The 60,433-nt window shown below is 40.5% G+C and overlaps 1 protein-coding gene across 1 annotated transcript; it reads left to right on the top strand.

Moving 5' to 3' along the window:
* The first annotated feature begins 16,428 nt into the window (after positions 1–16,428).
* Positions 16,429–53,654, top strand: LOC124777946. The gene is made up of 3 exons (XM_047253497.1): positions 16,429–16,502; positions 36,931–37,113; positions 53,409–53,654. Exons 1-3 carry the CDS (start codon positions 16,475–16,477, stop codon positions 53,528–53,530), a joined length of 333 nt encoding a protein of 110 aa, XP_047109453.1. The 5' UTR covers positions 16,429–16,474; the 3' UTR covers positions 53,531–53,654.
* The last annotated feature ends 6,779 nt before the right edge of the window (positions 53,655–60,433 follow it).

Here is a 60,433-nt window from a genome sequence, read left to right as displayed (position 1 = left end):
GGATATGAAAGCATTTGACGCTCTCACAACCTCTTTCCGCCGGGTATCTGCTACGTGCAGAAGTGACTACTGCCTCTTTCGGAGTGTCTGTAGCTACACCCATTCTTCTAGTAGCTAGTGCATCTTTTCCTTCCAGTAGCCAGGTGATGCCTGTGGAACATGGATAGCGCCAATGTCGGTTGTACAAGGTTGGGTGAATGTCATCAGAAAGTGAACGAAACAGGAGTTAGAAACAAAATATCTTCTAAGTAATCACCATTCATATATTGGCTATAATACCGTTGGAAACTATAAGCAAAAGCTTCTTGTGATATCTCGCGAAACCATTGTCACATGCTACGTCTACAAAGCGTAAGCGTATTAGGGCTGAATTAAGACGGTGGTATAAAAATACGTCTGCTAATGCCTAAAGACGAGAATAATGAATGTGTTGATGGAGAGTCACCTAGCTGACCACGCAGACATTGTGAATATCGAACAATGCGAGACCACGGTGCTTCGAGCGACTGAACATGGAGGGTTCCGTGGAAGTTTCCGATAACTTTACAACATTTTTAATAAGAAGAGAGTGCATGTGGTAATTGGGGACACAAATCAGAGACGTTTTGCCGATCAGTGATGTCTTTAACGTTGGTACCGTTCAACCCTCCGCTGACACCTCACCATTTTGGGTACTTTAAGTGAGATAGGACTAACTAATATGGTCTCTACGACCAGCAACTCACTTTCAAAACTAATGGTTATTTTTTATAACTTTCACATATTCAGGAAAATACAATGAAATAAATTTGATATTTTCAGTTAGCGCAGTCCCTGTAATTACTAAATGTATACCACAATCACGTTTCAAATATTCTGTACTAGATGCTCAGATAGCAGGTGTACTACTACACTCACCACCCCAATGTTTGGTACTAAGCTCCCTGGTGACTATATTTCGAAATATGAGAACCAATGGAAACAATTATGAGGTATTACATGTCTTGAGGCATTGCCAAGCGTTCATAAAGCGCTTTTTGGGAAGACAATAGCCAAAACAGTGGTTGTCTAGTCATTTGTGAATTCTGGTCCCCCAGAATGTCTGTGCAGTATATTACGTTGCCTTATCGGTTTCGGTGTTGCATGAAAGAATTCCGACAGAAGTAGAATTTTTTTTGCAGACATACGTGTCCCGCTTGGAAGTCATGTTGGTAATGGATTTTTTTCTACCGTGACTGGAAGAGTAATTAGAAAACCAGTGTATATTCGTGTCAGCTCCCATAGTTCATAAAGTGCGAATGTGTAAGGTTCATTTTATTTGCAACCACTGACAAGGAAACCTAAAAGTACTATACTGAAGCCGTCCTCATCGCATCATCACAGAAGACAAAATTGTTTGTCGAAAGGCGAACACGAACTTTTCATGATGCCACACTTGACAACAGTACGTAATAGACGGAAACCCAGGATATAAAATTCAATTATGAGTCAAATTTATTTACGTGACGACAGCTGTAATCGGAAATTTCTGTGAAAAGAAAGGCGAATGGAAACAGACTACTCCAGATGTCATTTTCAGGCTTCAGAAGAGTCTGGGTGGTTGGTTAATTAGTTAGTTAGTCACATGCTTCGCGGGAGATTTGCACGATTTTTCTCTAAATGATTCGGGGCGAGGTAATTTACGGGATACCAGTGCATATAGCTTGTTTAGGAGTAGGGCTTTATGTTAGCAATTTATTGTTTAGTAAACAGTAGATCGGTTAAAGTTTAATAAGAATGTGCATGTAAATGTTTCGTACTACTCATGTAGCAAGTGACACACTTAAATTGAATTTGTTTACGTAATACTAACATATTTTCATTAAAAAACTGTGTGTGTAATAGAAAGAATTAGAATTAGCCAGAAGCCATTATTTCTGCTCGGCTTTCAATTTTGATTCTCTACTTGTTGGACAGCTTGTATCGTTGAGAACACGATGAAAAATTTTTTGATTCTATTCTGAACTCCTTTTCGGGGACACTGCCACCCTTATTAATCAGTTCCATAGGAAATCACAAAACAGGTACATAAGCACCCAGTACCTCTAGGGGCGGGGGAAAGCCAGCTTCCTTAAGAAAGACAACCTCGACAGAGTATCAGCCATTTGGCGGTAGCTAGAGGTGGCAGCCCCATCACGTGACTTAACCTGCGCAGCGCTCGTAACGCAGTCAGGGGAATATAAAATTACCAGCAAACTCACAAACAGCGTCATATTATAATATATATGTGTATGTACCATTTTAATTAGTCATCACACAGTGATAACAAGAGGGCAACTAGATTCATTTACAATTCCCTGCCTCTCACTCTTCACATTTCCCCCCCCCCCTCCACCCACAGCCCCACCACCTATATACCAGCCACTGCCACCTCTTTCGTCTTTGTGTTTATCATTCTTTACTTAATGTCGTGTTCTGGAAGCTTAGATATTTAGAGTCTTAACATTAGAAGATACAAATATATGCCAGATTATGTCTGAATATCTATGAATAAACCCAATGAGTTTTCATAACTTTTCGCATATAATTTTAGGATTAACCGGCAATGTTTGCTATTATTATTGTTGTTGTGCATTTGCCGGGATCGTCCACCGCAATTCTTATCTGTGACTGTCCTTCCTGAATCAGTTTTCACCGAAGCTACTTGTCCTAACATAGACAAAGCCCGATACAAGTTGACTCCAAATGAAATAACCTGAATTGCAGGGTCCTGTTCGCCGTTTCTAGGATACAATATGAACTTCATAATTCGAGACACATCTAACGATGCAAGAACTAGCAAGATTACGTACGTCCTACTGCTGCTTGGCGTGTCGCAGTACACAGTTTCCTACATGACCACAGGAACCGAAGCCAGGAATCCCATCACGAAACATAGTTGGTAAACTATCATCTTTCTCATAAACAACTGGCGTTCCTCGAAGTCAGTGTTAATCGTTTCTTCGTTCGAAGCCCCTTCCTGACAAAAATTTTGATGAATACAGAAAACTGAAGTAGTAAAGAGATACGGCGCACGCCGCAGACGATATCGTGATACGAGAAAGGAATACGAAAGATCGATGGTGTTGTAAAAATAAGCCTTAGAATTTATGGAAATGTAGATAAATAAAAAAACTACTAAAATGTAATGAAAATATCGATAAACTATCGGAAACATGTGTTTTGCTCCCATAAATAGGAGTCGCTAACTATAGGTAAACATTTAAGGTATGCTGCATGCAGTCTGTTACATAAAATTAATTCAATTACAGACAGAAAAAATTGGATATGAGAAGTGTCTTGGTCTGGGGAAATTACATTGTACTTAACGTATGTTACAAAAGCTGTATCTGGAAGAGAAGTGAAGCTTCCGTGGAAACGTTTATTTAAACTGGTTTCCGTTTACATATACAGTGTTTCCAAAACTACTTCTTAATTGGATGCAGGCACGTGGTGTAACACGTAAATTATTGATACGTTCGTGACAACATGTAGCCAGATTTGGTAGTTTCCTTAGATTTTGAATAAAATTGTGTTTATTTTCCGCATCCATCAACACATTATTTGTTCCGTGATAATAATGTTCAAACTGTATCTAACAAACGCTGTACACTAGAAAGCTTTGAAGTAAATCATTCCTACATCACACACACACACACACACACACACACACACACACACACACACAAAACACATATCCACACACAAGAGGGTGCAAGCTCACGAATGCCTACCTAGAAGTACATGGTTCTATCATCAGTTATTGTAAGCTGTTACCAGGGCGAAGAGTCACTCGCTTACGGTCCTGTGGTCACCGATTTGCCGCTGCTTAAGTCAACGGGGTTTCAGCGGGGAGGTCAGCTGACGCGACTCTTGTGAGAGGAGCAGTGACCGCACGACACGTGGCACGTTGACGTAATTGCTGACACGGCCTCACGGTCATACGGTTAGATATAATTTTCATTTCATTGGCTAATCGACTTAAGTTTGCCTCTCTCAGCAAGCGTCCACAGCACTGTTTCAGTTATCGGACTTCGTGCTCTTATGTGTCATGACATTCTGATAAGAATATGTAAGAGTAGGTTTTAACATGTAGACATTTTTCTTCGGTATAAACTATTTTCGTTATTTTCTGCGACTTTAGACTTTCCCGTTGAATGTCGATGATAAAGTCTTCTCGGCTTATCAACCGAGTCAAGGCGCCGCTCTGCGATAACGATTTAACAAGTTTCCTGCTAGTCATCTTCAGGCGAAGTGTCGGGTTCGTGTCCTGTCCGGTTATCTAAAGCCGCCTGCACCGCAGGTACCTCTGCCTCGTCAGTATCAATGTGTGTCTCCGGAAGGGGTGTGATTTCCTAATAGTTTTGTGCTTTACATTTTAAGTAAAGGATGTGAAATGCTTACCACAGTAGTCAATAGGCGACTGATATCTTATTCAAATAAATAGTAGGTACAAGAGCCAAATACTTTTAGATCTGAAAGGTGATCTCTTCGATCTCCAACAATTGTAGCGAACGTAAGACGAAAACATATTTACCCTCGAAGAGCTTTGTGTAATTATTTGAGAACGGTTATAGGTGGGAAATGCGATAGAAATTCAAAGAAAACGAGATTCAAAGCATTTAAAACATTCAGTAACTGGACTATGATTATTATCAAAATAAACTCTTCTCGTGTTAATGTGACCACTACTTATTTGTCCACCACTGATTCAATCTTACTTGAACTGTAAAAAGAGGAATAGGCTTGGGAGGTTACTATTTACTTTTATTTGCAGCCTATGAATCAAGTTAACAAGAAATCAGAAACGACCCCATTGTTCTGTCTTTGTGGTGTATAATATTTGTAGATCTATTTCAAGTGAAATTTCCATTGAGATCAAAACCTCTTCTTAGTGGCTTCCATGAATAAGTATTTAAAAGTTGTTATTTATGGTGCTAAACATTATGTATTATGTAACTAACAGACATATATGGGACCTAAGAGACAACAACGAAGAAAAGAAAGTAAGAACAGAAAATATAAGCTCCACGAAACCAATGCTTTGCCGACAAGGGTATTAGGAATGGTACTGATTTGTAAGGGCGACAATAGTGTGAACTGTGTAAGTCTGTACCTAATGCTCAGTACTACACTTAGTCTCGTTTAATCTTACAACCGATAACTATACAGTGCGTCATACCCACACTTCACCTTGTCGAGCTATACAGACTTGTTAAGCCGTGTTTATGCGTTAGTAGGGGTTCAATGCCACGTAGACTGTGTTGGCTTTAAAATTTAGAACATTCATTACTTCTCTTCCCAATTGCTTCAGTAAAACTTTTTTCAACTGTTGCATCACTACATTACTATTTTTAGTTTTCTTCACTTTCACAACAGCCAACAGACGCCGTTTAGTATACAGTCTTTCACTCTGTGAACTCTAACAAGTTACAAAATGAGTTTAGATTTCTTTAACAGTTTGGGGATGTAATACGAATATCCACGTTGCGAATAATACCCTGCATCAGGAGAATATATGTAGACGTATTTAGAAGGAAGTTAAATCAATTAGAATGTCACAAATACTCAATGCCTCGTTCTAGTTTTGAAAAGAAGCTACGTCGTCGTCGTGGTCTTCAGTCCACATCCAGATACTCGTTTGACGAAACTCTCCATGCTACTCTATCCTGTGCTAGCTTCTTCATCTCCCAGTACGTACTGCAACCTATATCCTTCTGAATCTACTTAGTATATTCATCTCTTGGTCTCCTTCTACGATTTTTACCCTCCACGCTACCCTCCAATACTAGATGGCTGATCCCTAGATGACTCAGAACATGTCCTACCAACCGATCCCTTCTTATAGTCAAGTTGTGCCACAAATTTCTCTTCTTCCCAATTCTATTCAGTACCTCCTCATTAGTTATGTGATCTTTCCATCTATTCTTAAGCATTCTTCTGAGCACCACATTTCCAAAGCTTCTATTCCATTCTTGCCCAAACTATTTATCGTCCATGTTTCACTTCCATACACGGCTACACTCCATACAAATACTTTCAGAAACAGCTTTCTTACACTTATATCTATACTCGATGTTAACAAATTTCTCTTCTTCAGAAATGCTTTCCGTGCCATTGCCGGTCTACATTTTAAATCCTCTCCACTTCGACCATCATCAGTTATTTTACTCCCCAAATAGCAAAACTCATTTACTACTTTAAGTTTCTCATTTCGTAATCTAATTTCCTCAGCATCACTCGGCTTAATTCGACTACATTCCATTATCTTCGTTTTGCTTTTGTTGATGTTCATCTTATATCCTCCTTTCAAGACACTGTCCATTCCGTTCAACTGCTCTTCCAAGTCCTTTGGTGTCTCTGACAGAATTACAATGTCATCGGCGAACCTCAAAGCTTTTATTTCTTCTCCATGGATTTTAATAGCTACTCCGAATCTTTCTTTTGTTGCCTTTACTGCTTGCTAAATATACAGATTGAATAACATCGGGAATAGGCTACAACCCTGTCTCACTCCCTTCCCCACCACTGCTTCCCTTTCATGCCCCTCGACTCTTATAACTGCCATCTGGTTTCTGTACAAATTGTAAATAGCCTTTACTCCCTGTATTTTAGCCCTGCTACCTTGATATTTTGAAAGAGAGTATTCCAGTCAACATTGTCAAAAGCTTTCTTTAAGTCTACAAATGCTAGAAATGTAGGTTTGCTTTTCCTTAATCTATCTTCTAAGATACGTCGTAGGGTCAGTATTGACTCACGTGTTCCAATATTTGTACGGAATTCAAACTGATCTTCCCCGGGGTCGGCTTTTTCCATTCGTCTGTAAGGAATTCGCGTTAGTATTTTGCAGCCGTGACTTATTAAACTGATAGTCCGGTAATTTTCACGTCTGTCAACACCTTCTTTCCTTGGGATTGGAATTATTATATTTTTCTTGAAGTCTGAGGGTATTTCGCCTGTTCGACCATGCTGTCCCTTCTTTTTGTTTGTGATTTGCATACGTTCCTTTCTTCGCCGATTCTGCGGACAAACTTCTTATTTCTTACCTTATCAGTCGACTTAATTATCAACATTCTTTCGTAGCACCACATCTCTAACGTCTCCGTTGTTTTCTTTCCCGGTATTACTGATTTACTACCACACAATGTTGTGCTTCCTCAGGCTAAGAAACATATATGATACCAGTTGTCTTCCTTTGACCAAGAACACCCTCTTTGTCTGCGCTAGTCTACTTTCTATGTTCTCTCCTTCCAATGTAGTGGAATTCCTTAACTTTGTCTGCTTCATGATCAACAGTTAAATTTTTTTTCTTAGTTTCTTTCACTCTACATCTCAATGCTTTGGTCTTGTTCCGGTTTACTCTCAATTACTTTTCTGTACTCAATAGACTGTTGATTCTGATCGACAGATCCTGTAATTCTTCTTTACTTTTAGTAAGGATAGCAAAATATCAGTGAATGTTTTGACATCCTTGTACCCTGAATTCTAATGCCATCCTTGAATTGTTCTTTTGCTTTCCTCATTGCTTCTTCGACATATGGAGTGAAAGGCTTCATCCCTGTCTTAGAACCTTTATAATCCGAGCTATTCGCTCTTTATCATCGAACCCTATTTTCCTCCTTGGGTGTGAAAGGCTTCTCCCTTGTCTTACATCCATTATAATCCGAGCTCTTCGCTCTTAGTCATCCAACCTTATTTTCTTTCTTGGTGCCTACAACCTTCTTTTGTAATGTTGCAAAAGCGTGGCGCCCTGCGACGTCATCCTCGTGGTTGGTGACGCTTAGGACAACAAGGTGTCGACATGTGCGAGAGAAAGATCGCAGCTCTGAAATTCATATGAGGTGTAAGATATGCTAATGCCGTCACAATGGAACCGCATTTCACCAAAACCCTGCAGAACGCCATCTGGACGTGTCACATGATAGGAAGGTCATCACACTCCCTCTTATCGACTTTCATCCCTTCTTTTTTCCTGAGATGGTGATCCTAACCACGTTATCCAGATTTGGAATCACGCATTTTTATTACGGCTGACCTACAAACATTTGCGGAGGGCCAACATTCCATGTTACATTATGTATACGTTAAAGTGTACTGGGCCTTCAAAAACAATAAAATATGCAAGGAAAATTATGCAGAGATGTTCTCATGAAGGTTCTTTAAGGTTTTGTTTGGCAAGGTTAACGCTCGGAGTTAACGGTGCGGCACAGTTTGCATAATACACCACACTTCGCGGTGCGCAGGGAATATCCTCACAGCGCGGATACCTGTTGTTCAGGATTCCCCAGTATGACAGAGCAGCAATATGAGGAAAGTTTTGGAAACAGAACTAGAGCAGCTTGGAATTTCATTAATCCGTCAATTTTAGTATTACGAATATAGTGTCTAATTTGACTGAAGAGTACCAGCATCGATGGTTATGATGCAGTGCTACGAGTAATTTAACTGTATTCTGCCGTCCTCATGTAAGAACCCATGTTGCTCACATCAGTAGCACACACAAAATCTCCCTGCTTTATGCTTCTAGAGCAAAGGTTGGAATACATTATAGCAGCAAGAATTCTGTCTCATTCCCTGTACTCTCTTCCCGAGTAAGCTTTTAAGAAACCACAGCACTTTCACACAACAGACAAAGAATATGCCTATCCACTGTGGCAACCTTACAGTGTTTTACGTAATATCAACAAAATGTTTTGTGGCTGAGTTCAGATTTTAGTATGTGAGTAGGGAAAATGAGTACGAAACCGCCGGCAGCTGTGCCTGAGCGGCTCTAGGCGCTTCAGTGTGGAACCGCGCGACCGCTACGGTCGCAGGTTCGAATCTTGCCTCGGGAATGGATGCGCGTGATATCCTTAGGTCAGTTAGGTTTAAATTGTTCTACGTTCTAGGGGACTGATGACCTCAGAAGTTAAGTCCCATAGCGCTCAGAGCCATTTGAACCATTTGAGTTCGAAACGAAACAAAAATAGATACTCGTAGTAAGACTTTCTGAGTTGTAACATTACGTCAGATTCCTCTTTAAACTTCTACAATGCTTGACATTTCGACTCCTCTGGCGAGATCTTCATCGACATTCGTCTGGCGCCTCCAGGTGGCGGAATACTGAAATGCCTATTCACAATTTTCTTTTTAACCATCCGAAGCATTTGAAGATTTAATCCCACCCGTTCAGGTGCGATTGGTCTACATGACGTCTTTGCCCTTTGCTTTCTATGTGGCTAATGCTGCAGTGAACAGATTGAAAGACTAGAAAATCGGTTAATTATGAAACGCCTTATATGTTAGCTGTAATTTCAGTTGCGGATGATTATGGATTTCAGTTTGTTTTGATTGCTATTTTAGACATTCTCCTTAACCTCAGAAAGACTGCTTTCGAAAGTAAATTGTCATGTTTTGGCAGTTATTATCCATCTCACACGCAATCTCATTACGCAGATTTATTGAAATTCAAATATATTTATTTTTTTTCATTTCCTATGGTTCATTTCCTATGGTTCATTTCCTATGGTCATGTTTGTGTATTTTTCTCTGTGTATGTTAGTTCCTTTAGGTTTAATTTTGTATGTCAATTGTCATTTTCCTTCCCGACAGATCCCACTACAACGCTGTCCGCCCATTCTCCATCCTAGATACCCACACATGGATCTCTTGAGTAATGCACGATTGTATGTATGTCATTGTTACCATATGCTGCAATTCCTACCTTTCATTGATGACATTTTATTCTAATGACCAGTGTTGTTTTTGAACCGACGTTGTGAAAGTGTAAAAAATTATAAATGTATTTGCTGTGCCTGATGCTACGTGTAAGCGGTAAATGTATGTATATCTAACTTGATCTTTAGTGTTCTGTAGTAAAAAGCTTATTCATCGAAGCGATCCACATGTTGCTCCTTCCCTGGCGATCTCCTATTGGCACCCCTCCCCTGCAACATAAGATTTCATCTTATGTTTGAGACAGTCGTTATTTCATCATTTTGACTTGATGTAGATTTGTTTTGTAACCGTACCTTAGACATTCTTCATTGGACTATAGTAATCATATTCAAGTCTTATGTACTGATGCTCACCAGTACTGCAACCTGAACGGTGCAACCACCATAATGTTTCAGTTTTGCACTGCATTATGGATAACATATTTGATTCCATACCTATGTAAAACTTGTTCCCCTTAACCTTTGTATGTTTTCACATTGTACTTTGATTTATATCCTGTTGGTTCTTAGTGGTCATATAAGTACTATTATGTACTTCGTATTATTCGTAGCTTTTTATGCAATTTTGCAGATTAATCTACTGATGTATAAATCGGAACACGGTGCTAAAAAAAGTTGTCACCACACAACTAGTGACTTCCATGTATTTTTTACAGCGCCTGTCGTAGCAGTGATGCAATTCACATTAGTGAACTTCGCACGTCGACAAATAAAAATAGGCGTTGTACTGAGCAAAGCACTCTGCAAAGTAGATTATTTACAATACATGTAGATGTAACAGATTCTGAAGTTAATAAATTTCCTTCTCCTCCCTTTTTATCCAAAAATACGCACAGACTTTCTGTTTTCTGATAATTGTTTCCTTCCCTATCTCCTTGTCTTCCCGTTTATCCGCCTTTTTCTCCCTGGTCACGATACACAGTTTTGTGTTTTATATAATTTCACGTCAAGGTTCTCGCTTTCTTTTTGTTTTCTTCACATTTCCACTATGCTGTCGGTCCATCAACTAAAAAATTTCACCATCGTAGTTTTGCAAACCATGAAAACCCTAATTAAAATCTCAGACTCCAATCTACATAGTCCATCGCTTCCTCACACCTTCCACCTTCTTTCCTCGTTTATGCAATTAAATTACAATTCCCTACTGTCGGGTCTTCATTTCAATTTAATGCGTCTTCCGCAATCATCAGCCTCAATTTTAAATATTTTTGAAACAAATTACGATAATCGAACTTCTTGGCAGATTAAATTTGTGTCTGACCGAGACTCGAACCTGGGAGCTTTTCATTTCGCGGAAAAGTGCTGTACAGAGTAAACTGTCCAGTACGATGTTTCACAGAAGTTCTTCTCCAAACCTTGCGAGACTAGTACTCCTTGGCCAAGCCATGTCATCATTAAATACTTTCTACAAGGAGTGCTACTTCCATGAAGTGTACAGAAGAAAGTACTGATGCAAGAAAAGCTGTGAGGCCGGCTCCTGAGTCGTGCTTGAATAGCTCAGTCGACAGTCGGTTCTGCAGTCGAATCTATTCAGCGTTTAAAATTTAGCAGGCATGATAGCTCACACTGTTCGGTCCGGGAACTAGGCTCTATCTGTAATAATACTGAGTGGCGTTCTCATCGAAAAAATGTGAAAGACGTCATGCGGGGTTGATGGTACCAACGTCATACGTCATCTGCAAGGAACCACTGGCAACATACCGAGGGAGAAATAGACCGAAAGACAAAATAAATAAACAATAAGGCAGTAGAGCGCTTACCTGTCAAAGGCAAATGTCTCGGACTGGCAGACAGTTTTCATCTGCCAGGAAGTTCCATATTAGCACACATTCCGCTGCAGAATGAAAATTCTTTCTGGAAAGTAGGCCGCAGGCTTTGGCTGAGGAATGTCGCCGCTAAACAAAAAGGCCGTAGAGCGCTTACCTGTCAAAGGCAAATGTCTCGGACTGGCAGACAGTTTTCATCTGCCAGGAAGTTCCATATTAGCGCACATTCCGCTGCAGAATGAAAATTCTTTCTGGAAAGTTGGCCGCAGGCTATGGCTGAGGAATGTCTCCGCTATATGCTTTCTTCCAGAAATGCTAGTCTTGCAAATTTCGCACTAGAAATTTTGTGAAGTTTGTAAAGTAAGGGATTACCTACTCGCGAAAGTACGGCAGTGAGGGAGTGTCATGAGTCGTGATGGATAGCTCAGTCGGTAGAGCACTTGCCCTTGAAAGGTAAGTTTCCACGTTTTAATCTGTCACGAAGATTCAGATTAGTATACATTCCGCTACAGAGAGAAAATTCATTCTGTAAATTACAGTCACGTCCTGTATATGAAGATCAGGAGATTGTTCGCAACATCGTCTCAGAGTAGAATATGAAAGAATAATAAAGGAGAAATCAAAATTGAGACATTACGTCTAGATAAACTTCGTTAGTTAAAGTAACAGCTATAAAATTTTTACTGCCATAGATGCCGCTGAAGGACATTCTTGCCGGATGACATTTCCTAAAAATATTGCTTCTCTCGAATACTGAGTTGTCCCATAGTGTATTTTTAGTACCCGAAACATGCGGAGCATGAAGCAATCATGTCAATCTACAGTGGTTTGTCATCAGGTTACGTTGAAGGGCGACATAATGAAAACCCTTGCAGTGGAATAGTCCACCAACAGACCGATATAATTTCTGTTTCTAACATTACAAAAATTTGTAAAGGAAGCAGAAAATAAGTACATACTGGGTGGTAAGATACCTTCAGATAGGCTTGTACGGTTCATGCAGGGGAGGTTTTGCTCAGAAATAATTGTTAAGAAACAAGTCGATACGTTGCGCCGTTTCCTAATTGCATGGTAATGAAATTAGCCAACAAAGCCGTTACTAGTGCAAATTCAAGTGGCCCGCCCAATGCAATTAGTGTCAGTTGTTGTCATAAAGCAGATGATAGAGACTGATCAGCCTTTGGCTCGGGTACGATCCTTACTGTCGTCACATGTACAATTTTGTATCGCTCCGTTATTCGGCTTTCGGAAACCGAAGGAAGAACACGTTTGGCGACAACACCTTTGTCGGGTAGCTTGAATTTGCGCTCACCAAGGCCTGATTGGCTAACTCGAATGTTAATTAATTCGGAAACGCCGAAAGGTATCAAATTTTTTTCTTAACAATTATTTTTCATCACTACATAACCATCAACGACCTTACAAGCTTTCCAAACTCTTTCTGATCATGAAGTTTAGTTCCTCTGTCAACACTGTCGTTGGAGATGCAGCCTATATCCGAATGTACAGCAACGGGGAGAAAAATCAGCCGTGTCCTACAAAACTGGCATTTAAGGACAGTAATTCACTGTGCATCTTTTAAAAAAATAGTGTGTATTGTTAGCAGAACTGTAAACGCAAATGCTGTACGAAAACTAAAAATACATGTGAAGAAATTACAAGAAGATTCAACACTAAAAATTAAATAACATACTAAAATATTAGTAAAAGGTAGCATTCATATGACGGATGTTTGATTACTCACAAATATTCGCCATCTAAATCACTTAGCACGTTGACAATGTAAGTAGTTGTTCAGACGACGACTGTAATCTAATAAACTTACCATCGAAACGGTTAACATTTGTAATCAGAGGAGTGGCCTACTATGCCAACCTATGCCTGATGACCGTATTATAGTTCCCTTTATAAATAAACAGTGGAGTGCATTTCAGTGTAAGATTTCTACACAACACCTTTAAACTTAAAATTAAACTTTTCGACTATCTTTACTGTTCTCCTTATTATCGTATGTTTTCATAAAGATGAAATCTTAACATTAAACACAAGAGCATTACGTAACTAAAGCTGTACAGTAGGTGGTAGAGTCTCTGTAGTCACGTAAATTTCTTTTATCTGTCTTATTCGTTTCGAAGACGTTTCTCCTATAAAAAGAATTCTGGACATCTACCCAAACCACATATATCTGCTTTCACACAACTATATGTTTCTTTGTGACGAACGTCTCTGTGGTCACCCGCTGTACTTCATTGTCAGAAGCATCCACTCTCGTTACCTCCATCATCCGTAATCATGTTTCAGGCCCCTTAGACTACCGGCTTCTGTTTCCCTCATAGTCTACATGCCATGTCTTGTTAATCAATTCACCTCGAATAACATCACGAACAAGAAGCCTTTCTTATTGTCAAAGCATCAAAGCGATTTCCAGGTAAGCGCTGCCACATGTAGCAGGGCAATCGATATTAGTTAATGGGATTGTCAGGAGAATACGAAACTGGTTGATTCAGCAGACGCCGCTGCTCAACGTTTGCGAAATTTAAGGTCTTCTACAGAACAGTAACAAGAACTGGGATCGTCAGTTAACTAAAGAATTTTACATATATTATACAGTTATAGATAGGAATTAGTTCTCATGATATTTAACATCTACATATGTTCTCCACAAGCCACCTAATAGTGTGTGGTGGATGGTCCATTGAGTACCAGTGCTCTAGCAACCGTGCCCACTAACAGATATAGACTCAGTCTACAACAGAGAAATCATGAAGAGTAGACTGGAGTTTAAAGGAATTGTCAGGAAGAACCAACGCTGAAAGAAGTGAAATACTACTTGATGATGATGTGTGTTTGGTTCTCTGAGACTCTCGACATGGCCATAATGAATACTGTAGTACCCAGATCAGCTGGAAAGTACTAATCCAGAAGTTGGACCGATGAGACGAAAATCGATGACACACGCGTCTGGACCAACCTGAGAATTTAGCAGTGGCCGAAGATTCTCTCAGTATGGATCACAATGTGAGTTCCAAAAGTGCCGTAATTCTCTCGTTGATGTCATAGTACATAACGTAATTAGAGACGGTGTAGATTTGTAGCTCATAAAACTTGTGAACAGAGGCATAGGGATCCAAGTTATCACTATCTGGGATCTAGTGCTGACAATACTAAAGTCAAGCGGCCACTAAGGGAAATTATTGGTCATATAATGAATAAATCTTGGGTGGAGTCTTCAATTTTGGGACTACAACGGCGAGGATGGTCACATACCAGCGCAGATGGGTATTTTGGCAGGCCGTTTCCGAAAGGGGGCGCTGGAGCGACGCAAGGAAGCAACGACATCCAATGTGCATGCGTCCAAGTCTTAGTATATCTAACGACAAGTGGCGTAGCAGTCGGCCACCGAATCTGCTGCTTTCGCACCTGTGTGTGTCCTGCTTATACTGGCATAAAAAAGAGGCTTTCGTCATAGCTCAACAGTTTTTCGGTGCATCTGAAGATGTAGGTCATTTGCGACGAGTTGGAGATTTGACGGCGATATCTGACGTTTGCCCGAGAACCTTTTCTACAGTATAGTTTTTAACACTAAAGTTTGCCACTTAACTAAACACAAGGCTTAGAGACGCTTCTTATAATGGTCAGTCATAGGAAAAGTAGCTCTTAGGCATAAGTAACAACGTAGAAATGCATTAAGGCACAAGAGCTATGTTTTTGCAGGCATGTCGAGGGAGAAAGAGGAACAATAAGAGCTTCATAATTCAGTGAGACGAATCTTAGGAGGTCCCTTACTCATGCAAATAAACTAAACGAAATATTAGGATGCATCAAGACCAAATACTGAGGCTGTTGAAATATTATCTGTGTAACGCGGTTTAGGTAAAGAATAAACTGAGCATTAGATCTTGTTACGAAGATACGGCGCGATGGTGTGAAGAGATACAGGAGGTACTCATTGTATTTCATTGCTTATTTACATTAGAATGACATACGACGCGAAAACGTGAAATAGACGTAGTTATGAAAATCTAAGCCAAATGGTGGAAATATTACAAAGTGCAAAAATGGGTGTCACGTTTTCGAAACCCTCTTATTGTCTAGCACTGCGAAGCATATGTAAGAGTAATGAAAATGAAAGTAATTGTCAAATACTGATTTGCTGACGCTGACTTCTGTTGACTCAGTGTTGATGAAGAGTGTTTTCTTAATTGTGCGGAATTGTAACAACGCAGAATGTGCTCCCAGCAATTTGGAATTGTTCCTTGCGATGATTAACTGAATGGGAAATTCTCATCAAAATTAGATACTTGGATTAGATACGTTCTGCAGCTCGGGTATCCGCAATTGTTAATCTGGGTCGAGTTAATTAAATCGTTTGTCCTCTATAAATACAGACTGGCTACCAAGTCATTACTTCAGGACTACCAGAATTTTGAGCACATTGTAACTAAAAGCCTGAAAACCAGCGACGGACTCAACAAACCATTTTATTACACGCTATTATTAACAAGGAATTAGTTCAAAAATGTTTGTGACTATCTAAGGGACCAAACTGCAGAGGTCATCGGTCCCTAGACTTTCACACTACTTAAACTAACTTATGCTAAGAACTACACACACATACACACACACACACACACATGACCGAGGGAGGACTCGAACCTCCGACGGGAGGGGCCGCACAGTCCGTGACATGGCACCTCTAACAGCGCAGCCACACCGCGCAGTGGGACTCAGTTTATCGTTCCGTCACTGGTCGTTTGATTTCAAAGGACAGTTCTACTGAAACATTGTCTTATACTTGGATTGATATCTGCGTCTGCACTTGTATTTGACGGTACGAGACAGTCAGCTTGTACTGAAATGAATCAGTGATACTGGAAGGTTATCTACAACCCACGTGCTGAAACGACATCGCGTATCAGCTGCGCGGCAGCGCTATAAAAGCCAGTAGTGCCATCTAGCCGCCGTGCGGAAAGTAAATATTGACTTCCAGGCGCCATGAAGCTCGGCCTACTGCTCGTCGCAAGTAAGTTCCGGTGAGAAAGTGCCGCTCTCTCCTATAACCAACCGTCTAGTAACCAGATAAGGGAGCAATTTTGTGGTTCAAAATGGTTCAAATGGCTCTGAGCACTATGGGACTCAACTGCTGAGGTCATTAGTCCCCTAGAACTTAGAACTAGTTAAACCTAACTAACCTAAAGACATCACAAACATCCATGCCCGAGGCAGGATTCGAACCTGCGGCCGTAGCGGTCTTGCGGTTCCAGACTGCAGCGCCTTTAACCGCACGGCCACTTCGGCCGGCTAGCAATTTTGTGGGTGCTGTATGGAGTATCAATGCACATCGCACTATAACAATTGGTAACTAATTTTAGGATAAATTTTTTAAAAGCGGCATCAATTTATGATCACATTTGCTTAAATGAGGACTATTCTTAAAAATATTTGAGACACCATATCTCATAAAGGAAAACAACTTTCGCGAGAAATGAATTATACCAGAATTGAGCTGTTAAGTATAAAACAGTACGGCTTCGGCAACCGAGTACTTCGTTTGAAGACTTATACTCCGGCGAGCAATGCAGTATACCGATTAGAGGTGACAATTTATATTCTTCTCTGTCGAGTATTAAAAGGAAAGTAAGTGCATCTCGAGTTTCGCAAATAACATGGTGATCTAGAAACACTGAAACTTTGCTCAACACCTTTTTAAGGCCTTATTCGTTTTGAAAAATGAAAAGTATTAAAGTATACCAGAGCTCTGTCGTGTCAACGTCCTACGCAAGCGTATACCCAGAACAAAGATAATTAGATGTGAGAAGAGGAGGAGCGGTAGACGATGTGAAGCGTAATATCTTACAAAACAGAACTCAAACCAATTGAAAAACTGTGTTTATTAATCAGCTGATTTCTTAATAGGTACTTATAACCTAAAATTTTTTTACTTTGATTTGCACACACTCTTTTGCTATCATGCAGGTAAGGGTCAGTTACATGTTAATACTTTCTGTTTTCGTATTTTGAGTGGTTTTTGACTGCTTATAATAACACGAGAAAGGGCTTTGCGAATTAACGTTGTAATACTATTGGAGACTTTAAGAAACTCAAGTTATCGGACATTTTCATCCATAAATACTTTTGAGATTCCTCGACAAATACACCTGACATATGACAAAATCACTTACATGTTCTGACATTTTCAAAGTGATACGCGTTCAATCGGAGCTCTCTATGATGAAGGAGGATGCCTTTACGCTTTACGAATATTGTAAATGAGGATTCACTGGAGACCAGCGATGGAAGAGTGCCTGATTAACACCCTACAGTAATGGCTGGTTAACTAGGGCCGCGCGGAATTAGTCGAGCGGTCTAGGCGCTACAGTCATGGACTGTGCGGCTGGTCCCGGCAGAGGTTCGAGTCCTCCCTCGGGCATGGGTGTGTGTGTTTGTCCTTAGGATAATTTAGGTTAAGTAGTGTGTAAGCTTAGGGACAGGTGACCTTAGCAGTTAAGTCCCATAAGATTTCACACACATTTGAACATTTGGTTAACTAGGATTTCGAAACCGGAGCACGTATTATCCAAAAACTCCTCAATTATCCTCATAAGATTGAGAGGGTCCATTCTTGGAAGTAACAGAGATCGCTAAGGGTCCTTAAGTGGCTAGCGGAGGTGGCTATCGGGTTCGATGATCGCGGGCACATTCTCTTTTCGGAATTGAGTACATTGTAAAATTACGAGACGAAAACAATAACCAGATGTACCCATTGTCCTTGAAGTTCTGTTTTCTGATCAGCAGAGCCATCGCAATTAATCGCATGTTTTGACAGTCTCGCCAGCAAGCTGCAGACAGTACTTTATTTTTATTTTTTTCAATTTTTTGATTGAAAGTGGAGCTCTTGTTAATGAGCATTATCCTCACCATAAAGTAAATATTTTCCAAATACTTACTATGCCGTCGTCAGGTATTACATACTAATGACATCTCATTACTAAAGGTCCCTATTCTATTTTAAATATAATAATTACGTAAGAGCGCCGGCCGGAGTGGCCGAGCGGTTAAAGGCGCTACAGTCTGGAACCGCACGACCGCTACGGTCGTAGGTTCGAATCCTGCCTCGGGCATGGATGTGTGTGATGTCCTTAGGTTAGTTAGGTTTAAGTAGTTCTAAGTTCTCGGGGACTTACGACCACAGCAGTTGAGTCCCATAGTGCTCAGAGCCATTTTTTTTACGTAAGAGCGTATGGAAACGAGAAAAATCAATTAATATGACAATTAGAGTTGGCCACGCAACAAACGTATTTCTAAATTCTTTCTTTTCGTATCAACCAACAGGAGAGGCAGTGACATGATATGAATCCATCTCTGCAGCAAAGCTATTAGTGCTGCCTTTTCAAAGCCCATTTATGAAACTTTGGGAAAACTTGAATAAATTGGATCCTGAAAGGGCAGCATGCAAAATCAACTTTAGTGCAGTGAGGCAATGGGATCGATATTGTCAATCAGTTGAAGACTACCCTTCTCTCTCTCTGTCTCTCTGTCTCTTTCTCCCTCTGTCTCTTTCGCTCTCCCTCCCCATCTCTCTTTCTTCCATAGAGATAGGCCCGTCTAATGCACACGAAACTACCTAGTCATCGCTACCTTTAAATTTTCAGCAACTCCCGTTGGGCACAGAAATGATCGTCATCGTCATTTTTCTGATCGAGACTGGAAGAGGGTGACAGGTGCAGATGTGTTGAAATTAATCTCCTGATTACTACACTGGCACCAAAATCATATCTCAGATTCCAAGCGTCTTCGTGGCGTATCGTGAAGAAGTATATTTTAGAGGAAGCACAAGTTAGCAACCATTCCTTTCAATCGCAACGTCATTGACAGCACCAACAAGACATTACGCTTTACACTCACTTCTTCCAAACAACTAGAAAGTCTTGCATACGACCGTCAAGGCACAAAATAATAATATGAGTGGAAAATTACGACTGGTCATTTGGCCAGGCATAAAATTCCTACAATACTGGAATGTGTTAGACTGAGGGTTGGAAAAGAGTCCATTCTCAGAGAACGAAGGTAATATAGGCACAAATAAAATCTTAAAGAAAATTCTGAAATAGCTTTTGTAGTTCGTAGCCTTGACCAGTGGCATCTATAATAACAGTATTGTACATGCTCATCAAAACCAATACAAAGTGTTGCGTTTCAAAGCATTCGTTAAAGATGTATATTTCCACGTCCAACGTATAACAACAGTCTGAATAAAAGAAGGCCACGTCGCTTCCAAAGTAAGTGATATCGGTGATAACGCGCAGTGGGATTTCCAGTGCAGTCGTTCCCTCTTCTATATTCACTGATGCTGCCACATGAAGAAAATCGACACGCCCTCATATTAGCTTCTTGATATAACAGCGATGTCAGTTTAAAATTTGGTCTTTGTTTTTATAACACATTCGTGGAGAAATAGCTAGTACCCAACAGTGCTTCCATAAGTATGACATCACCCTCCATCTCGTACTATACTCGTACTTATTGCACCTGACGCCCTTGATAATCCCTTTAGTGTACTGAATTATGAACCGAAAATGTGTGACTTCTGCCCACCGGGAGACTGAATGCCGTGAGGTGGTATTGTAGGTAAGGAAAGTACGCAGGTTGGCCAGGAACACTCTGAAATCTCGTAAAGAAAAAATTCGATACGTTACGCCGTTTACGACTTATTTAGCACTGAACTTGAACAAATACAAGCACTGGCCTCAGCTAAAATGTGACACAGACATCTGTGGGACCGTGACTTAACCACTTTTTCAAATCATCATTACCATTTAAAATCTGCTTTTTAAGGAAGAGATAAATTTAAGTTACTTGAGAAAGAGCTACATTTGTTATGTCTGAGAAAACCAAACGAAGCACATGTTTGGCGACAGTGTCTCTGGCGGGTTGCTTGAATATGTGAGCGCGAAGACCTGAGTAGCTAACTTCAATGTTAAATAATTTGAAACGGCGCGCGCAGGAATTTTTTTTTCTTATAAGTCATTTCTCAACATAACTTCCCCTGCATACACTTACAAGCTCTTAAGACGTTTCTGACAAAGCTTTATAAGCGGAGCAGAGACAAGTATTTATTCTAGTGACGATAATAGCCGCAAGTCGGATATCCACTAACGGAAGCGACTTAAACAAAGGGCATAGTGTCGAGACTCGGGTCGTGGGTACGAGCATCTCGGAAACAGCGAAACTGTTACGCTGTCGTGAACATGGAAAGTGGGCGAGAGACGGCAAAACTAGGAGTAGGCGACAAGGAGTGGGATGCCCTCGCCTCAGTGCAGAGTGCACAGTTCGGTGGTCCACCCTCTGACTAAAGTAAGATGATGACAGGAACTACTGTGGTAGTGCAGCCGCTAGGGTTTCGGAGAACACTGTTTTTGAAAGCTATCTCAGGAGCAGACGATTTCTCCGCGTGTTGACCTAACGACATTCTCAATACATTCGTAGCGGTCACGGAATCATCCATCGAGACTGGAACGCGGACCATTGGAAACGTGTCACCTGGTCATGCGAATCATGTTTCTTGAGACAACAGATCCATCGTGTTCAGGTATCTTTTCATATAAGCTAACTGCTGTTCGAGGTATGTTTCGCGAGGCGGCCACAGGCCATCGAGAACAATATTGTGCCTTGGGGGACATTCATATGGCCTTCCACGGGCACTGAGCTAATAATCGAAAGCACCGTCACAGAAGTGTACTTATTTTTCTTTACTTTCTTGAGTCATCAGTTTTCTGATTAGTTTGATACGACGCTCTACAAATTCTTTTCCTGTTCAACTTCTTCATCTCAGAGTAGCACTTGCAATCTACGCCTTCAAGTATTTGCTTAAATGTTTTCCAATATCCGTCTTTCTCTGCAGTTTAAACTCTACAGCTACGTCTTGTACCATCGACGTCTCAGCTGATGCCTTTTCGTCCTGTCCGTCCATCTTGTTATTGTTTTCTCCGGCCGTTATTGGCTATTTTGCTGCCTAGGTAATAGAATTCCTTAACTTCATCTATTTAGTGATCATCAATCGCGATGTTCAGTTCCTCGCTGTTCTCCTTTCTACTACTTCTCACTAGTTTCGTCTTTCTTCAATTTACTCTTTAACCATATTCTGCAATCTTTAGCCTGTTCATTCAATTCAACAGATTCGTACTACTTCACTTTCAGTGAGGATAGCAATGTCAACAATGAACCTGACGTCCAGAAGTTCTTTGCTCATCTCAAGGGAAGCTAAGTTACGTTATGCCAATTATTAATTGGTGTAGCGGAATTGTTTATAGAGTAATTTCTACTGTTTAAACTGCCGTCATGCGTGACAGACGAAGATGTTGTCGTAGATTAGGGAGCACGGGGGTAAACGTCAAGATTGTGGGTTGGTGTTTCACTGGGGTGACTGTAGCGGCGAAGCTGTTATATACTGCCTGATGAGGCTCGCCAATGGAGTTGTAGATTATGTAGCCGTGACAAGAAAAACATGAATCAGGGAAAAAAGATTTGTGCCCTTCAGTATGAGCTAGGAATGGGGTACTTCGAATTAGACAGGTTGAAGAGGGAAAGAGACAAGGGAGGCTGGAAAAAGGTAACAAGTCGTAGTCAGAAGGAGAAATCCCCAGAAATCACTTTTCAGATTCCAGTGAGCGATCAGTTTGATTTATTACCTGAAGCAGATGAGCCTCAAAGAGTTTTTGAGCGAAGTATGGTGCAGCAGACTCGTAGTAATAATTGTAATGCTAGGTCGGGAGTAACGCAGAAAGAAAAGAATCCTGCTGTTATGTGGCAGTCATGAGAGAGGTGTAGGCCAGTTGCTACAGGGTAGACTAGAAGTCGAGTACCAAGTCACAAGCATTGTGAAACCTAGTGCTAAGCTTAGCCAGGTTACAGAAAACGTAGGAGCCTTGTGAAAAGATTTTGATGGTGAGGAACATGTGCTTACAGCAGGAAGAGCAGGTAAGAGCCTAGCCAGTTATTGGGACTACAGTATTAGGGGTGACCTGGATGCAATAGGAGCAGCAACAGCTCACACTCGTGTGGGGTTTTGGGGTTTTTGCATGTTTTGCAGCGCCATGACCAGCCCTGTGTTAATACGGCTGTCATCAACCGTGTTACAGCTGGGTGGAAGGGGGGGGGGGGGGGGTGTTACTGTTGGCAGAAACTAAAACTCATATCTGTGCTGTCCCTGTTGATGCAATTGGGAGATGGGGATACACTAGTCATGGCCTGCCCCTGAATAGGAGGTGGAAGGTTAGATTAGTGGATCTTCTTGCACAAAATGTAAGGGGGGCCATATGCACACAAGACAAAATATCTGTGTTTACTGGAGTAAGAGGGACGCCTTTTTTAGGTTAGGGTCAGGTTACAGACAGAGATTAAGGAGATTAAAACAGAACAGTGCCATAATGTCTGTATCAGTATCCAAAGAAATAAAATTTGTGTGTTTCATCAAAACATTAGAGGATTGAAAAATAAGATAGATAAGCTTCTTGTACGCCTAGAAAATGGGGTAAATTCTGAAGGTATAGATGTTTTATGTCTCTCGAAACACCATGTAACTACAGGGATGGAGAAGTTAAATTTAAGGGATTACGGATTAGCATCTTATTCATGTAGAGTCAACATGGAAAAAGGAGGATTTGCTACTTATATAAAAACTGGACACAAAATGAAAAAATATTTAAAGAAATTGTTTTTGTGAAGATCAGATCCTTGAAGCATGTGCTTGTGAGTTGCTGCTGCAATATACTTCTATAGTAATTGTAACAATCTACAGATCCCCTCAAGGTAACTTTCAGCTATAGGAAAAATGAGCTTGAATCTTTGTTTGGTTGTTTCAATATAGTATCTGTTGTAAATTTTTCAGTGCGAGTGCAGCAGAATAGTAGGTCACTTATCGATAACATTTTCATAGACAGTGCTCAGGCAGAAACTATTAATGTGTACCCAGTTGTTAATGGGCTGTCTGACAATGATGCACAGTTAATTGAACTAACACATACAGCACCTTACAGGCTTGAGGCAGGTTCTTACAAGACTCATTGATGTGAACAGGATACAGAGTCTTAAGAGCAGCCTAGAAGAGGGAGAATGGGATGAAGTATACACAGAAAATGATGCTGATGCCAAATTCAGTTGATTCCTACTCACATTTGTCTCAATATTTGAGAGTTGCTTTCCTGAAATGTTATCCAAAAAGCCATTACAAAGTCAAGTCAGCCATGTAGTACTAAGGGAATTAAGATATCGTGTAACAGGAAGAGGGAAATATATGTACAGGCCAGAGTAAGTCAGGATCCGACGTTACTTGCTTACTACAAAAGATACTATAATATTTTAAGTAAAGTCATTTTGAAGTTGAGAAGCTTATATGTTCTGACATAAATTAATAATGCGGATAATAAGATTAAAACTATACAGAATATTGTCAAACTCGAGATGGGGCAGTCTGACAGTGCACAGCATACCACTGCAATAAAGCGAAATGATGATGTTGTGAGTGATAATTCACAAGTTGCAAGTAATTTTAACAATCACTTTCTGAATGTAGCAGCAAAAATAGGATTAAAGGGTACATTTGAAGAAGCAAACAATATGTAAAAAATATCATTCCCCAGGACTTTAGGCCTTTACAGACAGCACCAACATCCCCCACTGAAATTAAGGGAATTATAAACATACTGAACAACAAGAGCTCATATGGTGTTGATGGTCTCAAACAGAATTTTGAAGTGTTGTTCTAATTTAATGAGTGGAGTCCTTAATGATATATATGTAATGCTTCGCAGGCACAGAGAATTTTTCAAGATACATTGAAATACGCAGTTGTCAAACCTCTTCATAGATAGGGGACAATAGTGATTTAAATAATTATAGACCAGTCTCATTGCTGACTTCACTTTCTCAAATATTCGAAAAAGTTACGTATTCAAGAGTAGTCTCACATTTAAGAGAAAATAATTCACTCAGCATGTCACCGTTAGGATTCCGGAAGGGTTACTCGACTGAGAATGCTATCTACACATTTACCCATCAAATAGTACAAGCCCTAAATAACAAATTATCGCCACTTGGGGTTTTTGTGATCTTTCCAAGGCATTTGACTGTGTGGATCATGTTACACTCTTAGAAAAATCAGTTTTTGTGGAATTGAAGGCTATACACACAGCTGGTTTTAATCATGGTTAACGAACGGAAAGCAAAAAGCTGTGCTGAATAACACAGATAACGTTGGGAGAGTGGTAAATTCTAGTGAAAGGGGAGTTATCACAAACGGAGTCCCGTAAGGTTTAATTTTTATCTGCTGTTCCTTATTCATGTGAATGACCTCTCACTTAACGTTCAACAAGCAGAACTAGTACTTTTTGCAGATGACACGAGTGTTATAATAAATCCCATTCCAGAAATAGCAGCTGAAGATATTGTTAAGGATGTCTTTCAAAGAATTATTAAGTGGTTCACAGAAAATGTACTCTCCCCTAATTTTGAAAAAAACTCACTATATCCAGTTCTGTACACCGAATACAGTCATACCGATAATTGATGTAGCATATGAACAGGGCTCAGTTAACAGGGTAGATTACTCCTAATTTTAGGCTGTTCACATTAATGAAAACTAGAACTGGAAGAGACATATCACTGAGTTTCACAAACAGTTCTGTTCACCTTCTTCCGCTTTTCATATAATCACTAGTCTTGGTAATAAACAGATCAGCCTCCTAAAGTACTTTGCGTATTTCCACTCAATAATGTCTTATGGAATAGTTTTTTGGGGCAACTCACCGCTTAGACATAAAGTGTTGACTGCACAAAAGAAAGCAGTGAGGATAATTAGTGGTGTTCACCCAAGGACGTCATGTAGGCACCTATTCAAGGAGTTAGGTATTTTATTTGCACCATCAGAGCACATATATTCGCTAATGAATTCGTTATAAATAATCCATCTCAATTCGCGAAGAACAGTGATGTTCATACGTACAACACTAGAGGGGAAAATGACCTTCACTCTCCGTTATTGAAGCTGTCACTTGATCAAAAATGAGTACATTATTCAGCAAAAAAAATCTTTGATAATTTGCCCAACAACAAAAAGTGTCTGGCAGGTAGCAGATCAAGTTTAAATCTAGCTTAAATCGTTTCTTTTGGACATCTCCTTCTATTCCATAGAGGAGTTTCCGTTTCAAAACTGGTGAAAAAAATTGTACCTCTAAATGTAGTTGCATGTGTAGAACTAAACGTTTCAGTATTATTAATATTAACGCTATTCATGTGTGAATATATATCTTGTAATTGACTTTTTCCACATCATATCGATAAAATAATCGTGAAAATGATCTACGGAACATGCAAAACTAAACTAAACTTATCATTGATGTCCTTCCACAATGAATTTTAACTCTACTATTGTACCTGTCTTTTAATTCCATCCTTGCTTCTTCGACGAGTAGATTGAATAGGAAGCGCGAAATCTACAAACCTGCCTTACAAATTTTTAATCCGATCACTTCGTTCTGGGTGTCCCATTCTTTTTATTCCCTCTAGGCTCTTGCACATGTTGTGTATTATCCGTCTCTCCCAACAGCTCAGCCCTACTTTCTTAAGAATTTCGAACATCTTGCACCATTTTACATTGTCGAACGCTTTTTTCAGGTCGACAAATCCTATGAACATGTATTGACGTTTCCTTTGTCTTGCTTCCATTATCAACGGCAACGTCAGAATTGCCACTCTAGTGCCTTTACCTTTTCTAAAGCCAAACTGATCGTCATCTAGCCTATCCCCAGTTTTCTTTTCCGTTCTTCTGTATATTATTCTTGTCAGCAACTTGGATGCATGAGCTGTTAAGCTGATTGTGCGGTAATTATCGCACTCGTCAGCCCTCGCAGTGTTCGGAATTGTGTGGATGATATTTTTTCGGAAGTCAAATGGTATGTCGCCAGACTCATACATTTTACACACCAACGTAAATATTTTTTGCCACTTTCCCCAATGATTTTAGACATTCTGATGGCAATTTATCCATCCCTTCTGCCTTATTTGAGCTTAAGTCCTCAAAAGTTCGCTTATATTCTGATTCTAATACTGGATCTCCTATTTCTTCTAAATCGGTACCTCTTTCTTCTTCACTCATGTCAGGCTAATCTTTTCCCTGGTAAAGGCTTACACTTTATTCTTTCCACCTATCCGCTCTATCTTTTGCATTTGACAGTGGAACTCCCGTTGCACTTTTAATGTTACCACCCTACCTTTAATGTCACCGAAGTTTGTTGTGACTTTTCTGTATGCTGAGTCTGTCTTTCCGACAATCATTTCTTTTTCAGTTTCTTCACATTTTTCATACAGCCATTTCGTTATAGCTTCATTCTTCAGCATCATGCGTTTCTATATTTCTGAGTTTCCCAGAACATTTTTGTTCAGCCTCCTTTCATCGATCAACTGAAGTATTTCTTCTTTAGCCATGGTTTCTACACAGTTACCTTCTTTGTACCAGTGGTTTTGTTTCCAACATCTGTGATTGCCCTTTTTAGAGATGTCCGTTCATATTCCTTATTGCAGTATCTATAGCCCCATAGAAGCTCAATCGTATCTCTTCAGTCCTTAGTACTTACGCAACTTTGCTTATTAGTTCTTCCTAATTCTTCATCACCAATACATTATATCCGTTACTTGGTATGCCCTGTAAACCAGTATGTGATTTATGAATCCCTATCTAGCCGTAACGTAATGTAACTGAAATCTTCCGGGCCTCTCTCGACCTCTTCCAAGTATACGTTCTCTTCTTATGATTCATGAACAGAGTATTCGCTATTACTAGCTGCAATGTATTACAGAACTCAGCTAGTCTTGCTCCTCTCTCTTTCCTAGCGCCACGCTCACATTCTCCGGTAACCATTTCTCCTACTCCTTCCCCTACAACCTCAAGCCATTCGCTCATGACTGTTAGATTTTCATCTCGCTTCGAATTCCTCAGATACTTTCTCTGTCTCTTCATCTTCAGTTTTCGACGTCTTCCTGAACTATTGTCGTCGGTGCTCGTTTGCTGTCGATTCTGATGGGAGCAACCCTATCAATGAACTTTTCACAGTAATTCCCTCTCTGGCCTGCCATCCTATTCATAATGAATCCTCCTCCGGTTGTCCCATTTTACTGTTGATATTACCCTATACTCGTCTGACCAGAACTCATTGTCTTCTTTTCATATCACTTCATTGACCCCCACTGCATCTAGATCGAGATTTTGCACTTCCCTTTTCAGAATTTTTAGCTTTCCTATCACGTTGAAGCTTCTGACATTCCACGCCCCGACTAGTAGAAGTTATCCTTTCGTTTGTTATTCATTTTCGCATATGCTCCTGTTCCTTGGTAGTCTCCTCCCGGGGGTCCAAATGATTTCCGAATCTTTTGGCCATGGAGAGATCTACATGACACTTTTTTTTTAAATTATGGGCCATATGTCTTGTAGATACACATTGCGTGTCTTTAATGCAGTGGTTTACATTTCCTTCTGCATCCTCATCCCGTTGACCATTACTGATTCTCCTGCCGTATACTGCGTGAACATTATTGTGGACCATCCTCAACCTTTCTTACTTGACGTCGTCCCGGACGATGACGGCAAGGTAAGTGCCTGTGTCAAACTGCCATGCCATAAGCGTACTATAACGATCTGAGGAGCATGGCAGTGGATGCTGACACAATGGTCACCAAATACTCCTCATATGAACCTGGTGAAACACACCTGGGATGCTACCCCACGCCAACTCGGTACCCACAGTCCATCGGCTCGTAATAAAATGAACTTGCGTGAGCTTTACGTGGACATCTTGAGCCTTGTGACTCCGGAAACCTGTCAACTACTTCCGGAATCCATGTTAGGTAGAACCTCTACTGTAATGCGTTCCAGAGAAGGACCAACGCGCTACTAATCAGGTGGCTGCAATTATTTGGTTATTCAGTATGTGTTTACCACCCAAATTTTAGCTTTTGTTTCCCATTCCCACAACTTTTATTTGTTATTATTTCTATCTTATGTTGAGTCCATTTGTTTTTAACTACCTTCAATTTTTTTTCCTTTCTTAAAAACTCTCCATTTTCCTCATTTACCTTATTTTTACAGTCAATTGTGGCAGCAGGTAGGGGAAATTCAGAAACCTCTAACGTATTTCTATATTTTCATCTCCTCCTACGCTTAAGACTGATACTTTCCTGCGAAAACCTGATTTTTATGCCACTGTTGCTTGGAAGAGAAGAAATGATGGTTTTGTTTTAACGTACCTTTTCTGACGTGGCCGTTACAGGTGGAGCAAAAGCTTGGACTGAGGAAGAATAGGGAAGGAAACAAGCCGAGAATATCAAGGGTACCATGGTTTCATTCGCCTTATGCGTGTCAGGAAAATCACGGGAAACTTAAATCTGAATGGCAATATGGGGATTCGAACTAATGTCCACCTGCCTGCAAGTCCACTAGAGCCCTTCACATGGTCACTAATTGAATATAATCTCTCTTCCTGGGTCGTAGACTTCTTTCACTTTGTTTACTGTGTTTATATGTTAAACAAAAAAACTGTGGAACGACACATTACCAATGTATTGAAGACTAGATTCTTCCTCAATCAACACTCAAGTATCACCTTCAACTTCATTAGCCGAGCAGAGTGACCAGTGACATACCTGCATAAGGGCGAACGGCAGTTCATAACACCGTCAGACTATCCACATAATTTTTTTCTGTTGTTGTTTATTATTTTTATTAGTTACAGCAATGCCGTTACGTTCCCCTTGGAAAGTGAACCATTGATTTTTTTCATCTTTTCCCGCCTTCGAGCTTCTGCCTTATTCCTAATAGCTTCGATGTCCATGGAATGTTAACTCTAATCCTCCTTTATTCTCCTACTTCATACATGAGTTATTCGACTTGCTGCTACATCACTGACATGTGCTGGAATATCACGTTTTAGAACTAACTATAATCGTTTCCGACCATTTCTCAATTGTGCTTGATGTTTCGACGGAATCTTATAATGGTCATCTGTTGACTGCTATTTTCTGTTTCATTGAGAGAGGAGAGAGAGCTTCATGGAATAACATAGAAAGTATTATAATGTTTACAAAAATAGTTTTCAGAAATTACCATTTTTTACAATATAATTGCAAATGAATATTAGATTTAGTACGTTCTTATATTAGCTTCGACATACACTGCCAAGACAATTTTCACGTCGTTTCTACTTTATTGTTACATTTAGTGAATCTTCTACAACACACATGGCGTTTTATGTGCAATATATTGCTGTTCCTTACATTGCAACATTGTAGAGTAACCATTCGGACACAAGAAAAATTAACTTACATGACTTACACCAGTTATAAACACAATTAAGGGTAATCGGTTTTTATAAACAGAATATTAATATGAGGACCGTCATAAACATGTCATTAACTAACAAAGTGTCATATATAACGAGTGGGCAGTTTTCCACATGAATGGATAAGCCTTATTCCACAGACCTGCCGTTTTAGCTTCCTGTACTTTGATTTGTTATGTCGTCCAAGTTCTTGAGAACGATCCTAAAGCACTAAATGTGTGTCAGTAGGTCGCCGAAGCACATTTAGTGGAGACTCCTTCGATCCGACTTCCGCTGCAACTCCGTTACTTCATGACTATTCCGTAATGAATCAAAGTGAGGCCTCTAGCGGGGCAGCTAATTACCACCAAATGATAGAGCAAACAAAGCTGACTATCTGTTACAGCGGAAAGTGGTGATTAATGCCTATCAAGTGAAAGCAAGATGAAATGACGTATTTTTTATTTTCCAGCATAAGAAGTCAGTCTCATTCTGCCAACGTCCTTGTCAAAGAGGGCGGAGGAGCGGATAGAGGTTCAGGGCACTCTCTTGTCCTAGGGGTGGGAAATTGCCCCTAAAGGCGGAAGAATCAGCAATGATCAACGACATGAGGATGCAGAAGGCAATGGAAACCACTGCATTAAAGACACGTAACGTGTATCCACAGGACATGTGGCCTGTAATTGAAGAAGTGTCATGATGATCTCTCCATTGGCAAAAGATTCTGGAATAGTCCCCCATTCGGATCTCCGGGAGGGGACTGCCAAGGCGGAGGTTACCATGAGAAAAAGATTGAATAATCAACGAAAGGATAACGTTCTACGAGTCGGGGCGTGGAATGTCAGAAGCTTGAACGTGGTAGGGAAACTAGAAAATCTGAAAAGGGAAATGCAAAGGCTCAATCTAGATATAGTAGGGGTCAGTGAAGTGAAGTGAAGGAAGACAAGGATTTCTGGTCAGATGAGTATCGGGTAATATCAACAGCAGCACAAAATGGTATAACAGCTGTAGGAATCGTCATGAATAGGAAGGTAGGGCAGAGGGTGTGTTACTATGAACAGTTCAGTGACCGGGTTGTTCTAATCAGAATCGACAGCAGACCAGCACCGACAACGATAGTTCAGGTATACATGCCGACGCCGCAAGCTGAAGATGAACAGATAGGGAAAGTGTATGAGGATATTGAAAGGGTAATGCACTATGTGAAGGGGGACGAAAATCTAATAGTCATGGGCGACTGGAATGCAGTTGTAGGGGAAGGAGTAGAAGAAAAGGTTACAGGAGACTATGGGCTAAGGACGAGGAATGAAAGAGGAGAAAGACTAATTGAGTTCTGTAACATGTCTCAGCTAGTAATAGCAAATACCCTGTTCAAGAATCACAAGAGGAGGAGGTATACTTGGAAAAGGCCGGGAGATACGGGAAGATTTCAGTTAGATTACATCATGGTCAGACAGAGATTCCGAAATCAGATACTGGATTGTGAGGCGTACCCAGGAGCAGATATAGACTCAGATCACAATATAGTAGCGATGAACAGTAGGCTGAAGTTCAAGACATTAGTCAGGAAGAATCAATACGCAAAGAAGTGGGATACGGAAGTACTAAGGAATGACGAGATACGTATGAAGTTCTCAAACGCTATAGATACAGCAGTAAGGAATAGCGCAGTAGGCAGTACAGTTGTAGAGGAATGGACATCTCTAAAAAGGGCCATCACAGAAGTTGGGAGGGAAAACATAGGTACAAAGAAGGTAGCTGCAAAGAAACCATGGGTAACAGAAGAAATATTTAAGTTTATTGATGAAAGGAGGAAGTACAAACATGTTCCGGGAAAATCAGGAATACAGAAATACAAGTCGCTGAGGAATGAAATAAATAGGAAGTGCAGGGAAGCTAAGACGAAATGTCGGCAGGAAAAATGTGAAGACATCGAAAAAGGTATGATTGTCAGAACGACAGACTCAGCATACTGGAAAGTCAAAACAACCTTTGGTGACATTAAAAGCAACGGTGGTAACATTAAGAGTGCAACGGGAATTCCACTGTTAAATGCAGAGGAGAGAGCAGATATGTGGAAAGAATACATTGAAAGCCTCTATGAGGGTCATGATTTGTCTGATGTGATAGAAGAAGAAACAGGAGTCGATTTAGAAGAGATAGGGGATCCAGTATTAGAATCGGAATTTAAAAGAGCTTCGGAGGACTTACGGTCAAATAAGGCAGAAGGGATAGATAACATTCCATCAGAATTTCTAAAATCGTTGGGGGAAGTGGCAACAAAACGACTATTTATGTTGGTGTGTAGAATATATGAGTCTGGCGACATACCATCTGACATTCGGAAAAGCTTCATCCACACAATTCCGAAGACGGCAAGAGCTGACAAGTGCGAGAATTATCGCACAATCAGCTTAACAGCTTATGCATCGAAGCTGCTTACAAGAATAATATACAGAAGAATGGAAAAGAAAATTGAGAATGCGCTAGGTGACGATCAGTTTGGCTTTAGGAAAAGTAAAGGTACGAGAGAGGCAATTCTGACGTTACGGCTAATAATGGAAGCAAGGCTAAAGAAAAATCAAGACACTTTCATAGGATTTGTCAACCTGGAAAAAGCGTTCGACAATATAAAATGGTGCAAGCTGTTCGAGATTCTGAAAAAAGTAGGATTAAGCTATAGGGAGAGAAGGGTTACATACAATATGTACAACAACCAAGAGGGTATAATAAGAGTGGACGATCAAGAACGAAGTGCTCGTATTAAGAAGGGTGTAAGACACGGCTGTAGCCTTTCGCCCCTACTCTTCAATCTGTACATCGAGGAAGCAATGATGGAAATAAAAGAAAGGTTCAGGAGTGGAATTAAAATACAAGGTGAAAGGATATCAATGATACGATTCGCTGAAGACATTGCTATCCTGAGTGAAAGTGAAGAATTAAATGATCTGTTGAACGGAATGAACAGTCTAATGAGTACACAGTATGGTTTGAGAGTAAATCGGAGATAGACGAAGGTAATGAGAAGTAGTAGAAAAGAGAACAGCGAGAAACTTAACATCAGGATTGATGGTCACGAAGTCAATGAAGTTAAGTAATTCTGCTACCTAGGCAGTAAAATAACCAATGACGGACGGAGCAAGGAGGACATCAAAAGCAGACTCGCTATGGCAAATAAGGCATTTCTGGCCAAGAGAAGTCTACTAGTATCAAATACCGCCCTTAATTTGAGGAAGAAATTTCTGAGGATGTACGTCTGGAGTACAGCATTGTATGGTAGTGAAACATGGACTGTGGGAAAACCGGAACAGAAGAGAATCGAAGCATTTGAGATGTGGTGCTATAGACGAATGTTGAAAATTAGGTGGACTGATAAGGTAAGGAATGAAGAGGTTCTACGCAGAATCGGAGAGGAAAGGAATATGTGGAAAACACTGATAAGGAGAAGGGACAGAATGATAGGACATCTGCTAAGACATGAAGGAATGACTTCCATGGTACTAGAGGGAGCTGTAGAGGGAAAAAAGCTGTAGAGGAAGACAGAGATTGGAATGCGTCAACCAAATTATTGAGGACGTAGTTTGCAAGTGTTACTCTGAGATGAAGAGGTTAGCACAGGAAAGGAATTTGTGGCGGGCCGCATCAAACCAGTCAGTAGACTGAAGACCAAAAAGAAATATTAAGTAGTCAGTTGCAAAGAAAATTATGATAGAAAGCCAAATGAAATATATTCAAGCCGTATAATTTCAGGGCCCCTGACCAACGTGTAGGAAAATTCCAACCTCGGTTCCAGTCAAAATAGGGTCAGCATTCAAAGACTGGTATCTGTAGTTGTCTGCTTGGTACAGTGACCACTTAAAACATCCTCTGTTGGTAGATGCTGGACCTTACTTTGACCGGAACTGAGATTGGAGCTTCCTACATGTTGGTCAGTGGCCCTGAAGATGGCGTAATATATCGCCGAAACTGGTAGCCTAATAAAATAAGTGCCTGGAAATTAAACGGTTGAAAAGTGATTGATTTGACATTCTGTGCCGTACAGCCGAGTCCCGCAACCATCTCTTCAAAGATGATACACAGAAACTTTATTATGCTTTGTCGATTTTGGTAAATTAAATTGTCGTCTTCAGAAACCTACAAAATTAGCGATTATATAAGTCCTAGGACTTTGGCAATACATTTACGTGAAGCTTAAAAAGCGTATTGCGGAAACTCACTTAACATTGGCTTAGCAGACGTCAATATCTTCTTCGTAGGAGCATAATGCCATGGTATCTCTAGAAACGTATAAATTATAATTGATTATTGTAAAAAATGATTGACAATTTACAGTAGCCGAATCACATACAATATCTACATTTCCGGACATATCATGGCATTATACGTGTGTGAATATGATTCTGACCTCTGAAAAACCAATACTAAGTAAATTTCTGTCGTATACTTTTTATTCTTTACACAAATGTAGAGCCAGCGACTGAAAATTTGTAATATCCCTAATTTGTTGTGTTTAGAAGATGATAAATTATCGTAACATGTAAAACATAATAAAATTTACTTACAGCTGATGACTGAATTTCATCCTGAAAAAAATACTACAGTTACTGAAAAGCACAGGCAAGAAGAGAATAAGGAAATAATAGAATTAAGACAGCGAGAAAGTGTCGTCACAGTGGCAGCTACAGTATAAAATTTCTTCTTTTTCTGGGCCCATGATCCAGTCATCACAAAAGTTACATTGACACCTATGTCACGTGTTAACAGAATGCGTAAGCACTTAGCATAACATAATGAACTGAAACGACGTACAAGACATAGTCTAAAGTAGGCTGCATGCAACACAAACTTTTAGACGTGCAGAGAAGCACTCAACGGATCGTTGCACTGAAATAAGTCGTAGGTGGAATTGGTATCTTTTTCTCCCGCTTCCTCTAAAGAACCTTAACTTCAGCTTGTTTTAGCGAGGCTGGAAATATTCCGCTGATTAGAGGTTGATTACACAAATCACAGAAGATAGGACTCAACTCGCATGAACAGTCAATTGATTAACTTCGTCGATATGTTATCATAACCACTACAATACGTTGATTTTAAGGGTTTTATGATGAATGCTGCTTCTTTGGGTTTTGCTGAAGTCATTTGTAGAGACTGGTCTCAGATATTCCATAGCACTCTTTAGTGAAACACGCAGCCTCTGGCAGTCAGTAACAGAAACAAAGTTCTTTTTTAAGAGGTGAATACAGTTGTTACCTATGTCTCATTTATTTTTGGAGTCATGAGTTCGCTTCCTTTCTGGTACCACCTGGCTCTGTCGTCACGATGTTCCATATTGTTTATTTTGTTGCCTGGTGTAATTATCTTTCTCTGACAATAATGTTGCTTAGATTTCTGGGCTACTTCCTTCAACATTTTGCAGTATTCTTTCTAAGGTATTACAATGCTAACATCAGAGCTGTTCCTAGATAGTAGATACACTTTCCTCTTTGTCCCACACGACATCTTTATTCTTTGTGTAATCTTTTAGGGGTACACAATTTTCAAATGAGGAAGTAGCTTTGTTAATGAAAGCTTTGTATTTTTTATTTGAGTCAGAAGTATTGTAGACATCTATCCAGTTCACGTCTTCGGGTAACTGCCTAAAATTCTCAATTTTTAACTGATTTATTACCCGCCTGCACTCATATATATTAGATTTTGTATCCTAATGAATTCCAACGTTCAACATAAGGTGCTGCATCACATGATTTGTTTCTACTCTTGCTTTTAATACCTAGACTTGTCTACAAGGATACTGTCAATAGGAGCCTCAGAGCATTTACAAACCTACCTGGAAAGTTCACAGTAGGAATTAAATTGAACGGCAGTGTTACTGATTGCAATAATTGTCCACTGACAGAGCATTAAAAAAAAGAAAAGAAAAGGCCGAAGATTCAGTCAACAATGATCAACTGAGCATGCGGAAGACAGTGTAAACCACAGAATTAAAGACTCTCATCGTGTATCGACAAGACATGTAACTAGTAACCGGATGAAAGACGTAGTCTTCAGACAGAATAAAATTCAAGGTGAGAGGATATCAATAACGTGATTCGCTGGTGACATTGCTATCCTCAGTGAAAACGAAGAGCTGCAAGATCTATTAAATACGGTGTACAGCGTACTGATTATGACATACTGATTAAGAGAGACTTAATTAAGAAAATAATGAAGAGTAGAGGAAATGAGAGGAACCATGCACTTAGTAACAGGAATTGGTGACCACGAAATAGACGAAGTTAAGGAACTCTGCCAGCTTGGAAATAAAGTAACACGTGACAGACGAAGCAAGAAGGACATAAAAAACATGCTATCACACGCTAAAGAGGTATTCAGGTCGAAAATGAGTCTACTATTATTAAACATAAGATGTGGTTTTAGATATACGCTTCGTCACAGCATTGCATGGAAGTGATTTATGGACTCTGCGAAAACCGAAAGAGAATAGAATCGAAGTGTTTGAGAATCGGTGGTAGTGAAGGATGCTGAAAATTAGATCTACTGATTAGATAAGAAATGAAGAGGTTCTGCGCAGTATTGTAGATGAAAGGGTTGTATGGAGAACAATGGCAAGAATAAGGGACAAGATGCCAGGATATACCATAAAACGTCAGGAAAAAACATCCATGGATCTAGAGGGAACTGTAGGGTCTAGAAACTGTAGGAAAGGACGGAGACTGATGTACTGAGGCCTCAGTGAGGGCAAGGACTTGACACAAGAGAAGATTTAGTGGTTTGTAGAAGAACGCATCAAATTAATCCGTATACCAATGACACACTCACACACACACACACACACACACACACACACACACAAACTGCATGTGTTCTGTCTGGCAGAAAACCGTGTCGTAAACATAGTGATCAGGACGATATAAGTGACTTGAAAATATGATGCCGCCGTAAAGGGGACAGATTTCACACATTAAAAATCAAGGCCAAGTCATTTTTAAAAGTCTCGCCGTTTCGCTTAAGCGTCATCTTCAGACATTGGGAATGTGGACACAAGCTTTCCACCGCTCATGGCAACTGTTCCCTACCTGTTGGCAGCGCTGGCGGCAGTCGTGTGCTCTGCAGCGCGGACTGATCGGGTGTCGACGACGACAGAGACGCCTTGTCCCAGGATGTGCATCGCCGGCCAGCCGTCCGTCTGCGCTGAGGTCTCTCCCGGAAGGTACATCACGTACTCCGGCGCATGCATGAAGCGCATGTGCGAGTGTATGCTTAATAGAAGTGAGTACCACCACTTAATGGGACCCTGTCAAGTTTCTGATTTTCACAGTGAATTCTGCCGCAGTGTGACATGCAATATTATTACTGATTGTTCACCTTACGACAGACAAAAAAAAAGTGTCGAAATAAACACTAGGAAGTCACAGGTCTTCCTCATATTGAACCGAACGCTGAACAAAAGTCATTTTTTAAAACAGTTGCCCCGACATCATCCTATCCGTAAATAGTAAAAGAGCCCAGCATAATACTTTATTGGAAAGTACAGCGTGCAGAAAATCTCTTTCTTGCGAACATTAGATGCAAAAATTTTGACATTAACATTTACAATTACAAACATGGCTGTGAGCCATCAGCCATAAAGAAATATGATTTGTATTATACGGCCAGCCGGTTGCCACAAGTTTTAACTTCACCTGGTTTCGACACCGACTATGGGCGTCTTAATCAAAAAAAAAAAAAATAAAAGCAATTACCTGTGAAGGATTTCAAAACCGTTAGTGTAGCAGAAAAACCAAGAACAGATGATTATTACACTGAACAAATTTATGAGGTAACGTGTAGTAGTATTTCAGAAGAGGTTTACGAGCAATATACTTTCGCCACGTAAAATAAAATTTTACTGTCAAGTTTAAAACCATATAAAATTACAGGAATTGGAACTGACATAACAAGTGTACCTCCTAGTAAAAATTAAAACTAAATCACGTAGAAATTTTGTTATCACCTAGTGTTAACGCTAGACCCAAATAAGTTAAAAGACGAAATTCGTTTTCGAGCTCAAGTGTGAAAGTGATTTCTTTGTAAAGTTCGTTAAATATTTTGAAGAGATGATGAATGGCGTTACTATGTCCTCTGTGAATAATCAAAATATCATCTACATATCAAGATTATGGTTCAAAAATGGCTCTGAGCACTATGGGACTTAACATCTGTTTCATCAGTCCCCTAAAACTTAGAACTACTTAAACCTGACTAACCTAAGGACATCACACAACACCCAGTCAATACGAGGCAGAGTCAAGATTATGAAAGAATGGCTAGAGTGATGGGTAAAAAATAATGAAAAAAGAGAAATTCGTGAGAAATTTGTGAATATGTCTGTAAGAATACCAGCTATTTGATTGCCCATTGCAAGACGATCGGATTGATGATACCAATGTTCACTGAACTCTTAGTAGTTGTATCTGATTACAGTTTGAATTACGTTCGTAAAGTAAGTAATCTAATGATCAGAAATCACTTTTTTATGCACCCGTATTTTTTTTCTTTTGTGTGAAGTTATTTGCACAGTTACATTCGTGTAAAGCTTTTGACTGTCGAACACACAGCAGCCTGATATTTTGATCTTAATGTAAGTAACTTAGTTTACTAGCGAGATACTGACAGTTGGAAACAGAATAATTATTTTGAAAAGCATAAGATTTTTAAACTAGCCATGAAGAAACTTCGCAAGGTCTTGAAAAGTACTATTTATACTATTCGCAATCGCTATAATCGGAGGATCTGTTTTCAAGTCAACAAACTAGACTTCTAAGTGAGAACATAACTCTCTTGGTAATGATTCCTTCTATTCTTAATAGATGGCGCGACATGCTTTGTGCCCACGTTGTAGTAACCTCGGCCTGTGAGCCGCCTAGTCTGATGCCATTTCCAGTCCCTTTTTCCCTGAACGGCCCTTATACCCGTACGGCGTGCTGTGTGTTGTAGATTTCATTTGTACTGGGAAGTGCAGGATCACGTTCATTCAGCTACAAAAAATAAAATCGTCATAACTTCTGAACGGTTTGCGTTAGACGTCAAAACTGCACGTTATTGCCGCGGGACATGATGGGAATTAGTATGCGCATGCATGGTTTGGTTTAGCGGCATCTGGATGGGTTCGTCAATAAGCAAAATTAGCGCATTTGGGGGACTGAGAATCCGCATTTCGCTATCGACAATTCTCTGCACCCTCAGCGGGTGTCTGTGTGGCGTACAATGTCCAGTCACGGAAAAATCTGTCCGAGCCGGCCCGTGTGGCCGAGCGGTTCTAGGCGCTTCAGGATGGAACCGCGCGACCGCTGCGGTCGCAGGTTCGAATTCTGCCTCGGACATGGATGTTTGTGATGTCCTTAGGTTAGTTAAATTTAAGCAGTTCTAAGTTCTTGGAGACTGATGGCTTCGGATGTTAAGTCCCATAGTACTCAGAGCCATTTGAACCATTTTATTGGTCCAATATTCCTTCATAGCACGGCGACTACCGAACGGTACATGAAGGTTTTGGAAGATGGTTTAATCCCCATTATCCTAAGTGACTCTGTTTTAAACCAGATGTGGTTCATACAAGACGGAGTTCGACCCCATCGAAGCAGGAGAGTGTTGGATGTCCTGGAGGAGCACTTTGGGGGCCGCATTCTGTCTCCAAGATGCGCAGAGGCCACCGGCGAGGGCTTCTATTGGCCGCCATATTCTCCGAATATGAACTCATGTGATACCATTTTGTGTGGCTATATTAAAGACATGGGGTGCAGCAATAACCCCAAAACCTTTGCTGAGCTGAGAACAGCAATTCCGGAGATCATCGACACGATCGATGTTCCGAATCTTCAGAGTATCATGCTGAATTCCGATATTCCTCTGCACCACCTTATTGTCAAGGATGGCAGACACATCGAACATGTCATAACCTAAATTCGAATACCTGTAGTGACGTTTACACGTTGAATAAAGTGTGTGCACTCCGTAGTTTGTGTCTGATTTGTGCTTCTTTTCATATGGTTCAATAATTGACACCCTTTACCATTGTTATATCAGTTTCAATATCTGTAATTCTTATATGGTTCTATATATGACTTTAAGAAGTTATTTTATGTGTCGAGAGTATTTTGCTCGTAAGTTTGTTTTCAACTGTTACTACATGTTACCTCATAACTTTTTATTGTACTAACCATCTATTTTTGGTTTTTCCTCTATCCTAATTGTTTTGTAATCTTTTAAACGTAATGTTTTTGGCTTTTCCTGATGAAGACACCTAGTCGATGTCGAAACCAGAGCAAGTTAAACCTTTTTCCAACCCGTTGGCAGTATAATATGTAAGACACCAAATTTTACCCAAAGTAAAATCTTTTCCGTGAAGTAATTCAACCCGATTCAACTCTAGACGACTCGAACAAGTCATGAAATGTTGCATGAGATATATGTATGACATTCCGTTGTTGGATCTAATTAGTTCTACCTACCCCGTCATGCCAAACCATTTCGAGACTGGACTATTAAGAGATAGAGAAACGCTAAGAGTTGGTTTTAATGCTTCAAGCATTCGACATAGGCTCCCTCCGTTTGCGTACAACGCATAGAACATGTAACCATGTGAAACTGACAGAAATGTACTTCTATGCAGGGCCGCTGCTAGGTGTTTTGCCAGTCAAGTCGAGAACAGAAAAATGACGCCTACTCTTTTTACTAATATCGAGCTGCCCGGTAAGCCCCCAGCCGCCTCCCACTCCTCTCCCCCCAATCCTCCCTGCCAGCCGTCATTATCAACATCCAACGGTATAACACTGAAAATCTTCTATTATACTTTTAATCATTAAACTAAGGTAACAAAACGTCATCATTGTTTTGGGGACAGTACTTAATTTTCATGCTTTTGTCCTCAATTGCTTTATAATCGATAGAAGACAAGAAATATCCCCAGTTTCTCATTTTGTGTTCTCGGTTTTAATGAAAGGACAGATAAACTATTTGACAAAATATGGTGCTGTGTTTTTCTCGTACCGATAGTTTCGGACACCCAAAGACGGAGAGACAGAGAGACACCAACTCATTTTTATGCATTTACCTTTTACTCCTTTTAGATATGGTGAAAGAGGAGTACAAAACTCTACTTGTGAATGCATTATGGGTTATCGACAGGAAATAATGGTTAAACTAAAAACAACAAATGTTCAAATGTGCATGAATTCCTAATGGACCAAACTACTGAGGTTATCGATCCCTAGACTTACACACTACTTAAACTAAACTATGCTAAGGACAACACACACACACCCATGCCTGAAGGAGGACTCGAACCTCCGGCGGGACTAAAAACACCAATGGAACCACTGAATACAACTGACGCTTCAAATAATGTGCAGAGATGAAAACAAAAAGGCAGACTGGTGAGGTACGGTATCAAGTCGTAACATAACAGCAGGCCAGCGCACGCCCTCACTCCAACGCTCGACAGAGATGCATCACGGTCATGTTTGCTTCGGTTTCGTACTCCTTAGTGGCTATATTAGTTTCGAAGTAGGTAGAGACAAGGTGTTTTAATGTTTCCCCTTTTCCATTTTTGCCCTCGTATGTTCAATTTTCTCGCTGTTTGACTTGTAATATTTTTTTTGCCCCCTTTGCCACCCCTAAAACTTTATCACCCTAGGCGGCCACCTAGTCTTCCCTAATGGCAGAAACGGTCCAGTTCCTATGGATGTTGGTGAACTCGTGTGCCACATTGACTGGAATGCTGATTACGAATATGTCATGAAATCGTTCACACCCTTTATGCCATTTTTAGCGCCTTGTAGTTTCATGATTGGCTCGTATTGATAACACAAAGTCTCACCACCCGTAATGATATGTTTCCTGAAAGTAACTGTCCTCGTTTTGCATTTCAGTTACGACACTGCCAGTGAGCAGCGTCGCTAATTTTGTTTGGGTGCAAAAGTGTGAGGGACAAACTTTGCATACTTCAGAAAATTCTGGCGAATCTATTGGAAAATTGATTTAGAAATGCTGCTCCATTGTGTTTCATAGTAGAATAAAACTGATATATTACAGTCACCCATCCACAACTTAACAGTGCCTGCTCACAACTCACTTATCAAAAACACATGTTTTGTTCACAGTTGTCATTTATAATTCGAACCCGTGATACACTCCTGGAAATTGAAATAAGAACACCGTGAATTCATTGTCCCAGGAAGGGGAAACTTTATTGACACATTCCTGGGGACAGATACATCACATGATCACATTGACAGAACCACAGGCACATAGACACAGGCAACAGAGCATGCACAATGTCGGCACTAGTACAGTGTATATCCACCTTTCGCAGCAATGCAGGCTGCTATTCTCCCATGGAGACGATCGTAGAGATGCCATGCCATTTCCACCTGGCGCCTCAGTTGGACCAGCGTTCGTGCTGGACGTGCAGACCGCGTGAGACGACGCTTCATCCAGTCCCAAACATGCTCATTGGGGGACAGATCCGGAGATCTTGCTGGCCAGGGTAGTTGACTTACACCTTCTAGAGCACGTTGGGTGGCACGGGATACATGCGGACGTGCATTGTCCTGTTGGAACAGCAAGTTCCCTTGCCGGTCTAGGAGTGGTAGAACGATGGGTTCGATGACGGTTTGGATGTACCGTGCACTATTCAGTGTCCCCTCGACGATCACCAGTGGTGTACGGCCAGTGTAGGAGATCGCTCCCCACACCATGATGCCGGGTGTTGGCCCTGTGTGCCTCGGTCGTATGCAGTCCTGATTGTGGCGCTCACCTGCACGGCGCCAAACACGCATACGACCATCATTGGCACCAAGGCAGAAGCAACTCTCATCGCTGAAGACGACACGTCTCCATTCGTCCCTCCATTCACGCCTGTCGCGACACCACTGGAGGCGGGCTGCACGATGTTGGGGCGTGAGCGGAAGACGGTCTAACGGTGTGCGGGATCGTAGCCCAGCTTCATGGAGACGGTTGCGAATGGTCCTCGCCGATACCCCACGAGCAACAGTGTCCCTAATTTGCTGGGAAGTGGCGGTGCGGTCCCCTATGGCACTGCGTAGGATCCTACGGTCTTGGCGTCCATCCGTGCGTCGCTGCGGTCCGGTCCCAGGTCGACGGGCACGTGCACCTTCCGCCGACCACTGGCGACAACATCGATGTACTGTGGAGACCTCACGCCCCACGTTTTGAGCAATCCGGCGGTACGTCCACCCGGACTCCCGCTTGCCCACTACACGCCCTCGCTCAAAGTCCGTCAACTGCACATACGGTTCACGTCCACGCTGTCGCGGCATGCTACCAGTGTTAAAGACTGCGATGGAGCTCCGTATGCCACGGCAAACTGGCTGACACTGACGGCGGCGGTGCACAAATGCTGCGCAGCTAGCGCCATTCGACGGCCATCACCGCGGTTCCTGGTGTGTCCGCTGCGCCGTGCGTGTGATCATTGCTTGTACAGCCCTCTCGCAGTGTCCGGAGCAAGTATGGTCGGTCTGACACACCGGTGTCAATGTGTTCTTTTTTCCATTTCCAGGAGTGTATAATGGGCCGGCAAGATAGCTTAGCATGTTCCGTCTGAGAGTTAGCTAACATTCGTAATGAAATACCGAGTGAAGTATCCATCGAAGAACTTGAAGGGGTATCATGTGATGTCCAACCAGATCAAATGACGAGAGCAACGTAGAACAAAACTAATAAAGAAAGAAGGGTAGCGTGTTTCTCTGGTAATCAAACTGTCCTCAGTCCAGTGTTCGAACCTAAATATTGTTTAGGTTTTCAAAAAGAAACATCGGACTTTGGGGCCAAGAGGTCTGGCAAAAGAATTCACCAACGCTCTGCCGACGGACTTTTGAAAGACGGAGATGCAGAGGACAGACATGCAGGATAAGATGGGAAAGTGTTCCAGAAAGGTGGAAGAATCAGCAGTGATCAATAGCTTGAGGGTGCAGAAGTCAATGCAAATCACAGCATTAATGACACGTAACGTGTATCCATAAGAAATATGGCCTGTAGTTAAAAAAGTGTTCAAAAAATGTTCAGATATGTGTGAAATCTTATGGGACTTAACTGCTAAGGTCATCAGTCCCTAAGCTCACACACTACTTAACCAAAATTATCCTAAGGACAAACACACATGCCCATGCGTGAGGGAGCACTCGAACCTCCGCCGGGACCAGCCACACAGACCATGACTGCAGCGCCTCAGACCGCTCGGCTAATCCCGCGCGGCTGAAAAAGTGTCATGATGATCCCTCCAATGGCAGCAGACTCCGAATTAGTCCCCCATCCGGATCTCCGGAAGGGGATTGCAAAGGGGGAGGTGACCATGAGAAAAATACAGTAACAAATGAAAGAAAAACGTTCTACGAGCCGGAGCATACAATGTCAAAACCTTGAATGTAGCAGGAGACAAAGAAAATCGGAAAAGGGAAATGCAAAATCCAAATCTAGATAGAGCGTGGTCTTGAAGTGAAATGGAAAGCATGTTTATGATCGGAGGAATACAGAGTAATATCAACAGCAACAGAAACTGGTGTATCGGAAGTAGTATTCGTTATGAATAGGAAAGTATGGAAGAGAGTGAGTTACTGTCAATATCAGATTCGTCGGCTAGACAACGCCCAAACCAACACCGAGAATGACAGTTCAGATATACACGACGACGTGTATGAACAGTCAGAGAAAGTGTGTGAGGATATTGAAAGGAAAATGCAAGATGAAAATCTGGTAATCTTGGAGGATTGGAACATGATTCTAAAATAAGGAGTAGATGAAAGGGTCACAAGAGAGCATGAGCTGTGCTGTAGAAATGAGTGTAAATGAGTTCTGCAAAAACTTTCTGTTGGTAACAGCGAATACACAGTTGAAGAATGCCATGAGGAGGCGTTATACTTGGAAAAGGACCGGGAGACACGGGGGATTAAAGTCAAATTCCACCACGCTGAAACAGAGATTCGGAAATCAGATATTGGATTATAATGGAAGAGATAAAGACGCAGATTATAATCCTGCAGTGATGAAGAGTCGGCAGAAGTTTGAGATAAGCATACGGAAGAAATGGTGTAGGACGAAGTTCGCTAAGGATCGAGATACTGCGGTAAGAAATGTTACAGCAGGCAGTTCAGTAGAAAAGGTGTGGACATCTCCAAAGACGGCATTCACGGATGTTAAACAGACAAACAAAGGTAACTGCGAAGCCACCTTGGGGAAAAGAAGAAATTCTTCAGTTAATAGACGGAAGAAAATAGTACAAATATTCCCAGGGAAAGAGAGGAATTGAGTAGTATAGATTAGTTAGGAATAATATAAATAGCAACTGCAGAGCAGCTAAGGCGAATTGGCAGAGGGAGAAATGTGTAGAACTCGAAAAAGAAGTATTCGTCCGTAGAATTGATTCAGTATACAGAAAGGTTAAAACAACCATCTGTTAATTTAAAAACAAGGATAACATAGTGACAACAACGGAACCACCACTGTTAAACGAAGAGGTAAGAGCAGACAGATGGAACGCATACATTGAAGGACTCTGTGAGGGGAACGACTTGATAGACGAAGAAACTGGAGTTTATAAGGAAGATATAGGTGCCCTACAAACCAAGCATTATCATCATCATCACTGAAGAGCCAAAGAAACTGGTACACCTGCTTAATATGGTGCACAGCCCCAACGACCACGCAGACATTCCGCAACACGACGTGGCATGGACTCGACTAATGTCTGAAGTATTGGGGCTGGAGGTCTCCTCTGAACAGCACATTGCAAGGCATCTCAAATATATTCAGTAACGCTCATATCTGGGAAGTATGATGGCCAGTGGAAGTGTTTAAGCTCAGGAGAATGCTCCTGGAGCCATTCTGTTGGAGTTCTGGAGATTTGGGGTGTCGCATTGTCCTGCTGGAATTTCCCATATCCGTCGGAATGCACAATGGACATGAATGGATGCAGGTGATCACATGCGTAGCTTAAGGACGTGTCATATGTCAGAGTCGTATCTTAACTTACCCAGGGTCCCAGATCACTCCAACTGCACACGTCCCACGCCATTATAGAGTCTCCACCAGCTTGAACAGTCGCCTGCGAACATGTTGGGTCCATGGATTCATGAACTTGTTACCATACATGTACACGTTCATCCGCTGTAAACAATTTGAAACAAGACTCGTCCGACCAGTCAACGTATTTCCAGTCATCAACAGTCCGATGTCAGTGTTGACGGGCTCAGAACAGGCGTAAAGCTTTGTATCGTGCAGACATCAAAGGTACACGAGTGGGCCTTCGGCTCAGAAAGCCCATATCAATTATGTTTCGTTGAATGGTTCGCACGCTGACACTCATTTATGGACCAGCATTGAAATCTGCAGCAATTTGAGCAACGTTTACACTTCTGTCACGTTGGACGATTCTGTTCAGACGACATAGGTCCAGTTCTTGCGGATCTTTACCCAGTCGCAGCGATGTCGAATATTTGATGTTCTACGAGATCTCTGATATTCACGGTACACTCGTGAAGAGGTCGTACCGGAAAATCTCCACTTCATTGCTACGTCGCAGGTGCTGTGTCCCATCGCTCATGCACGGTCTAAAACACCATGTTCAACCTCACTTAAATCCTGATAACCTGCCGTTGTAGCAGACACCTGTTATTTTATATAGGCGTTGCCGACCGCAGCGCCATATTCTGCCTCTTTACATGTCACTGTATTTGAATATGCATAGCTATACCAGTTTTTAGCGCCTCAGTGTAGGTAGGAATTGAAAACAGTACTGAAAGACTTGAGATCAAATAAAGCAGAAAGGATAAATAATATTCCGTCTAAGTTTCTAATACTACTCGGGGAAATGGAAACGCAACGACTACTCAGGTTGGTGTGTTGAATCTACGGGACGAATAATCAGACTCGAAAAATATCATCCATACAAGTACAAAGATAGCAAATGAAGATAGGTGCGAGAACCACGCACAGTCAGCTTAACATCACACGAATCCTAGCGACTGTCAAGAGTAATATACGGAAGAATGGAAAAGGAAAACTAGCACCTGTTAGCTGACGGTCTACTTTTAGGAGAGGTAAAGGCACATAAAGGTAGTTCTCAAAAACTGGTGATACACAGTACGTACAATCAAGGCGGAAGATCGAGAACGTAGTGCTCGGCTTAAAAAAGGGTGTAAGACAGGGATACAGTCTTTCGCCGCTAATGTTCAATCGAAAAATCGAAGAGACATTGATGGAAATAAAAATGAAGTTCAATATGGATTGACAGTGAACCGAAAAACGACGTTAAGTAGTGAGAAGTAGCGGATGTGAATAATAGCGTCAAAATTTACACAAATTTCGCAGTAACGGCGTAGACGAAGTTAAGGAGTTCTGCTACCCTTGAAGGAAAATTGCCCACTATGGATGAAGCAAGGAGGACATAACAAGCAGACTAGCACAAGTAAAGAGGGCAGTTCTGGACAAGAGGAGTCTGTTGGCGTCAAACATAGATCTTTCTGAGAATGTACGTTTGGAGCACAGCTTTGATGGTAGAAAATCGAGGACGGTGGTAAAACCAGAACAGAAGAGAACTGAAGCGTTTGAGGTGTGGTGTTTCTGGGCTGTGGTGCTACGGACGAATGTTGAAAATACTTCGCCAGACTTCTCTTGGCCAGGAATGCCGTCATTGCCTGCGCTAATCTGCTTTTTGTATACTCCTTGCTTCGTCCATCATGAGTAATTTTCCTTCGAAGGTAACAGAACCCCTTAACTTCGTATACGTGGTGACCGCCAATTTCTGTGTTATGTTTCTCGCTATTACTTATAAGGTACAGTATGAGGAGATTTCCAAAAAAATGGCGGAGAAAGGAATGTATGGAAAACCTTGACAATAAGACGGTACAGGATGACAGGATATGTGTAAAGACATCAGGTAGTAGAGAGAACTGGAGAAGGTAAAATGTAGGTGAAGTCAAAGATTTAACACGTCCAGTAAAGTATTGAGGATGTCATGTGTAAGTAGTATTCTCAAATAAAAAGGTTGGCCCAGGGGAAGAATTCGTGATGTGCTGCATAAAACCTGTCAGAAGAGTGACGACTCAGTCGCTGTGCTGCCGCCGCATGTCCGCCAGGAATAATATCAATCTCGGAACTCCTGCTAGCGGAGTGTCTCAGTTAGGATGGGTGAGACTGGATATCCGACGTGATTTTCACAGGCTTTTAGGAGAGAGAGTCGTGTCAAAATTGTTTTACCTGTTCTGCTAGTATATGACAGGAAAATTATTATTAAAGAAAAGTGCAAAAATTCTAAATCCAAAGACGATAGTTGCTGACAATGTTACTATTGGTTTAATAATTCACACTTTTAAAATACTAGCACAAATTACTTGGGGAACAATGGAAAGACTGGTAGAGACCGACAGCGAAGCAGGTCGATTAGTATTCAAGAAAATGACAAACCCGCAATCATTGCATTCGTAGAATTAGAGAAATCTTTTCACAACGCTAACTGCACAACATTATTGAAGCGCTGAAGCTATCGGGTAGAAAATAAAGGGAGCGAATGGTTATTCAAAAGTTGTACAGTACTTGTAACTGTATTTATAACAATCGAAGGCCATGGCAGAGAATCAGTATGTGAGAAGTGAATGAGACACGACTCTAGCCTATTCCCGATATTATCCAACCTATGCATTAAGTATGTTGTAAAGGAAACCATGAAAAAATGAGGAAAGGGAATTTTAAATCAGGGGGAGCAAAAATAGTATATGAGATTTGATGATGGCACGGTTATTATGTCGAGAATGGCAAAATACTTAGATCAGCTGAACGAAATCGATTCTGTACTGAGAAAGAGTTGAACATCAACAAACGTGAAACAAGGTAATGGACTATTTTAGAGTTAAAAGAGGAGATGCAGAGGGAATTAGACTAGGAAATGAGACAACTGAAGATGGTAGATGAGTTTTGCTACTACTAATGACTGCCGAAGGAGAGATGATGCACGGTGGCAATAGCAAGAATATTTCTTGTAACGAAAAGTTTTATAACATCGAATATAAACTTCTATGAACGGAAGTGCTTTCTGAAGATATTTATTTGAAATCTATCCTTGTACTCAAGTGAAACGTGAACGAATAACAGTTTAGACATGAAGAGAAACCTTGGAAAGAAGAGTCAGTGGAACAATGCTTACTAGGTACATCGAATGAGGAGATAAAGGTAAACATACACATCAGCCCTTAGCCATCTTCCAGTTTCCCACCTGCTGCCTACAAGGTGGTATGATGTGCAATGTATGATTGTTGGGCCTGTGATCAGCACGTCATTACTCCTTTCAGCAGCGTTTACCGGTAGGTGGATGCTGTCGATCCTCCTCAGCAGCCCTCATTTGGGGTCACGGTGCCCATTGCAGACCTCCCTGGCTGAGAAAAAAAACTTGAAGTAACGGGAATCGAACTCCATTGTGTCCACACCCGAGGCAGCGCCAGTAACCATTCGATTATGGAAGCGATAGCCAATGAGGATATATTGAATGTCCACAGGAAAGAACGTATTGATCAGCATCGATTCGTTGATGGGACACTTCGTTAGACTTCAAGGAATTGTCAGTTTCCTAATGGCGAAGTTACTGTATGGTGGAGAGGATTAAAAGTTTTAGAGGGTATGAGTGACGCAGTAGTAACGCAGAGATGAAGAGAACTGCACAAGATAGGCTAATGCAAAGAACCCTATGAAACCAGACTGAAGAGCACAGCAGCAAAAACAACAGTAAATGTTTTCCGCGTCACATTCCTCGTCGCTAGTGCCCTCAAAGCTCCCATAAATGTTGTATATGTATCGTTATTTCATAACTAGAACGCTAAGTCGGATACATCTAGCATCTTGGCTGTACCTTTATGTAACACCAAACCTTCGTTCATCTCGGGCCTTTCCTGCCATACAACCTGGAACAAACTAACCGACAACGTTGGACTTATACAAAGTCACATTACACTCAGTGGTAGATTAAAACTTTATCTGTTTTCATCAGCATAACTCCCCACTCGGATTATCTCTACAGTTTTCCTTCTGTCTGTCAATCAGTATCTCTGCCACATTGTGAACACTGCACTTGCTTTTCTTATTCCTGTCCCTATCTAAATTTCTCCTTCCATCTCGACTGCTAATTTTTTCCCACTATGTGTGTTTCATCATCCGGACAGTCACCTTTTACACTTCTTATTTCTTTCATACTTCTGCTCACATTAATCAAGACCAAATGAAGAAATCATTTATCATCATTTATATAAGACGTAAATTTATTATACTCAATTATTATTATTATATCTTTCTTTTCTCAGACGTTATGTCTGGTCAAAAATGGAAAGTGATGCGGATCTTGATCAAGAATGACTTCTTTTTAACTGTACGTTATATGTTATATTGCATTTAGGAACTTTCGGGCAATTGAACATCTATCAATAATTACTGATTTCTGTAGTTGTATATATAAGTTGGGATGTAGCTGTATTGCATTGATGAACTGGTGAATATTGTGTGGTATGACTCCTGAAGTCGATAGTATAATCGGTATAATGTCAACTTTATGCTGATGCCACATGTCCTTGACTTCCTCAGCCAGTTGGATGTATTTTTCAATTTTTTCTCCTGTTTTCTTTTGTATATTTGTTGTATTGGGTATGGATATTTAGATTAGTTGTGTTAATTTCTTCTTTTTGCTGGTGAGTATGATGTCAGGTTTGTTATGTGGTGTTGTTTTATCTGTTATAATGGTTCTGTTCCAGTATAATTTGCATTCATCATTCTCCAGTACATTTTGTGCTGCATACTTGTATGTCGGAACATGCTGTTTTATAAGTTTATGTTGTAAGGCAAGCTGTTGATGTATTATTTTTGCTATATTGTCATGTCTTCTGGGGTATTCTGTATTTGCTAGTATTGTACATCCGCTTGTGATGTGATCTACTGTTTCTATTTGTTGTTTCCAAAGTCTGCATTTATCAGTTGTGGTATTGGGATCTTTAATAATATGCTTGCTGTAATATCTGGTGTTTATTGTTTGATCCTGCATTGCAATCATGAATGCTTCCGTCTCACTGTATATATTGCCTTTTCTTAGCCATGTTTAGGATGCGTCTTTATCGATGTGTGGCTGTGTTAGATGATACAGGTGCTTGCCATGTAGTTTTTTCCAATTTACTTTCTTCGTATGTGTTGATGTAATGTGATCTAAAGGGCTGTAGAAGTGGTTATGAAATTGCAGTGGTGTAGCCGATGTATTTATATGAGTGATTGCTTTGTGTATTATGCTAGTTTCTGCTCGTTCTAGAATGAATTATCTTAAATTGTCTACCTGTCCATAATGTAGGTTTTTTTATATCGATAAATCCCCTTCCTCCTTCCTTTCTGCTTAATGTGAATCTTTCTGTTGCTGAATGTATGTGATGTATTCTATATTTGTGGCATTGTGATCGTGTAAGTGTATTGAGTGCTTCTAGGTCTGTGTTATTCCATTTCACTACTCCAAATGAGTAGGTCAATATTGGTATAGCATACGTATTTATAGCTTTTGTCTTGTTTCTTGCTCTCAATTCTGTTTTCAGTATTTTTGTTAGTCTTTGTCTATATTTTTCTTTTAGTTCTTCTTTAATATTTGTATTATCTATTCCTATTTTGTGTCCGTATCCTAGATATTTATAGGCATAAGTTTTTTCCATCGCTTCTATGCAGTCGCTGTGGTTATCCAATATGTAATTGGTTGACTTGTTGATTTGTTGCTGCCAGTAGTTTTAGATCATCCATGTATAGCAAATGTGGGATTTTGTGTGGGTATGTTCCAGTAATGTTGTGTCCATAATTTGTATTATTTAGCATGTTGGATAGTGGGTTCAGAGCAAGGCAGAACCAGAAAGGACTTAATGAGTCTCCTTGGTATATTCCACGCTTAATCTGTATTGGCTGTGATGTGATATTATTTGAATTTGTTTGGATATTAAGTGTGGTTTTCCAATTTTTCATTACTATGTTTAGGAACTGTATCAATTTAGGGTCTACTTTGTATACTTCCAATATCTGTAGTAACCATGAGTGGGGTACACTATCAAACGCTTTTTTGTAATCAATGTATGCGTAGTGTAGCGCCTTTGTTTAGTTTTAGCTTGATATGTCACCTCTGCATCTATTATCAGTTGCTCTTTACATCCTTGTGCTCCTTTGCAACAGCCTTTTTGTTCTTCATTTATAATTTTGTTCTGTGTTGTATGTGTCATTAATTTCTGTGTAATAACTGAAGTTAATATTTTGTATATTGTTGTTAGGCAGGTTATGGGGCGATATTTAGCTGGGTTTGCTGTGTCTGCTTGATCTTTAGGTTTCAGATAAGTTATTCCATGTGTAAGTGTATCAGGGAACGTGTATGGGTCTGCAATGTAACTGTTAAATAATTTAGTTAGATGTGAATGTGTTGAGGTGAACTTCTTTAGCCAGCAATTTACTATTTTACCTTTTCCAGGGGCTTCACAATAGTGAGTAGAATTAATTGCTTGGGTGACTTCATGTTGCAAAATTATCACTTCAAGCATTTGTGGTATCATCTTGTATGTGTCTGTTTCTGCTTGTATCCACCGTGCATGCCTGTTATGTTGTACTGGGTTTGACCATATGTTGCTCCAGAAGTGTTCTATGTCTGTTATGTTTGGTGGATTGTCTATTTTAATGTGTGTGTTGTATATTGTCTGGTAAAATTTCTTTTGGTTTGTGTTGAATGTTTGGTTTTGTTTCCTTCTATTTTCACTTTTTTTTGTATCTTCTAAGTCGTTTGGCCAATGCTTGTAATTTCTGCTTCTTTTCATCTAATTGCTCTATCTCTTCTTGTTGTGAGATTTTACCTAACCTTTTTCGTTTCTTTTCTGACATTACATTTCTTATAAATTGTGTTAGCTGTCCGATGTCTTTTCTCAGTTTTTCTATTCTGATCTGTAGCCTGTGTTACCATGCTGGTTTTGTGGGTTTCTTCTGGGTGTTGGTTGGTTCTGATCTCTGCCTAGTGTGTATATTTAGTGTAGTGAGTGCTCCTATATAAACCAGTAGTTGTAACTCTTCCATAGTTGTGTTTTCATTTATTTTGTTGTGTATGATGGTGTTGATAGTTTTTATTGTTGTTTCGACTTGTGGGTTATTTGGCGGTCTATGCAAGAATGGTCTATGTCTGTATTTGTGTCTTTGCATTCTATACATGTCAGCTGAAATTTTTCGTCTATATCTAACAAGTGTGTCACTTCGTGTTCTATTTGTGCTTGTTCTGGTGGCTGTCTAAAGATTTTGTTTTCCTCTGATTGTTTAATTGACGCGTGTTATTATTATTATTATTATTATTATTATTACTATTATTATTGCTACTATTTTATTTTCATTGCGTTCTCGTGTGCTGCACACATTACAATGACCTCCTCTTGCCAAATCAGTTAATAGCATACATAAATAATACAAAGTACAGTAAGAGATACGGCACGCTGTCGTGGAATTTGCTTGTAGGAGATTTCACTTTCGATACGGCGGTGTTGCAGGCCTGACGCAGGTGGATATGAGCTTGTGCCGGGACGCTCTCAGAGACAAGTGTCCCCTTCGCGTGGCTGCTGTGCAGACGCCAACAGACGCCGAGGACGAAGAGGACTCCCTCAGCGCGTAGACCACTGGCCGACTTACAAGCTGCAAATGGGCTACTGGGCATTTCTCAACTAACCACTGGGTTGCTACGTTTTCGATCATCTTACTTAATCTACACTGCTTCACTCAATTTTATTCATTTTCATGTATCTACTGTGAACTACTATATATATATATATATATATATATATATATATATATATATATATATATATATATATATATATATATATATTTTATCTTCTCCTTGTCCTTTTAGCGTTGTTCCCGATAAATCAAACAACAAAATTGTAAGTTTTTCACCATTTTTAAAATATGTGGCTTGCTACATCTGCTCACTGGCTTTGGCTATCATCTGTGGCCTTTGAGTGGAAAGTACTTCATCTCTCTTCAGTTGCTACAGGAATTACATTGGAAAATTCAAATAAACAGTTTTGAATGAAATGAGCAGAAAATTATAAACTTGTATACAGTTATACCTTCCACAAATGGTCGATTCATTTACTTATATTTCAGCTGCATTCGCAACAATTCTCTTCGGAAACCCGTAACCGTTTCTTTATCGCAAAAGTGGCACGGTATTGTGTAGAGGCTTAAGAACATTTAATGTTATTGTTTTCAATCAAGTGATGCTAATTACCATGTTTCGTTAATTCATTACTCCCATCTGTTCGTTTAAGGATGACGTTTTGCATTGCGTGTCGCAGAGGATAATGTTATTGTTCCCTACCACTCCAGTCGCAGCTGAAGCATGGAACAACGAGTGCCGCTCATGGAGTTAGGCCAGTGTTATCTTATTTCTCCCTAAGGAGGAGAGGCAGTGTATACAGTTTGTGACACGGCACTCATGTAAAAGCAAAATTTTGTTGTTCCAAGATGGTCGAACAAACAGTCAAGGACAGAGGGTAGATGGAAAGCTTTCTTGCGAGTACCACGTTAAAAATCTTGTTAAGATGATCAGTGTCGCTACCTGTACTATGAGAATGATCTCGACTGTCTCTGACACTGGAACACGGAGGCCTTTTTACTTGCTTCCTTCCTGTCTATTATCGTCTATAGTATCAAATTTTTGGGCACTTCTGCACAGCCATCAAGAATAGTGTCAGCGCAGAAAGGGGTGATCAGTCGATCCTGTTGTGTCAGTTCGTGCAGCCCGTTGTTCAGATGTCTCGGAATTGTGGTTCTGTCATCACTGTACAAATATTCCATCTTGGTATTTGTTGTTCACAACTTTACTCTTTGAAAAGAAAGGGCTACATCCATTCAGTATACACCAGACGTAAAATCGATCTACAACAGGATAACATTTTCTTACGCATTTTTGGGAAAGGTGCGCACTCCCGAACTAAAAACACGATTCATAAGTTCTGAGTAGAAAGTTTTTCTCGTAGCATATCATTCCATATAGGAACTACTCGTAGTTGTCCGGAAGTTATTTATTTGTATTCTCTTAATTTCTTGTGGTTTTAAAACTCATTAATTTTTTTGTTTAGAAAATTTTTCATCAGCTTCCTGTTAAATATGCACTGACCAAAACAGTTAGCTTTGACCCTCGTTGTCCCTCGGAACCTTCTAAATAAGTAGCCATAGAACTAATAAAAAGATACAGTGCCGATAACATGGAGGTTTACCTATGCAAGAGATAGCTTACCCACAACAGAAATAGTTCTTACTTGATGATGTGGGAGTTACATCAACATGTGTAGCGCATTCTTGCCTCTCGCGTAATCAGCGCTATAATTATAGATGAAATACTTGAAATGTCCCCTTGGAAAAATTAGTGAACTACTGTGCTGGTAAACACCTTACGTTATTTGATTTTCAAACAGCTGAGGAAAGCTGAACGTGCTCAGGCATTTCTCTCTTTACTTATTCTGATCATCACTAAACTGACACACAATATTTTTAGCGCAACACAATCTGACTTTTAATAATCCCTACAAAAGAATGGCCCTGACCAACAATAACCAATTCCTTTCATGAATCACTTACCTCACAAAAATCTTCGTTACTCGAACTACTGCAATACAGCGAGCTCCAATACTGCCAGCTAAATAAAAGATTCAAACTACTGAAGTCACTAACTACTTATACGCATAGTTAGCAAATGAAAGATTTTGATAAAGAACAAACAATGTATTTATCTTAATAGTCTTCAAAAGTCATACTATATATATCAGTTCATGACATCCAGTCTTCCAAATTTACTGTCTCTGAAGGAAACACGTCCGGATCATCCGCTCTCAAAACTCTGCCATCTCTCTCCCCACATCCACCACTGCTGGCGGCCCACCTCCAACTGCGCAACGCTACGCGCTGTTAACAGCCAACTGCCCAACCCTACAATAGCGACTATTTCAACAATGCCCACCAGCCACAGACTGTACACAGCACAGTCAGTGATTATCATATAGAGCGCTACGTGGTGTTACAACCATAAAAACCTAAACAGCCTACTTACACACTAAACTTTTTAAATAGAATAATATTCAAATTCAGTTTCGACATAATATCCGTAGGAGTCGTCTCAAAGTGTTGCAGAACTGCAAAACAAATTGTAGACCTGAACACTCACAGCCAGCTCATAACACTTCACCATCAACTGAATATCTGGAACTGTTCAAATGTATGTGAAATCTTATGGGACTTAACTGCTAAGGTCATCAGTCCCTAAGCTTACACACTACTTAAAATCGATTATCCTAAGTACAAACACACACAACCATGCCCAAGGAAGGTTTCGAACGTCCACCGGGATCAGCAGCACAGACCATGACTGCAGCGTCATACACCGCTCGGCTAATCCCGCGCGGCTTATATGGTACTATTTAAAAATTGCAATACCTTTTAACAGACTCCCTAAATTTTGCATATACGAGGCTTGGTACTTAAGTACTGGCAACTATTTGTTCACAACCGATACAAAAGATTTACATGTTTGCACCTGTTACTGTCCTTCAAAGTAGACACCAGCTTTGTGTAGAGCCCGTTGCTAGCGATGTGCAAGGCGCAGTATACTGTTAGCAGAGTCTATTCTGTTGATGGTGCAAATGGAGTGGTCTACTACCTCTGGAACAGTTCTGAAGCAAATGCCACGAAGTGGTTCATTCATCTTCGGAATCAAATCAAAGTCACAAGGACAAGTCCGGGGATTATGGTGGATGGTAAAGTCCCAGTCCCATCGACCGAATAGATCAGCCACAGCTTGCGGTGTATGATCGCAGGCATTGTCGTAGAAAATGATGGGTTCAGAAGAAAGTGCCGCCGGTTTTTTTGCAAAGCTGGTCGCAGGTGATGCTCCAGAGCCCCTGTATGGTAAAAGGTGTGGGGATTCTAGTGTACGATTGTGATGGTGTTATCCTAACGCATTACGTTCCTCCACGGCAGACCGTCAGAGCACACTATTACCGTTCGTTTTTAGAGCATCACCTGCGACCAGCTTTGCGAAAGAAGCGGGGACACTTTCGGCGCAAACCACCCATCATTTTTCACAACAATGCGTGGGCGCATACAGCGCTAGCTGTTGCTGCTCTGTTCGGTCGATGGGACTGGGATGTACTGTACCATCCACCATACTCCCCGGACTTAAGTCCTTGTGACTTGGATTTAATTTCGAAGATAAAGGAACAACTTCGTGGCATTCGTTTCAGAACTGTTCCAGAGATTCGACAGGCAGTAGACCGCTCCATTCGCACCATCAACAGAACAGTCTCTGCTAACGGTACACTATGCCTTCCACATCGCTTGCAACGGGTTCTATACAACGATGGTGACTACTTTGAATGACAGTAATAGGTGCAAACATGTAACTCTTTTGTATCGTTTGTGAATAAACAGTTGCCACTATTTAAGTTCCGACCCTCTTACATTTAGAAGCTGAAACATTGTGATAATTTAATTAATAATGTCTTGCTCTACCTGTCGAAAGCTCTACATCAGTAGTTCGGCGTGACTTTCATTCGAGAAGTAACTCGTAGGTTCCCGGAGGTATGTGACACCAGGTGCTTGCGCATAGCTCAAGCGGCCCCCCTGAATGATGGTTCCGTAGTTTGCGGGCGAGAAGCTGGTGCCAGAAAGCGCTGTAGATGTGCTTTATTGGGTTCAAATTAAGCAAATTTGATGGTCAAGACATTAACGTTCGCTACCATTCTCCTGAGTCTGCGGTAGCATGATCGTGGCCTTGTGATACGGACAGTTATTCTGTTCAAAAATGCCACCACCGAGGAGCAAGAAGTAAAATGTGGGGGGATGAAGGTAGTCCGCAATAATGATCATGTGATTACGTCATCAGGGGCTTATATGCACAATTTCCAAAATGTTCAAATGTGTGTGAAATCTTATGGGACTTAACTGCTAAGGTCATAAGTCCCTAAGCTTACACACTACTTAACCTAAATTACCCTAAGGACAAACACACACACACACACACACACACACACACACGCACACACACACACTCCCGAGGGAGGACGCGAACCTCCGCCGGGACCAGCTGCACAATCCATATTTTTCACTAGTGTAATATAAATACTCTTGGATAAGTATGACGTTTAAAAATTGTCTTTGTCTGTTTAATTTATAATACACTGCCCTCCTTTTTCCAATTCCTACTACAATTTACAAAGAATCTGAGACTGCTCTGATCCACCAAGTTTGTAAGTTCTTGACGCTCGTTCGAACGAAAAGTCAGTCTCTTAACTGAACGCAAGATCAAAGTGCTCTCTTAGTACAACAGTCATAACAATTCTAATTTCATGGGATGAACATTGAGGTACAAATAGTTTATGGGAAACTTCATCTGCCATGTACAGCAACGGAAGAAAATTAATGGAGAATAAGCTACAAAGGAAGAGTCTCGTTCGTAATTAGAATAATAGCTCCCGGATATGTTTTACTGATCTTAATTTTCATCTAGAGATTACAGTTTGAAGTAAGTGGTCATATGGGAACTGTATAAAACTGACTTTCATTGCGGCGCTACTGTTTACGAACACCTTGTAAGGGAACTTATGGAAGAGTGACACAAGAAATCTCAGTTTAGTATGCTAGCTTCAGTAGAGCTTCCTTATCAGCTGAGAAAAATGCAAGTGAAACAGTATCTTCCACTAAATTTTGAATCATTATGGAGCTCTTTAACGGTATGGGAAGTAATATTACGATTCTATGTGTGGCCATTAATTACATAGAAGGTAAAGTCCACTTGTAAGTTCCGTGAAATCACATTCATTCGGAAAGCATCTTTCAAAATGAAACTTGTTTATTAATGTTGACAGCTTGTAGTTTCCACGATTTACAGATCTACATACCACACAATCATAAGGATCTGTAGGGGGAAAAGCTATTAAGAGCCGTTGCCCTCAACAACATCCCGAGAAATTAAGTGCCTTTTTTTCACAGGAATGTATCCACAAAGACTAATTATTCCCAGCTGGTAGATCTGTGGTAATCGAGGCCAGCAAGGACTCGTGACTATTCTCTTGTGGTGGCTAAATGTATAGAAAAAAATTTGTTGAGTGTTATTAAAAAGCGCAAGTTACACTAAAAACTTTTGAGTAATTACTTTTTCAAATTAACATTCCAGAGATCTCTGTATAAAGTACTGAAACGTACTTCATGCCTCTCCACTGACTGTAGAAAATGGAACACTGCGTCATAACTACCACAGCAGTAGTAGACCGAGTACAATCAATTTCACAACAACAAACGCTGTTAGGTACGAAAAGCTCTATTGTGTGAAGAACACGTCCACAACGACTTATTTTTACTATGTGTATTGGATCTGTCTTAGCGCAGACCAATAAGAACTTCTGATTTGTTTCTGTGTCAAACAAGATTACAGATAAACCGTTATTTTACACCCATAAATAGTAAAAGTTGCATGACATATATTCAGAGAGAACTTGTATGAAATTATTCGTCCTACGTTTTGGTTGTGGTATAGTGAAACGTATCACATGCACCTCCTGTGTTTGTAGAGAATTAATCAGAACGTTTTTGGCAAGCTTTGCAGTACTAGACTGATCACTGACAACATCTCAACTACACACGCTATTATTTACAAAGCTTTTGAAATTTACACATACTCTTAAATGTTTATTAATGTAATTGGAAAGAAGTGCGTAACATGGAGGCTGGTTTCCATTTCATATGACAAGAGTTTCACATTTTTGGTAAAATTTTAACTGAGTATTTTCTCTGAGAAAGTTTGTACGGTATGTCGTGTAGAGCTACTTGAAAGTAGTGTATGAACTGATATGAATAAGTAGTCCACTGGAAGCTCATTGCGAGTGTAGGAGACGAGCTTCTGCGATTTCACTGCCGTTCTTGGAGTTTCCCTGGAACAGGATCTCTCCAGATGGACAGTAGTCTACCGAAAGACCGTTACAGTGATGAAGATCCACCGAGTTGAAATCTGCAACAACGAGATTGAAGAACAAGTGTTCATTCATTTGTAGATGCTATCTAGTTTCAAATACACAACCGCTCATGTTTCCTTATTCTTCTCAGAAGATATATAGCTGTTTGAGAAGTATTTAAACAGCTAGAATTGTACGACGCTGTTACCTTAGCATGTTCGTGTGATGGTTGTGTATCAGTTATTTGGTCTGCTGCAAACGCCACACACACCAATGATTAATTTAAAGTCACGTTCCACTCAATTCTGCTTCACAACATCGCCATCTACTGAGTAGATTAGACACACATTTAATCATTGTTATTTCTATCGTTGTTACATATTTCAGCCTTAGCTCACATGAAAGGTAAAATTATCAGTTTCAGTTTATTACTAAATAAATTTCAAATAATCTGTTAAAAAACATAAAAAAGGGAAGGGTAGTGAAGTCAAACTTCTGTACACAAATATATGAACTTGAACACATTACACAGTAAACTGTAAACTGAATAGCTGCAGAGAAATCCCCAA

The sequence above is a fragment of the Schistocerca piceifrons genome, chromosome 2, assembly GCF_021461385.2.
Source record: "Schistocerca piceifrons isolate TAMUIC-IGC-003096 chromosome 2, iqSchPice1.1, whole genome shotgun sequence".
NCBI classification, from domain to species: domain Eukaryota; kingdom Metazoa; phylum Arthropoda; class Insecta; order Orthoptera; family Acrididae; genus Schistocerca; species Schistocerca piceifrons.
Note: the sequence above shows the minus strand (reverse complement) of the source record. Positions and strands in the feature narration are given on the sequence as shown.

Coding starts and splice junctions, on each gene's coding strand:
- LOC124777946 (XM_047253497.1), top strand. CDS start 16,475: ATGAAGCTCGGCCTACTGCTCGTCGCAA. Junction 16,503..36,930: donor CGGCCTACTGCTCGTCGCAA/GTAAGTTCCGGT, acceptor ACCTGTTGGCAG/CGCTGGCGGCAGTCGTGTGC. Junction 37,114..53,408: donor CGAGTGTATGCTTAATAGAA/GTGAGTACCACC, acceptor GCGGTGTTGCAG/GCCTGACGCAGGTGGATATG.